The 72,089-nt window shown below is 37.1% G+C and overlaps 1 protein-coding gene across 1 annotated transcript; it reads right to left on the bottom strand.

Annotated features, from left to right (window-relative positions):
* Positions 1–36,897: 36,897 nt before the first annotated feature.
* LOC108465544 (PTI1-like tyrosine-protein kinase At3g15890) lies at positions 36,898–39,023 on the bottom strand. The gene is made up of 4 exons (XM_017765894.2): positions 38,787–39,023; positions 38,540–38,690; positions 38,174–38,436; positions 36,898–37,707 (listed from the first exon to the last, which is right to left on the bottom strand). The coding sequence occupies exons 1-4, from the start codon at positions 38,831–38,833 to the stop codon at positions 37,029–37,031; spliced, it is 1,140 nt and encodes a 379-aa protein (XP_017621383.1). The 5' UTR covers positions 38,834–39,023; the 3' UTR covers positions 36,898–37,028.
* Positions 39,024–72,089: the final 33,066 nt, after the last annotated feature.

Raw genomic sequence — 72,089 nt, 5'->3', positions numbered from 1 at the left:
CCTCGTACTCAGCAACTGTTTTACCTCCTTGCACCAGATTCAAGAATTCCTTTCTGCGAGCGTCCACATAACTTGCCCCAACGTATTTCCCTTTAAAGGTCGTCTTAAATAGTTCCCAAGTTACCCTATCGCCTAGGGTCCTTCTCTCATAGTGAGCCACCACTGTAGGCCTCGTCTCGCAAAGAACGATACAACTCCTTTCACTTCGCTCCACCGAAAGGTCCAAGTCGCCCATAATGGCCCCTGTGGCCTCCAACCAATATTCTCGCCACATTCGAGCTACACCGACACACCCTTAAAGATTTTCGCCGTTAGCCCGGTTGTTTAGAAATAGATCCTCGAATTCGCGTTGCGTGCTTTCACCGCGACAACCCTTTCCGAACTCAAGCATTGCTCGTGACGTGGCATCATCCTCGTGCACCATGATCATGAGACTCCACCTCTATTGCGGTGGTACTGGTGCATCCGCCCAAGCATATGTCCCAAGATGAAGATCTCGCCGAGCACTTCCTCGGCCCGCCCACGCCTCTTCCACGAATGGCTCTTGTACTCATATCGTATTATCGATTCACGAAATTTTATGCATTAATTCAATATTCCGGTGTTTATTATCGATGCTTTATGAATCGACAAGAATTCAAAGTTTGTTTTCGCAGAATCAAGTCTAACTACTGCTTGAGTCTCTTATCAAATTTTCCTATGGTTCCAAGATCATCCTATCTAGAGTATCCTAGAAGGGTTTCATGATGCATGATAATTGTGAAAATATTCGAAAAAGTTTAGAGTAATACTTACGAGCTTGGGAGATTCTAATACCACCGCTAAAAAAGAGTTGTTTTTTTCAAAATCTTTGTTTTTGTAAACCTATTCCATAGTTGAGTTGTTACAACTTGGCTCTGATACCACTAAATATAACACCCTAAACCCGGCCCAGACGTTATGGCTGGATCCGACATGCCACATCGAAGCGTTCAAAATATTTCGAGTTATTGTTCTAGAAAAACTTACCTAGTGTTTTAAAGATAATTTCAATGCGGTTAAAGTGAATGGAAGTCTGCACTGTAGGAAACCGAAAAGAAGAGGTGAGTCTCTCGACCGCTTAAGTACCAAGCTCCTTCGGATCCAATCCTAGACATGCACACCATTGTTACCACACCTTAACATCGTGTATATTTCAGAAACCAATTTGATTAAGTCCTTTTAGGAAAAGTGATTAATTTTGGAAAAATATTCTCATTGTGGAAGCTTTGCTTGTTGTCGTGTTATTTTGAAATCAATTACCATTTTTGAAAACATGCCCTAATGCTATCCAAATTCAACGATTAAATATAAGTGATACCTATCTTAGTAAAACATATAAAACCCATCAAAGAAAATAATTAAGCGACCTTATTACATTTTAAAACCCAAAACCTTAAACGTAAATAAAAAATGTCCAATTCACGTAATAAAATCAACTTACGTAGCGTCTGCCACTCCGAATCCTCACGGCTCCAAGCCCACTATGGTTGGGGATTACTGCGTGGATGAAAAATAAAGGGTGAGTTTGGGGAAACTCGGTGTGTAAATTAATCCAACCATAGCCTATATCGCTTTAAACCACAAAGAATGAATAATTTGGCCTTAGCCTGAGCAAGTCGAGAATAAAGCCCATAGGCCCATAACAGAACAGAATAGATATTACATGTCTATGCAAAACCCAACCCATATCCAACCACATGCACCCCCATACCAACCTTTCACCATGTAGGGAGACTACTCGACCCACCCAACCACTACACATACGAAAATATGCGGCATGGTCATAGAATGAATAATGTGACAGAGTCACCAGAACAAATAATTGTGGCAGAGCCACCAGAACAGATATATTTGGCAGAGCAACTAGATCAGATAAATATGGCATAGCCACCAGGACGCTTCCTCTATAATATAACCCGTGTCCCCATGCAGCAGATATACAATCATGGCATACATCATACAGAATTAAATTATCATGCCTTTCAGTCAAAAGTAACCCTATGGGTATAACGGTAATTTTGCACCTAGGGATGTATCAGTAATTTCCATATATAGGGGTATTCAAGCAATTTAACTATTCTTCGGGTTTTCATGCATAGCATAGCCATTTTCATACAACCAGAAACACTTACCACGTTTTCCTACCTAATTGGGCCCGTTGGCCAATTAACCCGTTTTTGGCCCATTAAGCCCAAATATCATTAATGCACGAAATTGCATGTACTGCAGTTTTATCACTTTAGATTACCAAAAATATTAACCCACTTATCTTACCAGCATTCGCACACTCGCAAGTTCCCAAAATACTGACATTTTGGCATTTCGGCTTTTCGGCTTTTGCCGATCTAGTCTATAAGAGGGTGTTAGTTACACACCTGTTTGCGATGATTCGTTGACGAGATCAATGCACGAACTACCTACAATTATATTACTACCACGTTAATCTAACTACCGAAACAAACTACATATTAACCCCTTAGACTATTCAGCCAATAACACCTTAGGCACTAGCAATCCTACCTTTGCCGGAATTAGCGACTAGATTTAGATCCCGTTGTTCCCCTTGTCCAAGCCCTTGATCAACAGCCTCTAGATCACACTATCATCAAGATAAAATAGTTATCACAACCCCTTAGGGCTACAAGTCCAAAACGACAGCCTCCCTAACCTTTAGGGATTTCGACTTTTTCTAAAATACGAAATAAAGACTAGGTTGAAAAGATTTACCACGATTCCTTCAGTCAACAATACCTCTTAATCCCCACTCGATTACGATGCGTTCTAAGCCCTCAAATGATAGAAAAGTCGAGCCTTCAAGTGATCTTAATATTCGCTAAGTCCCTAGGAGTGTGGAGTTTTCGGTATTTTCCTTACAACAATGTAATGAAAGAAGAAATAGGAGGGTTTTCTTGTGGTCTTGCCAGTGAGAAGCTTGAGGTTTAGAGAACTAAAGAATCGGTCAAGAATGATGAAAAAATATGAGAGAATTGGCTAGGAGAAATCGGCACAGAAGGAAATATGGCTTTTAGGATTTCGGCTTTCCTTATGGCAAATAGCTATGAAGGTTTAGGATCGTCTGAAGAAAAAGATGGAGATGAACAGGAGGATAGAAAGATTCGGCTATAAAGAAAAGAAGAAAAAGAAAAAGTTGATGGAGAGAGAAGAAAAAGAAAAGAAGAGAAGAATAGTCAAGAAACGACAGAACTTACCCCTAGTGCCGAATTTATACTAGCACTTAACCTAGCCAAATTTGCCCCTAAAGCAACCCTTGGCGGCCAACTCTTGCTCCTCAAGAGTCCACCATTCGGCCAACACCGTTCTCCCTAATCAGCTCCTAAATCCTCTCCCTTATCAGCTCCTAAATCCTCTCCCTTATCAGCTCCTAAATCTTCTCTGACACCTTTTCACTTCAGTTCCTTTGCTACCTTTTACGTACATAAAATTAATATCACTAATTTGCTTACCTTGCAACTCGATCCTTAGCTCACCTTGGTCATCCATACGTCACCTCTAAAGCCCCCAAGTGGCGTCATATGCCAACTTACCACAGGATTCCTTGTGTTTTATTTTACCCAGTTAATACTTAAAAGCCTAGCTAACCAGAACCTCTTTTCCCTATGGATTAAAATCACTTAAAATTACCGGGTTTTAGCTTAAGCTTGGGCCTTCTAGAGGCCCATTAACATAATTAAACCTACGCCAAACAGTCAAAACACAGAAATTTTAAAATTCGTTGAAAACCACAGAAATCCCGAAAATCCCGAAGATTGGGGCGTTACAACTCTACCCTCCTAAAAGAAATTTCGTCCTCGAAATTTTACCTGATTCAAACAGATGAGGGTATTGCTGTTTCATCACCTCTTCTGGCTCCTACGTAGCTTCCTCTCTACCATGATTACGCCAAAGCACTTTCACTAATGGGACTGATTTCCTTCTGAGAACCCTAACATCTCATGCCAATATCTGCACAGGCTCCTCCTCAAAGGTCAAATCAGTCTGAACATCAATTTCTGCAACTGGCACGACATGAGCAGGGTCAGAACCATAATGCCTTAGCATGGAGACGTGAAAGACATCGTGAATCCTGTCTAGCTCTAGAGGCAATTCCAATTGATAAGCCACTGGGCCTACTCGTTTCAAAACCCGATAGGGCCCAATGAACCGTGGACTCAGCTTGCCCTTCTTACCAAACCTTAATATCTTCTTCCAAGGAGAAACCTTCAAGAAAACCATATCACCTACTGAGTACTCAATCTCCTTTCGCTTCAAATCTGCATACGACTTTTGCCTATCAGAAGCTTCTTTTAACCGATCCCTAATTATTCTGACCTTATCCTCAGTATCAGCTACCAACTCTGGTCCAAGAACTTGTCGCTCTCCAAGTTCAGTCTAACAACTAGGGGTACGATACCTTCGTCCATCTGAAAGGCTTCATACGGTGCCATTCGAATACTCACACGTAACTGTATCGTACGCAACTTCTGCCAACGGCAAGTAATCCTCCCAACTACCTCAAAAGTCAATCACGCATCCCCTCAACATGTCCTCCAGAATCTAAATAACCCTTTCCGACTGTCCATCAGTTTGGGGATGGAAAGCCGTACTAAAGTTCAATCGCGTTCCCAACGCCTCATGCAACTTTTGCCAAAATTGAGATGTGAATCGGGATCCCGGTCGAGATAATCGACACTCGACTCCATGAAGTCGCACAATCTCCGCCACATACAACTTGGCTAACTTTGGAAGTGAGAAGTCAAGATATGTATGAAATGGGCTGATTTTGTCAACCTATCCACAATCACCCACACCGAGTCTTTCTTCAATGGTGTCAAAGGCAACCCACTCATAAAGTCCATGGTTACTCTCTCCCACTTCCAAAGTGATATCTTCACCGGCTATAATATCCGTAAGGTAATTGATGCTCACTTTCACTTGTTGGCATGTTAGACATTTTCCTACAAACTCACATTCTCGTTTAAGTCCGGGCTACGGTACAATTCTCACAAGTTGTGATCTGACTTATTCCCTCCAGGATGCATAGCACAAAGTCCCCCATGAACTTCCTTCAATATTGCCTGCCTTAAGTCAGAGTCCTTCGGAACACAAATTCTTCCTCGAAAACACAGAACTCCTTCGCCATTTAACCCAAACTCAGAAGTTTCCCTTCCTTAACTTGTTGAAAATGAGTGACCAAAGACTCATCGTTCAACCGCTTTTCCTTAATCTGATCCACCAGGTTGGCCTCACTTGCAACTCAAATTCAATGAGACTTCCATCATCATCTGACTCGGATGAGCAAACATTACTCTCGGATCGTATACGCTTCTCGACTTAGGCGTCGGCTACCACATTAGCCTTGCTCGGTGATACTCGATCGAGCAGTCATAATCCTTAAGCAACTCAATCCACTCCTTTGCCTAAGGTTCAGCTCCTTCGAGTCAACAAATACTTAAGACTCTTGTGGTGCTGTATGTAATACACCTCTCCTCGCACAAGTAATGTCTCCACATCTTAAGTGCAAATATCACTTGCCGCCAACTCCAAATCATGAGTAGGATAGTTCCCTTGTGAGGCTTAAGCTATCGTGATGCATATACAACCACCTTACCCTCTTGCATTAGCACGTAGCCCAAACCTACATGTGATGCGCCATTTGCACACAAGAAAATCCTTCCCAGACTCATTGAATTAACACAGTGCTTTAGTCAAAACTTTCTTCAACTTCTCAAAAGCCTCTTGCTGCTTTTCAGTCCACACAAACAGTGCTTCTTTCCTTATGAGTTTTGTCAGAGGTGCTGCCATCACAGAAAAACCTTCCACAAACCTTCTATAGTATCCTGCCAACCTTAGGAAACTTCGAATTTCCGACACCGACCTAGGTGGCTTCCACTCCGAAATCGCTTCAATCTTTCGAGGGCCCACCTTAATCCCCTCGGCAGAGACCACATGTCTTAAACAGGTTACTTCTTTCAACCAAAATTCACACTTGCTGAACTTCACATAAAGTTCCTTCCCTCTTAACACTTGCAGCACTATACGGAGATACTTATCATGCTTCACTTCCGTTTCAGAATATACCAGGATATCGTTAATAAAGACGACTACGAACTGATCCAAAAATGGTTGGAATACACGATTCATCAGATCCATAAACGCTGCAGGAGCATTCGTCAGTCCAAATGGCATAACCAGAAACTCATAATGACCATACCAAGTCCTGAATGCCGTCTTATGGATATCTGCCTCCTTGACCCTTAATTGATGATATCCAGATCGAAGGTCGATCTTGGAAAATCTGACGACGCTCTCTGGTGGTCGAAAAGATCGTCAATCCTTGGCAAGGATACTTATTCTTAATCGTCGGTTTGTTCAATGGCGATAATCAATGCACATCCGCATCGCACCATCCTTCTTTTCATGAATAGCACCGGTGCTCCCCATGGAGACACACTTGGCCTAATAAAACCCCTATCCAACAACTCCTAAATTTGTGCCTTTAACTCCACTAACTCCTTGATTGCCATCCTATACGGTGCGATGGACACGGGCATCGTTCGAGCAACAAGGCGATTCAAACTCAACTTCCTGGTTCGGAGGCAATCCAGAAGCTCCTCCGGAAAAACATCTTGGAACTCTTTTACGGTCCCGACCTTATCCTTTCGCCGACCCTCTTCCTCCAAGCGACTTACAAGTGCCAAATAGGCCTCACAACCTTCCGAATCCACTTTTCGGCTCTTAATGCCGACACCACATTGGACAAATAATCCTTCGCTCACCTATTACCAGTAACCTCCTCATCCTCCGCGGTCCTTAACACCATTCGTTTAGCAAGCACAATCTAAATTAGCCTTATGCTTAACAAGCCGTCTATTCCCGAATGAGATCAAACTCTCCGACAGTAACTCCATCGATCTCCAAGGAAAATCCTACCTTGAGTTTCTAAGGGTACATCCCTATCGCTTTTTCTACCATAACCGAAAGTGACCCAAAGGACTTAGCACAGATACCCCACTCATAATCTTCTCTGATGCATACCCAATGACCCGGATATGGCACATACAACATAGGAATGAGTAGATCCAATATCTACCAAAGCGATATACGGTATGCTAGAGACCAAAAACGCATGCAGTTATGACGTCGGTCGTCACCCTCCTCTCCACGACAGTTGCATACACCAACGCGGCTATCGAGCTTGAAAGATTTTGGCACCCCGCCAGTGCCCCTCGACCTCGACCATTTCCATTTCTATTCCTACCTTGCCCATGTCGTCTCGGTGGTTGTGGTCCAACTCTCATGGGTTAAGCAACCCTCTCATGCGGCAACCCGAGCCCGATCATCTCTCGAGGATACCCTTAACTCTATGCTCCATAGATCCGCATCGAAACAAGCACCGAACGTTTCCTACACTCACCCAAATGTACCTTACCACAGTCTCCACAGATTGGTAGTCTAACCACATTCATCGGCACTGCTCGAACTGGTTTCTCCACTCTTGCTCTCTTAACATTCCTATTAGCACCGCCTGAGCGCCCTGAATCCCTCTGAAAATAGTTTCGATCCTTCTCCCGATTTTGCTTTTCAGCCCGCTTAACCTCCTAAGCTATCTTTGCCTTCTCCACCAAGACCGCAAAGTCCCGCTCCCTCTGCGGAGCAATCAACACCCTCAGGTCATCTCTAAGACCATCCTCGAAGCGCACACTTCGCTCATATTCCGTAGCGACTATGCCCATGGCATACCGGCTCAACCTTAGAAACTCGGCCTCGTACTCAGTAACTGTTTTACCTCCTTGCACCAGATTCAAGAATTCCTTTCTGCGAGCGTCCACATAACTTGCCCCAACGTACTTCCCTTTAAAGGTCGTCTTAAATAGTTCCCAAGTTACCCTATCAGCTAGGGTCCCTTCTCTCATAGTGAGCCACCACTGTAGGCCTCGTCTCGCAGCAACGATACAACTCCTTTCAGCTTCTGCTCCACTGAGCAGTCCAAGTCGTCCATAATCTGTCCTGTGGCCTCCAACCAATATTCTGCCACATTCGGAGCTACACCAGACACACCCTTAAAGATTTTCGCTTCGTTAGCCCGAAGTCGTTTAGAAATAGATCCCCGAATTCCGTTGCCCGTACTTACTGCGACAACCCTTTCCAGAACCTGAAGCATTGCCTGTGACAGGGCATCATCCTCGGCACCGCGGTCATGAGACTCCACCTCTATTGCCGGTGGTACTGGTGCATCCGCTGCCGGCATATGTCCCGAAGATGAAGATCTCGCTCGAGCACTTCCTCGGCCCCGTCCACGGCCTCTTCCACGAGTGGCTCTTGTACTCATATCGTATTATCTGATTTACGAAATTTTATGCATTAATTCAATATTCCAGTGTTTATTATCGATGCTTTATGAATCAGACAGTAATTCAAAGTTTGTTTTCGCAGAATCGAAGTCTAACTACAGTTTCAGTCTCTTATCAAATTTTCCTATGGTTTCAGTATCATCCTATCTAGAGTATCCTAGAAGGGTTTCAATACAGACAGATAATTCAGGAAAATATTCAGAAAAGTTTAGAGTAATACTTACAGGCTTGGGCCGGAGATTCGGAATACCACCTGCTAAAAAAAGAGTTGTTTTTTTCAAAATCTTTGTTTTTGTAAACCTATTCCATAGTTGAGTTGTTACAACTTGGCTCTGATACCACTAAATATAACACCCTAAACCCGGCCCAGACGTTATGGCTGGATCCGACATGCCACATCGAAGCGTTCAAAATATTTCAGGTTATTGTTCTAGAAAAACTTACCTAGTGTTTTAAAAGATAATTTCAATGCAGGTTAAAGTGAATGGAAGCTGCGCACCAGGTAGGAAACCGAAAAAGAAGAGGTGAGTCTCTCGGACTGCTTAAGTACCAAGCTCCCTTCGGATCCAATCCTAGACATGCACACCGCTGTTACCACACCTTAACATCGTGTATATTTCCAGGAAACCAATTTGATTAAGTCCTTTTTAGGAAAAGTGATTAATTTTGGAAAAATATTCTCATTGTGGAAGCTTTGCTTGTTGTCATGTTATTTTGAAATCAATTACCATTTTTGAAAACATGCCCTAATGCTATCCAAATTCAACAGTTAAATATAAGTGATACCTATCTTAGTAAAACATATAAAACCCATCAAAGAAAATAATTAAGCGACCTTATTACATTTTAAAACCCAAAACCTTAAACGTAAATAAAAAATGTCCAATTCACGAATAAAATCAACTTACGTAACGTCCGCCACTCAATCCCTCATGGCTCCAAGCCCACTATGGTTGGGGATTACCTGCGTGGATGAAAAATAAAGGGGTGAGTTTGGGGAAACTCAGTGTGTAAATTAATCCAACCATAGCCTATATCAGTTTAAACCACAAAGAACAGAATAATTTGGCCTTAGCCCAGAACAGAAGTCAGAATAAAGCCCATAGGCCCATAACAGAACAGAATAGATATTACATGTCTATGCAAAACCCAACCCATATCCAACCACATGCACCCCCATACCAACCTTTCACCATGTAGGGAGACTACTCGACCCACCCAACCACTACACGCCACAGAAATATGCAGCATGGCTGCTAGAACAGATAATGTGACAGAGTCACCAGAACAAATAATTGTGGCAGAGCCACCAGAACAGATATATTTGACAGAGCAACTAGATCAGATAAATATGGCATAGCCACCAGGACGCTTCCTCCATAATATAACCCGTGTCCCCATGCAGCAGATATACAATCATGGCATACATCATACAGAATTAAATTATCATGCCTTTCAGTCAAAAGTAACCCTATGGGTATAACGGTAATTTTGCACCTAGGGATGTATCAGTAATTTCCATATATAGGGGTATTCAAGCAATTTAACTATTCTTCGGGTTTTCATGCATAGCATAGCCATTTTCATACAACCAGAAACACTTACCACGGTTTCCTACCTAATTGGGCCCGTTGGCCAATTAACCCGTTTTTGGCCCATTAAGCCCAAATATCATTAATGCACGAAATTGCATGTCTTTGCGCTTTTATCACTTTAGATTACCAAAATATTAACCCACTTATCTTACCAAAGATTCAGACACTTTCGCAAGTTCCCAAAATACCGACTTTTTGGCATTTCGGCTTTTCGGCTTTTGCCGATCTAGTCTATAAGAGGGTGTTAGTTACACACCTGTTTGCGATGATTCGTTGACGAGATCAATGCACGAACTACCTACAATTATATTACTACCACGTTAATCTAACTACCGAAACGAACTACATATTAACCCCTTACCCTATTCAGCCAATAACACCTTAGGCACTAGCAATGATGAAAAAAGAATCGGTCAAGAATGATGAAAAAAGATGTGAGAATTGGCTAGGAGAAATCGGTACAGAAGGAAATATGGCTTTCGAGATTTCGGCTTTCCTTATGGAAAATGGCTATAAAGGTTTAGGATCGTCTGAAGAAAAAGATGGAGATGAACAGGAGGATAGAAAGATTCGACTATAGAGAAAAGAAGAAAAAGAAAAAGTTGATGGAGAGAGGAGAAAAAGTAAAGAAGAGGAGAATAGTCAGGAAACAACACAACTTATCCCTAGTGCCGAATTTATACTGGCACTTAACCTAGCCGAAATTTGCCCCCCTAAAGCACCCCTTGGCCGGCCAACTCTTACTCCTCAATAGTCCACCATTCAGCCAACACCGTTATCCCTAATCAGCTCCTAAATCCTCTCCCTTATCAGCTCCTAAATCCTCTCCCTTATCAGCTCCTAAATCTTCTCCTGACAGCCTTTCACTTGGTTCCACTTGCTTACCTTTTCTCAGACATAAAATTAATATCACCAATTTGCTTACCTTGCGACTCGAACCTTAGCTCACCTTGGTCATCCACACGCCACCTCTAAAGCCCCCAAGTGGCGTCACATGCCAACTTACCACAGGCTTCCTTGTGTTTTATTTTACCCAGTTAATACTTAAAAGCCTAGCTAACCAGAACCTCTTTTCCCTATGGATTAAAATCACTTAAAATTACCGGGTTTTAGCTTAAGCTTGGGCCTTCTAGAGGCCCACTAATATAATTAAACCTACGCCAAACAGTCAAAACACAGAAATTTTAAAATTTGTTGAAAGCCACAGAAATCCCGAAAATCCCGAAGATTGGGGCGTTACAATGCTAACACAATATGCCCTAGAAAACCAACTTCGCACAACCAAAATTCACATTTGCTGAACTTTGCATGTAACTGCTTGTCATGCAGAGTTTGCAATACAATTCTCACATACTCAGCATGCTCAGTTTCATCTCTCGAATAGATCAGAATATCAGCTATGAACACCACTACAAATTGATCTAGGTACGGCCTGAAAATACGGTTCATTAGGTCCATAAAGACTGCAAGAGCATTCGTTAATCCAAAAGGCATAACTAAGAATTCATAGTGTTTGTACCTTGTTCTGAATGTAATTTTCAGCATATCAGAATATTTAACTCGCAATTGGTAATAACTTGATCTCAAATCTATCTTTGAAAACACTGTAGCTCCTTTCAATTGATCAAACTAATCATCAATTAGTGGTAGAGGGTATTTATTCCTAGTTGTCAGTTTGTTGAGCTATCGATAATCTATACACGTTCTCGTCGTGCCATCTTTCTTATTCATAAACAATATAGGAGCACCCCAAGGCGAGAAACTCAGTCTTGCAAAACCTCTGTCGGTTAATTCTTGCAACTGAGCTTTTAATTCTCTTAACTCTGTTAGTGTCATTCTGTACAGAGCTATCGATATCGACATTGTACCCAATAGTAACTCAATGCCAAATTCAACCTCTCGAATCAGTGGTAATCCCAGTAACTCTTTAGGAAACACATCTAGATAATCACACACAACTCGTCCTGATTCAATCTTCTTTTCAGGCACTATCGTATCAAGCACATAAGCAAAATAAGCTTTGTAACCTTTTATCAAATATTTTTGAGCCAACATCGAAGAAATCACTACTGACAAGCCATTCAGGTCATCGACTCAATTCAGATAATCTCATTATTCTGACATCTCAAATCTATCATCTTTCTTGTGCAATTCACAATAGCATCATGCAACGTTAGCCAATCCATACCCAAGATTATATCAAGTTCATCAAACAGTAATAACATTAGATCAGTCAGAAAACAAATATCCTGAATCATTAATAGACAGTTCTTACACACTTTATCAACCATTATGCACTTGCCTAAGGGGTTCGATACTTTAATTACAAATTCAGTAGATTCTATAGGTAAAGTCTTATTGGATACTAAGTTCACACATACATATGAATGAGTTGATCCTGGATCTACCAATGCAATAACTTTAGTATCATAGAGAGTAAAAGTACTAGTAATAACATCTGGAGGTGATGTTTCTTCGCGAGCGCGAATAGCATAGGCTCGTGCAGGTGCTCTAACATCCGATCTTGCAGCCGTGTCCGTGTCACACCTCTACCACCACTCACATTTCCAACATTACGGGATGGTCTCCCTCTAACTGTAGTGTTACTCAGTCTGGTGTTCTGATCATTATCTTTTTCAACTAACCCTGGGCAATCTTTAAAAAAGTGATCTTGTAAACCACAATTGTAACAAGCTCTATTATTATTTTTCAACCAGCAATCTCCAAAATACCGTCTTCCACACTAATAACACTCAAGTTTAGCATCTTTTACATTACCAACACTCGATACTGATGTGGCTTGAGCTTTAGGGTTGGTGTATTATTTCCCGTGATCTCTATTCTGATATCCTATTGAAGCAGTCGATCGATTAAAATAGTCTCTAAATTTCTTTGGTGAGGAATGATAAGATTTATTCACCAATCTCTTCTTCAAATCTCTTGCCTCTGAATCATTAATCTCTTCCTCGAATCTTTTGCCTCTGAATCAACTTTTCTCTTTTCTTTGCTGAGATCTTTGGCTTTACAAGCCCTCTCAATCAGTACTACAAATTCTTTCAATTCTAGTATCCCAACTAACAGCTTTATATCTTCATTCAACCCATCAACAAATGTTTTACACATAATCTCTTCAGTAGACACATATTCTCAAGCATATTTGCTCAACCGTACAAATTCTCTTTCATATTCAGTCACAGCCATTCGGCCCTGCTTCAATTCTAAAAACTCTTTATGTTTCTGGTCGAGAAATCGTTGGCTTATATATTTTTTATGGAACTCGGATTGAAAGAATTGCTAGGTAATTCATTATCTAAGAACCACAGATGTCAACATTTTCCACCGATGATATGTATTATCCCTTAACAACGATACAACATATTTGATACATTCTTCTGGATTACACGATAATTCATCAAATACTCTGATCGTGTTCTCGAGCCAGAATTCTGCTCTCTCTGCATCGTTATCAACTATAGCCTCAAACTCTTCAACGCCGTGTTTACAAATTTTATCAACTGGTGGCTTACTCAATCGGATTGGATCTAACACTTGTGGCACAACTGGAACTTGTTGAGGAACAGGTGGGGGTAGAGGTTGTTAAGCAGCCAGATTCATTTGTACAAATTCTGTGAACCGCTCAGTCATCATCTGGAAGAAGGCTTGATTAGCCTCTCCTCCATGACTACTAGTAATAGGCCTAGAATCGGTCGGCGCTACTGCTTGAGTGGGAACGAGTGCATTGCTTTCCACATCTCCAGCTATGGCTCGTACGGGATCCATTCGCTATATAAAAACATGTTTTAACAGTTAGGAATCATTACACTATCGCAATTCATATATACATGCTAGACTCTCACTCGCTACGTTAGTCCTAGAATTGACTAAACAGTAGCTCTGATTCCAATTAAAATGTAACACCCCTAACCGATATCCGATACCAGAATAGGGTTACAAGGCATTACCAATCAATACACTTCATTCTCATACATTTAAGCAATCATAATCAAAGGTCATATAAATCATTCACAATGTCCCTTACACAGGCCTACGAGACCTTAAAACGTGCTTAGAAGTGGTTGTGGGCTAAATCGATAACGTTTACAAACTTTAGGAAACTTAAAAAATTTTCTTTAATTACAGGGTCACACACTCGTGTGAACAAGCACATGGCCACCAGACAAGCCTGTGTCATAGACCATGTGAAAATTGTGACAGCCCTAAAGTGACCCTAGTCGGAAAGCGGTTTCGGGACCGCTAAACCGAGTCACCAAATTATTTGGATGTGATATTTATGGTCTAAAATATGTGAATATGAATGTGCAAAAAAAATTTTTAAGCTTCGATTTAGTTAATTACATGTGAATGGAGTACATAGGACTTATGTGAGAAAATTTAGAAATGTGCTAGGCAAATGTAAAATGGCCTATCAATACATGTGGGAAAGTGTTTGTCCTTGCATGTCAAATTAGCCAAATTGAAGCATAGTGGCCAGCCATGCTATGGGTGGAAACATGTCACAAACATGTTGGGTTAGTGATGTATGTAAGGAAGAATTAAATAATGAAAGGGAGGAGTGATGAAAAAAAAAAAATGGTCTCATCCATGCCCCCCCCTTTTTGCCGTGAATGGAAGAAAGAAAACAAAGAAAAAAATGTTTTGTTCATCCTTGAACATCCTTGGCCAAATAGAGGAAAGAAAGGAATGGGAGGAGCTTGAGAAAATCGGCTATGGTGATTTGCTAGACAAAGGTATGTGTGATGTTGTCCATGAGATGCATGCATGTTTTAGTTGGTAGCTTGAGTTCTACCTAGCCCATGGTCTAAATCTTGCTAGGTCATGGAAATGACACTCGGCCATGGATGCATCATTCTTGCTTGGTGTTGATGTCATTTACATGCTAAAAATGAAGCTTTGTAATGATGCATGTGATGGTGGATTGATGTTTTAAGGTTTAATAGAGTTTAAGCTAGTAAATACTTAATTTTTGGTATTTATATGAGAAAGAGATGAACTTGAAATTTTGAATTTACATGAATAAATCTTTTGGTTTGTCTTAGTATTAAATTGAAGGAATGCCATAGGTGCTTGAATGTACTAACTAGATATTGTTGTATATACATCTCTCAATGGGTTCGGCTTTGTGCATGAATTTGGGGGATTAGACCTTGAATGATGTTATGTATAAGTTTCGACTATGAATCTTTGTGTTTAATTTCTTTATGTGTTGATGCTCAAATTGAAAAAGGGATGTTAGTTATGTTATAACATTTGTTTAATAAGGAAAGGACATGAGCTTAAAGCTTGAGTAGCATTCGGTATTAGAGTAAGTTAAAATTTGTTAGAAAATAACTCCCAAGTTAGTGAATCACGAGTTAAGAAAGGGATTTGGGTTGAATATATATATATGTATTCGGCAATGGGATAAAATGTGTATTAAGGTAAGTTTCAAGGTGATTAATCGGCTATGAAATTAGCTAAATTGAATAGGTATGTTTAATGATATGCTTAGTATAATGTATGATCTTATAACTCGGTTTGGTATTGAGATAAAGGTTAGATGTATGATTGGATTTTGGTATGTGTTAAACTGGTCAATCAAAGATTAAATGATATGTGAGTGCCAAATGTGATTGTTAAGTGACTAATATTAGTTAAGTACTTAAGCAAATCTATTGTTTTACTTAAGCTTAAGAGCAAAGAGGATCGAAGTCGGATGGGGGAAAAGAGAAAGTAAACGAATAGCCGTGGACATCTAATCGTCGACCACATCCGAGGTAAGTTTTAAGCGATTAATCGTTGAGTAAATTCACTCATAATAGGACATAATGAGTTGATTTGATAAGATATGATGTGGCTATGATATGTCTTAAGCCCAAATGGTAAGTTCATAAGTGTTTGGACTTGGAAAGTTAAGAGCAAATTGTAATAAATTGCTTGGACAGCAGCAGTAATGTGATTTTAGAAAATCACTATAAATTGTTGGTGTGGAATTATAGGCTGAATAAAACATGTAATCAAAGCTTAGTTGGTCTAGTTTCTTATAAAAGAGACCGTGGAAGCAAAGAAAATTCCTATGAAGAGATATCTAAAGTTGTGCGGGACAGTGTAGGAATGACTCCGAAATCCCTGTTCTGTTTTGGAAAATCATTATAATTTGTAGAAAAATGGTTATGAGATAAGATTTATATGCTTAGACTCCTTAATGAGTCTAGTTTCAAATGAAATCAAGTAGAACATACTTTGAATTCTGTACAATGAGAATTTTGATTTGTAGTGAAGACTGGTCAGGTTCGTCAAACAGTGAAACAGGGGAAACTTTAAGAAAAATCTGGTATTAATTGGCCAAACCAAAAATTCTGAAAATTTCATGGATGGAATATATGTGAGCCTATATTCTGAGAAAATTAACGGCAAGTGATTTGGAGTCTTGTAGCTCCAGGTATAAATAATTTAGTGACCATTGCTCAGGAAAACAGCTCGTAGCGAATATGTGATTTTGTTGTGATTTTGTTTTAGTTGCTCATAAGCTATTGATTGATCCCATATTGAATTCTAAAGTGTGATAGTGTAAAATGATACATGAGTGTTAGATGGATCTCGATATCAAGATTCGTGAAAATGTATATATATGTGATGAGGCCTAATGGTCGATGTGATGAATGTGAAAATGTATGTATATGTGATAAGGCCTAATGGCCGATGTGATGAATGTGAAAATGTATATATATGTGATGAGGCCTAATGGTCGATGCGATGAATGCGAAAATGTATGTATATGTGATAAGGCCTAATGGCGATGTGATGAATCTGAAAATGTATATATATGTGATGAGGCCTAATGGCCGATGCGATGAATCTGAAAATGTATGTATATGTGATAAGGCCTAATGGCGATGTGGTGAATCGAAAGTATATGTATATGTGATAAGGCCTAATGGCCGATGTGGTGAATCTTGAAAGTATAATTAGGCCGATGTGGTGAATGCGAAAGTATATGTATATGTGATAAGGCCTAATGGCCGATGTGGTGAATGCGAAAGTATATGTATATGTGATGAGGCCTAATGGCCGATGTGGTGAATGCGAAAGTATATGTATATGTGATGAGGCCTAATGGCGATGTGGTGAATGTGAAAGTGTATGTATATGTGATAAGGCCTAATGGCCGATGTGATGAATGTGAAAGTGTATATATATATGTGGTAAAGCCGAATGGCTAATGTGAATGTTGTAACATGTGATTAAGTGTACATGAAACTTGGAAATATGTTCCGGGTGAGACCCGATGACTACGTGTGGAGATTATGTCCGGGTACGACCCGATGACTACGTGTGGAGATTATGTCCGGGTAAGACTTCGTAATAAGAATTGCTTGTAAATATACGCAATGCGAAAGGTTAAACAGTATGTACTCCAAGTTTACATGTGAGCTTAATTTAAACTAAACCATAAGGTAGTTATGTGATGTATCTGAGAGAAATCTATGAGGCTACTCCCATGATTATGATGAGATGTGCATATTCGGAAAAGGGATGGTATGCCCAAGGAAGAGTGAAATAAAAATACGAACAACTATGTGATAATTTGATTGTTATCTGTTGACACTGCTTAAAACTTACTAAGCATTGTAATGCTTACTCCGCTTACTCTGTTTCCTCTGCCTTATAGGTCTCATTGCGAAGCTACTGTGCTCGGGGATCGTCAAGAACTAGTCACACTATCGCTATCCACTGTTTGGTACTGCTACGTTTTGGAATATCTTATGGCATGTATAGAATAGACTAGTAGTGAGAGGATATCATGGTTAATGTATAGGACTACCCTTTGCTGTTTTTCAAGTCGTTTTGTGATGTATGTATGTACAGCCATGCGAAAATGGCTCGTAAAAGTGGAGTATGGCATTAGACCATTTGTGTTTATGTATATATGTATGGTTTCATGATGTGACTACGGACTGAATGGAAGTGTTGGGCAAATGATTAGCCATTGGAATGGCTAAATATGATTATATGTGGACCTATGTATGACAAAACTCTAGTTGGTCCATGGAAACTAAGAGATAGGTAAAGTTTACCTTGAAAACAGATGCTGGCAGCAGCAGTGGTGTGGATTTGAAAAATCATTAAAATTTGTAGGAATGGAATTAAATAGTGAATAAATTATGTAAATAAACCTTGATGAATCTACTTTCATATGGAAGAAACTAAACGGTCATATGAGTTGTATGTTAAGAGATATTAAAGTTCTCGTGAAACAGGGCCAGAACGGTTTCTGGATCCCCTGTTCCAACTTTGGAAATTCATTGTAAATTAACCAGAGATAATTAGGAGTCATGCCATACATGTATAGATTCCTCTCTGAGTCTAGTTTCTATAGAAACAAACGGCATCAGTATTGAAGCCCTTTACAGGGAGATATCCAATTCGTAACACACGAAGGTCAGTGTAGTCGATCCCTGCAACAGGGGAGACTTTAACTAATAAACTGTACTAATTGACTTGACCAAAAATTCTATAAAAAAATCTGTAGATGGACATATGAGTCTAGTTTCAGGGAAAAATTACGAATCTGATTTTCGAGTTGTGGAACTCAAGTTATGATTTTTAAGGTGACAGTGACGCAGTTAGCCAGTCGTCTGAAAAATTTTTAATTGACTGAGAGTAAATGAATTAGTCGGTTAGCACCTCGTGTTCGACTCGATAACGGTCTCGGGTTGGGTGTTACAAATTTATTGGTATCGAGCTACGGTTTAGTCGATTCTAGGACTAACGTAGCACGTGTGAGTCTATTTATACATGCCATAAAGTGATAAAATGATAGTGTGATGATTTTTGACTAGTAAAAGGTGGTTGTCTTTGCATTGTAATGAATCTTGATCCCGATCGAGCTGTAGCAAGCTTCGACTATGAGAATTTGCGATATAACTTCACTTAGATATGCCTAAACTATTAAGTTGATCAGTGCACGTATCATGTACTCGTATTTGAATTTCGATTCGGATTGAATTAAGGGTATATGTGATTTTTGTATGTGGCTATGGAGTTGGAAGTTGAATGGTCGATAAGCATGTTGTGTTTGTAATCAAGTAATGTAAATGATATACTAATGTGTATTGCTATATGTGTATATGTACATGAGAATTGAGAATGAAATATGGATGTGACGTGATTATTGATATATGTGTACGTGAGCATTTGAATGATACCCGGCTAAGTCCCAAGGCATTTATGCTAGTGAATATATCCGGGCTAAGACCCGAAGGTATTTGTGTGAGTTGTTATACCCGGGTTAAGACCCGAAGGCAATTGTGCTTGTGGTTTTATCCGGCTAAGTTCCGAAGAGCATCCGTGCTAGTGATGTATCCGGACTAAGTTCCGAAGAGCATTCGCTAGTGATGTATCCGGACTAAGTTCCGAGGAGCATTCGTGCTAGTGATGTATCCGACTAAGTTCAAGAGCATTCGTGCTAGTGATGCATCCGGCTAGGTCCCAAGAGCAATCATGCTGGTGACGTGTATTCGGGCCTTCGTGCCTAGTAGGCTTCGTGCTTGGGTAAATTGAGCAAAGTTTAAGTGTTCATTACTATACTAATTCAAATTTATATGAGACGATATGTTTAAAAGTGTACATACGTGATGTTTATAGACTTGGGTAAGTCATTTCAATGTGTAATAACGAATGAATAAGAGCACTATGTGTGTGAATGATTAGAGGCACTGTGTGTGTGTAAATCCCTTTAACCGAGCACTATGAGTGCGAGATCGGTCGATGGGCACTAAGTGTGTGAAGTGGAATTCATGTAAGACCTAAATGCAGGGGGACGAAGGCATTGATTTGAGATAATGTGTAAGACCATGCAGGACATGGCAATGCTCGATATATGAGAATATGTAAGACCATATCTAGGATATGGCATTGTAAGAGCTATATGTGCTTGAATTAGTTGAGCCCTTACAAGTAAGTAGTCGCTCGATTGATAAACGAGCCACCGCCCTTGCCTAAGTTGATCTTTTGTGTATGAACATAAGGGTTGGTAATGTGAAGTAAGTTTTTGAGTAAATAGAGCTTAAATTATGATTTGATTAGATCATGTTTTAAGCAAATCGAAATCATGCTCTTGGTGTGTGGCTATTCAGCCGAAATTGTAAATATGATAAGTGTCTTGTGTTTGAGCTTTGGTAATGAGAATGTAATAAGAATGTGTATTGATTTGTTGATATATGTGCTTGGTTATTCGAATGGTATCCGGGCTAAGTCCCGAAGGCTTTTGTGCTAAGTGACTAAATCCGGGCTAATTCCCGAAGGCAATTGTGCGAATCACTATAACCGGACTATGTCCCGAAGACAATCGAGCGAGTCGCTATATCCGGTTAAATCCCGAAGGTACGTGATTCGGAGATGAGCAATCTTGCTGTAAAAATTTCAGTTAATACGCTTGCAAAAATTCCAGCAATGAGGTATGTTCGTATGTGCTTAATGAATTAAATGTTCAGGTGTGTGGAAGTTGAATATTGAGATACGATGGAGTTATAAAGGATATTTATTGGGATGTTTGAGTATATGTGTAATTTCGCCAAAGTTACACTTATACATGGATGAAAATATGGGTTACAAATATGTGGGTTGATGATGTGAATTATACATGTTAGTATGTGCTTGATATGTGTTTGAAATGCATTTGTGAATTAAATTAAGTGATTATTGCTTATGAAATCAAGAGAATGAGATATATGTTCATACTTGTAGAAATGTTTATGTATTTGTTTTGAGATAAGAAAATGATTTTATAGATCGATGTGAAATCAATAATGAATTACAATTGCTATCGATGAGCTAATGTTTATATGAATATAATTCAATAAGAGGACGTTATTCTAAACTATGCATCGGTAGAAATTTTCGGGGACGAAAATTTCTTAAGTGGGGGAGAGTTGTGACAGCCCTAAAGTGACCCTAGTCGGAAAGCGGTTTCGGGACCGCTAAACCGAGTCACCAAATTATTTGGATGTGATATTTATGGTCTAAAATATGTGAATATGAATGTGCAAAAAAAATTTTTAAGCTTCGATTTAGTTAATTACATGTGAATGGAGTACATAGGACTTATGTGAGAAAATTTAGAAATGTGCTAGGCAAATGTAAAATGGCCTATCAATACATGTGGGAAAGTGTTTGTCCTTGCATGTCAAATTAGCCAAATTGAAGCATAGTGGCCAGCCATGCTATGGGTGGAAACATGTCACAAACATGTTGGGTTAGTGATGTATGTAAGGAAGAATTAAATAATGAAAGGGAGGAGTGATGAAAAAAAATGGTCTCATCCATGCCCCCCTTTTGCCGTGAATGGAAGAAAGAAAACAAAGAAAAAAATGTTTTGTTCATCCTTGAACATCCTTGGCCAAATAGAGGAAAGAAAGGAAGGGGAGGAGCTTGAGAAAATCGGCTATGGTGATTTGCTAGACAAAGGTATGTGTGATGTTGTCCATGAGATGCATGCATGTTTTAGTTGGTAGCTTGAGTTCTACCTAGCCCATGGTCTAAATCTTGCTAGGTCATGGAAATGACACTCGCCATGGATGCATCATTCTTGCTTGGTGTTGATGTCATTTACATGCTAAAAATGAAGCTTTGTAATGATGCATGTGATGGTGGATTGATGTTTTAAGGTTTAATAGAGTTTAAGCTAGTAAATACTTAATTTTTGGTATTTATATGAGAAAGAGATGAACTTGAAATTTTTGAATTTACATGAATAAATCTTTTGGTTTGTCTTAGTATTAAATTGAAGGGAATGCCATAGGTGCTTGAATGTACTAACTAGATATTGTTGTATATACATCTCTCAATGGGTTCGGCTTTGTGCATGAATTTGGGGGATTAGACCTTGAATGATGTTATGTATAAGTTTCGACTATGAATCTTTGTGTTTAATTTCTTTATGTGTTGATGCTCAAATTGAAAAAGGGATGTTAGTTATGTTATAACATTTGTTTAATAAGGAAAGGACATGAGCTTAAAGCTTGAGTAGCATTCGGTATTAGAGTAAGTTAAAATTTGTTAGAAAATAACTCCCAAGTTAGTGAATCACGAGTTAAGAAAGGGATTTGGGTTGAATATATATATATGTATTCGCAATGGGATAAAATGTGTATTAAGGTAAGTTTCAAGGTGATTAATCGGCTATGAAATTAGCTAAATTGAATAGGTATGTTTAATGATATGCTTAGTATAATGTATGATCTTATAACTCGGTTTGGTACTGAGATAAAGGTTAGATGTATGATTGGATTTTGGTATGTGTTAAACTGGTCAATCAAAGATTAAATGATATGTGAGTGCCAAATGTGATTGTTAAGTGACTAATATTAGTTAAGTACTTAAGCAAATCTATTGTTTTACTTAAGCTTAAGAGCAAAGAGGATCGAAGTCGGATGGGGGAAAAGAGAAAGTAAACGAATAGCCGTGGACATCTAATCGTCGACCACATCCGAGGTAAGTTTTAAGCGATTAATCGTTGAGTAAATTCACTCATAATAGGACATAATGAGTTGATTTGATAAGATATGATGTGGCTATGATATGTCTTAAGCCCAAATGGTAAGTTCATAAGTGTTTGGACTTGGAAAGTTAAGAGCAAATTGTAATAAATTGCTTGGACAGCAGCAGTAATGTGATTTTAGAAAATCACTATAAATTGTTGGTGTGGAATTATAGTCTGAATAAAACATGTAATCAAAGCTTAGTTGGTCTAGTTTCTTATAAAAGAGACCGTGGAAGCAAAGAAAATTCCTATGAAGAGATATCTAAAGTTGTGCGGGACAGTGTAGGAATGACTCAAAAATCCCTGTTCTGTTTTTGGAAAATCATTATAATTTGTAGAAAAATGGTTATGAGATAAGATTTATATGCTTAGACTCCTTAATGAGTCTAGTTTCAAATGAAATCAAGTAGAACATACTTTGAATTCTGTACAATGAGAATTTTGATTTGTAGTGAAGACTGGTCAGGTTCGTCAAACAGTGAAACAGGGGAAACTTTAAGAAAAATCTGGTATTAATTGGCCAAACCAAAAATTCTGAAAATTTCATGGATGGAATATATGTGAGCCTATATTCTGAGAAAATTAACGGCAAGTGATTTGGAGTCTTGTAGCTCCAGGTATAAATAATTTAGTGACCATTGCTCAGGAAAACAGCTCGTAGCGAATATGTGATTTTGTTGTGATTTTGTTTTAGTTGCTCATAAGCTATTGATTGATCCCATATTGAATTCTAAAGTGTGATAGTGTAAAATGATACATGAGTGTTAGATGGATCTCTGATATCAAGATTCGTGAAAATGTATATATATGTGATGAGGCCTAATGGTCGATGTGATGAATGTGAAAATGTATGTATATGTGATAAGGCCTAATGGCCGATGTGATGAATGTGAAAATGTATATATATGTGATGAGGCCTAATGGTCGATGCGATGAATGCGAAAATGTATGTATATGTGATAAGGCCTAATGGCCGATGTGATGAATGCGAAAATGTATATATATGTGATGAGGCCTAATGGCCGATGCGATGAATGCGAAAATGTATGTATATGTGATAAGGCCTAATGGCCGATGTGGTGAATGCGAAAGTATATGTATATGTGATAAGGCCTAATGGCGATGTGGTGAATCTGAAAGTATAATTAGGCCGATGTGGTGAATGCGAAAGTATATGTATATGTGATAAGGCCTAATGGCCGATGTGGTGAATGCGAAAGTATATGTATATGTGATGAGGCCTAATGGCCGATGTGGTGAATGCGAAAGTATATGTATATGTGATGAGGCCTAATGGCCGATGTGGTGAATGTGAAAGTGTATGTATATGTGATAAGGCCTAATGGCGATGTGATGAATGTGAAAGTGTATATATATATGTGGTAAAGCCGAATGGCTAATGTGAATGTTGTAACATGTGATTAAGTGTACATGAAACTTGAAATATGTTCCGGTGAGACCCGATGACTACGTGTGGAGATTATGTCCGATGCGACCCGATGACTACGTGTGGAGATTATGTCCGGGTAAGACTTCGTAATAAGAATTGCTTGTAAATATACATAATGCGAAAGGTTAAACAGTATGTACTCCAAGTTTACATGTGAGCTTAATTTAAACTAAACCATAAGGTAGTTATGTGATGTATACGAGAGAAATCTATGAGGCTACTCCCATGATTATGATGAGATGTGCATATTCGGAAAAGGGATGGTATGCCCGAAGGAAGAGTGAAATAAAAATACGAACAACTATGTGATAATTTGATTGTTATCTGTTGACACTGCTTAAAACTTACTAAGCATTGTAATGCTTACTCCGCTTACTCTGTTTCCTCGCCTTATAGGTCTCATTGCGGCTACTGTGCTCGGGGATCGTCAAGAACTAGTCACACTATCGCTATCCACTGTTTGGTACTGCTACGTTTTGGAATATCTTATGGCATGTATAGAATAGACTAGTAGTGAGAGGATATCATGGTTAATGTATAGGACTACCCTTTGCTGTTTTTCAAATACGTTTTGTGATGTATGTATGTACACCATGCGAAAATGGCTCGTAAAAGTGGAGTATGGCATTAGACCATTTGTGTTTATGTATATATGTATGGTTTCATGATGTGACTACGGACTGAATGGAAGTGTTGGGCAAATGATTAGCCATTGGAATGGCTAAATATGATTATATGTGGACCTATGTATGACAAAACTCTAGTTGGTCCATGGAAACTAAGAGATAGGTAAAGTTTACCTTGAAAACAGATGCTGGCAGCAGCAGTGGTGTGGATTTGAAAAATCATTAAAATTTGTAGGAATGGAATTAAATAGTGAATAAATTATGTAAATAAACCTTGATGAATCTACTTTCATATGGAAGAAACTAAACGGTCATATGAGTTGTATGTTAAGAGATATTAAAGTTCTCGTGAAACAGGGCCAGAACGGTTTCTGGATCCCCTGTTCCAACTTTGGAAATTCATTGTAAATTAACCAGAGATAATTAGGAGTCATGCCATACATGTATAGATTCCTCTCTGAGTCTAGTTTCTATAGAAACAAACGGCATCAGTATTGAAGCCCTTTACAGGAGATATCCAATTCGTAACACACGAAGGTCAGTGTAGTCGATCCCTGCAACAGGGAGACTTTAACTAATAAACTGTACTAATTGACTTGACCAAAATTCTATAAAAAATCTGTAGATGGACATATGAGTCTAGTTTCAGGGAAAAATTACGAATCTGATTTTCGAGTTGTGGAACTCAAGTTATGATTTTAAGGTGACAGTGACGCAGTTAGCCAGTCGTCTGAAAAATTTTTAATTGAATTGCGAGAGTAAATGAATTAGTCGGTTAGCACCTCGTGTTCGACTCCGGTAACGGTCTCGGGTTCGGGGTGTTACAAATTTATTGGTATCAGAGCTACGGTTTAGTCGATTCTAGGACTAACGTAGCACGTGTGAGTCTATTTATACATGCCATAAAGTGATAAAATGATAGTGTGATGATTTTGACTAGTAAAAGGTGGTTCTTTGCATTGTAATGAATCTTGATCCCGATCGAGCTGTAGCAAGCTTCGACTATGAGAATTTGCGATATAACTTCACTTAGATATGCCTAAACTATTAAGTTGATCAGTGCACGATCATGTACTCGTATTTGAATTTCGATTCGGATTGAATTAAGGGTATATGTGATTTTTGTATGTGGCTATGGAGCTGGAAGTTGAATGGTCGATAAGCATGTTGTGTTTGTAATCAAGTAATGTAAATGATATACTAATGTGTATTGCTATATGTGTATATGTACATGAGAATTGAGAATGAAATATGGATGTGACGTGATTATTGATATATGTGTGCGTGAGCATTTGAATGATACCCTAAGTCCCAAGGCATTTATGCTAGTGAATATATCCGGCTAAGACCAAAGGTATTTGTGTGAGTTGTTATACCGGGTTAAGACCAAGGCAATTGTGCTTGTGGTTTTATCCGGCTAAGTTCCGAAGAGCATCCGTGCTAGTGATGTATCCGGACTAAGTTCCGAAGAGCATTCTGCTAGTGATGTATCCGGACTAAGTTCCGAGGAGCATTCGTGCTAGTGATGTATCCGGACTAAGTTCCGAAGAGCATTCGTGCTAGTGATGCATCCGGCTAGGTCCCAAGAGCAATCATCTTTGGTGGCGTGTATTCGCCTTCGTGCCTAGTAGGCTTCGTCTTGCGTAAATTGAGCAAAGTTTAAGTGTTCATTACTATACTAATTCAAATTTATATGAGACGATATGTTTAAAAGTGTACATACGTGATGTTTATAGACTTGGGTAAGTCATTTCAATGTGTAATAACGAATGAATAAGAGCACTATGTGTGTGAATGATTAGAGGCACTGTGTGTGTAAATCCTTTAACCGAGCACTATGAGTGCGAGATCGGTCGATGGGCACTAAGTGTGTGAAGTGGAATTCATGTAAGACCTCGTCAGGGACGAAGGCATTGATTTGAGATAATGTGTAAGACCATGCCCGGACATGGCAATGACTCGATATATGAGAATATGTAAGACCATATCTAGGATATGGCATTGTAAGAGCTATATGTGCTTGAATTAGTTGAGCCCTTACAAGTAAGTAGTCGCTCAGGTTGATAAACGAGCTACCGCCCTTGCCTAAGTTGATCTTTTGTGTATGAACATAAGGGTTGGTAATGTGAAGTAAGTTTTTGAGTAAATAGAGCTTAAATTATGATTTGATTAGATCATGTTTTAAGCAAATCGAAATCATGCTCTTGGTGTGTGGCTATTCAAATTAAATTGTAAATATGATAAGTGTCTTGTGTTTGAGCTTTGGTAATGAGAATGTAATAAGAATGTGTATTGATTTGTTGATATATGTGCTTGGTTATTCGAATGGTATCCGGCTAAGTCCGAAGGCTTTTGTGCTAAGTGACTAAATCCGGGCTAATTCCAAAGGCAATTATGCGAATCACTATAACCGGACTATGTCCCAAGACAATCGAGCGAGTCGCTATATCCGGTTAAATCCAAGGTACGTGATTCGGAGATGAGCAATCTTGCTGTAAAAATTTCAGTTAATACGCTTGCAAAAATTCCAGCAATGAGGTATGTTCGTATGTGCTTAATGAATTAAATGTTCGGTGTGTGGAAGTTGAATATTGAGATACGATGGAGTTATAAAGGATATTTATTGGGATGTTTGAGTATATGTGTAATTTCGCCAAAGTTACTGACTTATACATGGATGAAAATATGGGTTACAAATATGTGGGTTGATGATGTGAATTATACATGTTAGTATGTGCTTGATATGTGTTTGAAATGCATTTGTGAATTAAATTAAGTGATTATTGCTTATGAAATCAAGAGAATGAGATATATGTTCATACTTGTAGAAATGTTTATGTATTTGTTTTGAGATAAGAAAATGATTTTATAGATCGATGTGAAATCAATAATGAATTACAATTGCTATCGATGAGCTAATGTTTATATGAATATAATTCAATAAGAGGACGTTATTCTAAACTATGATCGGTAGAAATTTTCGGGACGAAAATTTCTTAAGTGGGGGAGAGTTGTGACAGCCCTAAAGTGACCCTAGTCGGAAAGCGGTTTCGGGACCGCTAAACCGAGTCACCAAATTATTTGGATGTGATATTTATGGTCTAAAATATGTGAATATGAATGTGCAAAAAAATTTTTAAGCTTCGATTTAGTTAATTACATGTGAATGGAGTACATAGGACTTATGTGAGAAAATTTAGAAATGTGCTAGGCAAATGTAAAATGGCCTATCAATACATGTGGGAAAGTGTTTGTCCTTGCATGTCAAATTAGCCAAATTGAAGCATAGTGGCCAGCCATGCTATGGGTGGAAACATGTCACAAACATGTTGGGTTAGTGATGTATGTAAGGAAGAATTAAATAATGAAAGGGAGGAGTGATGAAAAAAAATGGTCTCATCCATGCCCCCCTTTTGCCGTGAATGGAAGAAAGAAAACAAAGAAAAAAATGTTTTGTTCATCCTTGAACATCCTTGGCCAAATAGAGGAAAGAAAGGAATGGGAGGAGCTTGAGAAAATCGGCTATGGTGATTTGCTAGACAAAGGTATGTGTGATGTTGTCCATGAGATGCATGCATGTTTTAGTTGGTAGCTTGAGTTCTACCTAGCCCATGGTCTAAATCTTGCTAGGTCATGGAAATGACACTCGCCATGGATGCATCATTCTTGCTTGGTGTTGATGTCATTTACATGCTAAAAATGAAGCTTTGTAATGATGCATGTGATGGTGGATTGATGTTTTAAGGTTTAATAGAGTTTAAGCTAGTAAATACTTAATTTTTGGTATTTATATGAGAAAGAGATGAACTTGAAATTTTGAATTTACATGAATAAATCTTTTGGTTTGTCTTAGTATTAAATTGAAGGGAATGCCATAGGTGCTTGAATGTACTAACTAGATATTGTTGTATATACATCTCTCAATGGGTTCGGCTTTGTGCATGAATTTGGGGGATTAGACCTTGAATGATGTTATGTATAAGTTTCGACTATGAATCTTTGTGTTTAATTTCTTTATGTGTTGATGCTCAAATTGAAAAAGGGATGTTAGTTATGTTATAACATTTGTTTAATAAGGAAAGGACATGAGCTTAAAGCTTGAGTAGCATTCGGTATTAGAGTAAGTTAAAATTTGTTAGAAAATAACTCCCAAGTTAGTGAATCACGAGTTAAGAAAGGGATTTGGGTTGAATATATATATATGTATTCGCAATGGGATAAAATGTGTATTAAGGTAAGTTTCAAGGTGATTAATCGGCTATGAAATTAGCTAAATTGAATAGGTATGTTTAATGATATGCTTAGTATAATGTATGATCTTATAACTCGGTTTGGTAATTGAGATAAAGGTTAGATGTATGATTGGATTTTGGTATGTGTTAAACTGGTCAATCAAAGATTAAATGATATGTGAGTGCCAAATGTGATTGTTAAGTGACTAATATTAGTTAAGTACTTAAGCAAATCTATTGTTTTACTTAAGCTTAAGAGCAAAGAGGATCAAGTCGGATGGGGAAAAGAGAAAGTAAACGAATAGCCGTGGACATCTAATCGTCGACCACATCCGAGGTAAGTTTTAAGCGATTAATCGTTGAGTAAATTCACTCATAATAGGACATAATGAGTTGATTTGATAAGATATGATGTGGCTATGATATGTCTTAAGCCCAAATGGTAAGTTCATAAGTGTTTGGACTTGGAAAGTTAAGAGCAAATTGTAATAAATTGCTTGGACAGCAGCAGTAATGTGATTTTAGAAAATCACTATAAATTGTTGGTGTGGAATTATAGTCTGAATAAAACATGTAATCAAAGCTTAGTTGGTCTAGTTTCTTATAAAAGAGACCGTGGAAGCAAAGAAAATTCCTATGAAGAGATATCTAAAGTTGTGCGGGACAGTGTAGGAATGACTCAAAATCCCTGTTCTGTTTTTGGAAAATCATTATAATTTGTAGAAAAATGGTTATGAGATAAGATTTATATGCTTAGACTCCTTAATGAGTCTAGTTTCAAATGAAATCAAGTAGAACATACTTTGAATTCTGTACAATGAGAATTTTGATTTGTAGTGAAGACTGGTCAGGTTCGTCAAACAGTGAAACAGGGGAAACTTTAAGAAAAATCTGGTATTAATTGGCCAAACCAAAAATTCTGAAAATTTCATGGATGGAATATATGTGAGCCTATATTCTGAGAAAATTAACGGCAAGTGATTTGGAGTCTTGTAGCTCCAGGTATAAATAATTTAGTGACCATTGCTCAGGAAAACAGCTCAGAGCGAATATGTGATTTTGTTGTGATTTTGTTTTAGTTGCTCATAAGCTATTGATTGATCCCATATTGAATTCTAAAGTGTGATAGTGTAAAATGATACATGAGTGTTAGATGGATCTCTGATATCAAGATTCGTGAAAATGTATATATATGTGATGAGGCCTAATGGTCGATGTGATGAATGTGAAAATGTATGTATATGTGATAAGGCCTAATGGCCGATGTGATGAATGTGAAAATGTATATATATGTGATGAGGCCTAATGGTCGATGCGATGAATGCGAAAATGTATGTATATGTGATAAGGCCTAATGGCCGATGTGATGAATGCGAAAATGTATATATATGTGATGAGGCCTAATGGCCGATGCGATGAATGCGAAAATGTATGTATATGTGATAAGGCCTAATGGCCGATGTGGTGAATGCGAAAGTATATGTATATGTGATAAGGCCTAATGGCCGATGTGGTGAATGCGAAAGTATAATTAGGCCGATGTGGTGAATGCGAAAGTATATGTATATGTGATAAGGCCTAATGGCCGATGTGGTGAATGCGAAAGTATATGTATATGTGATGAGGCCTAATGGCCGATGTGGTGAATGCGAAAGTATATGTATATGTGATGAGGCCTAATGGCCGATGTGGTGAATGTGAAAGTGTATGTATATGTGATAAGGCCTAATGGCCGATGTGATGAATGTGAAAGTGTATATATATATGTGGTAAAGCCGAATGGCTAATGTGAATGTTGTAACATGTGATTAAGTGTACATGAAACTTGGAAATATGTTCCGGGTGAGACCCGATGACTACGTGTGGAGATTATGTCCGGGTACGACCCGATGACTACGTGTGGAGATTATGTCCGGGTAAGACTTCGTAATAAGAATTGCTTGTAAATATACATAATGCGAAAGGTTAAACAGTATGTACTCCAAGTTTACATGTGAGCTTAATTTAAACTAAACCATAAGGTAGTTATGTGATGTATACGAGAGAAATCTATGAGGCTACTCCCATGATTATGATGAGATGTGCATATTCGGAAAAGGGATGGTATGCCCGAAGGAAGAGTGAAATAAAATACGAACAACTATGTGATAATTTGATTGTTATCTGTTGACACTGCTTAAAACTTAGTAAGCATTGTAATGCTTACTCCGTTTACTCTGTTTCCTCTGCCTTATAGGTCTCATTGCGGCTACTGAGGCTCGGGATCGTCGAGAACTAGTCACACTATCGCTATCCACTGTTTGGTACTGCTACGTTTTGGAATATCTTATGGCATGTATAGAATAGACTAGTAGTGAGAGGATATCATGGTTAATGTATAGGACTACCCTTTGCTGTTTTTCAAGTACGTTTTGTGATGTATGTATGTACAGCCATGCGAAAATGGCTCGTAAAAGTGGAGTATGGCATTAGACCATTTGTGTTTATGTATATATGTATGGTTTCATGATGTGACTACGGACTGAATGGAAGTGTTGGGCAAATGATTAGCCATTGGAATGGCTAAATATGATTATATGTGGACCTATGTATGACAAAACTCTAGTTGGTCCATGGAAACTAAGAGATAGGTAAAGTTTACCTTGAAAACAGATGCTGGCAGCAGCAGTGGTGTGGATTTGAAAATCATTAAAATTTGTAGGAATGGAATTAAATAGTGAATAAATTATGTAAATAAACCTTGATGAATCTACTTTCATATGGAAGAAACTAAACGGTCATATGAGTTGTATGTTAAGAGATATTAAAGTTCTCGTGAAACAGGGCCAGAACGGTTTCTGGATCCCCTGTTCCAACTTTGGAAATTCATTGTAAATTAACCAGAGATAATTAGGAGTCATGCCATACATGTATAGATTCCTCTCTGAGTCTAGTTTCTATAGAAACAAACGGCATCAGTATTGAAGCCCTTTACAGGAGATATCCAATTCGTAACACACGAAGGTCAGTGTAGTCGATCCCTGCAACAGGGGAGACTTTAACTAATAAACTGTACTAATTGACTTGACCAAAAATTCTATAAAAAAATCTGTAGATGGACATATGAGTCTAGTTTCAGGGAAAAATTACGAATCTGATTTTCGAGTTGTGGAACTCAAGTTATGATTTTTAAGGTGACAGTGACGCAGTTAGCCAGTCGTCTGAAAAATTTTTTAATTGGACTGCGAGAGTAAATGAATTAGTCGGTTAGCACCTCGTGTTCGACTCCGGTAACGGTCTCGGGTTCGGGGTGTTACAAAAATAGGACATACATACTGACTTACACTGCACGACCGGAGACACGCTCGTGTGCCTTGGCAGTGGGAAAACTGGATGGGTTACTACTGACTTGAGTCACACATCCAACCACACGCCACTGTGTCTATCTCGTGCTCGAGACTGACATAAATTCGTAAGGCTACCATAGGGGACACATGGCCATGTAACATAGCCGTGTGTCGCGCACGGCCTAGAGACACGCCCGTGTCTCTATCTGTGTGGACAAAAATAGTTCATTTGGAATGCCAATTTGTCACCTTACAATCATGTATACAAATCAACCTATTTGGTACCATTTCAAGTCATTTATATGCAACCAAAACCCATCAAAACATACACATAACATATCATATAATTCAACCATTTTTTAACTAATCAATTCCATATTCAAATTATACCAAATCATTATGACAAAATCATCACATTTCATATCACAAAGCTCATCATATCATCATCTCAAACCAAACCAATTCATAAAGCATTATATACATCACATATAACACTTACCAAACATATAATTCAAGCCAAATTAGATGATTATACATATCACATTTACAAGCCAAATCCCATGGCTAATATCAAGACTCAAAACATACTAAAATATCACTAGCCTATACATGCCATATACCATATATACAAGCTTCAAAAGTACCAACAAGATGATCGATAGTATGATGACATTTCCTGACAATCCCCGAATCCAACTTAGCTTCGATGATCTATAAAACATAGACAAATGACACACAGTAAGCTTCATAGCTTAGTAAGTTTGTACCAAAAATACTCAATAGTTCATTTTATCTAAATCATCAACTAATAGACACTTAGTAGTTCTCATATCATTATTCAATTCTAACTCATAACCATTTATCATATATATATATCATTTCATCAAGCTTCATACACATAGTATCAACTACCACATAGGTATCGTATGTACCTGTACGTTCTTGTATTTATTTATTTCATTATCACCTCTTTGTTTAACGTATTGATTCATTCGAAAATCTTTCAATATTCCAAGAACTCGTACACTTAGTGCATTAGTGATTAGCTGAAGCTATAACAATTTCGTACACTTAGTGCCGTCACATTTAAACCTAAGCTATCTCGGTATTGCACACTTAGTACCTCATATAGCCGAAGCCATTCCAATTCGCACACTAAGTGCTATTTATAGCCAAAGCTATTTTGAAACGTACTCTAAGTGCTAAATATACTTGACTTGTCATTGTACACATTCGTAGTCACATATATATACATCTTATGCATTATCAAAGCATTAAAGACATAATTGTAACAAAGTTTATCACGTATGAACTTACTTCGTACTCAGAATGGATGAATCAGATTGATTACTCAATAACCCTTGATTTTTCTCGATCTAAGTCCGAATTCTTTCTTTCTTGATCTATATGTATTCAAAATTAACTCATTTAATCACCAATTCATTCAATTTTATCCACAAACACATATTTGGGCATTTTTGCACTTTAGCATTTAAAGTTACACATTTTGACATTTTAGTCCTTATTACACAAATCACCAAATATACAAAATTTCATCAAAACCATGCCTTAGCCGAATCTTCCTAAGGTCTCTAGTAGCCCAAAACTTTATTTATTCACACATTTAGCCCCACATTTTCACAAATTAATCCCTACTATGCATTTTTACTCAAAATCACTTTACAAAACATGTATATCAAGCACCAAGCTTTCATTATTCATCATCAAACATTCAAAAACTCAAGCATTCATCAACGGAAACTTTCAAAATCATCACCAAATTCAGAAATTAGGGTATGGGCTAGCTAGTACTCAAAGCAACGATCACAAAAACTTAGAAATCATCAAAAACCAAACAAAATTCATACTTTAATTGAGAAAAATGAGTGTCGAACCCTAGCTTAGTCTTTATCTTTCTTTTTCTTTTGTATTTTCAGTTAAGAAGAAATAAAATGAGCTAAATTTTAGCTTTTATTTTAATTATAATAACATAATTATCAATTACCAATTTTACCCTTTTATTATAACATTAATAATCCACAAACTCATGTCTAACTTTGTCCATGCATTAATCCACTAACTTATGTCTAACTTTGTCCATGGATTAATCCGAGGGTCCATTTACAACCTAAGGACCTCACATTTAATAAGCCGTAATAAATAGGCACATTTAACATATAGCATGCCATTTTTCATTTTACGTGATTAAGTCCTTTTGTCAAATTGGACACTCAAACGATAAAATTAATTCATGGAATTTTCACACATATCAATTCACATACTGTAAGCATGAAAAATAATATTAGAATATTTTTCTAACTTGGATTTGTGGTCCCGAAACCACTCTTCCGACTAGGGTCTAAACCGGGGTGTTACACAAGTGGCATCCAAGTGTCAGGAAGGAATGACATCAATGCAGCAAACAATTATGAAATTGATGACACAATGTAAGGAAAATATTTTTGAGCTTGAGATAAAATCAGCAGATAATCGGATCTTGCAATAACAACTGTAAATCAAGTGTTCTGAGAACGGGGAGTTGCATGCAAAGGTAACTCTCTTGGAGCAGTAGTTGACATCTCTCTCTGATGATAAACTATTATCTTTTACACATAAAATATCTGAAGAACATGCATATAAGCTATGAAAAAGATTCTATCTCAAGAGATCGAGAGTGAAACACTAAAATTGGATCATGTGCAACTTTCAAAAGAGAATAGAGGGTTATGTTTCCAAAATCAAAAGTTGACTGAAGAAGCTTCATATGCAAAAGAATTGACATCTATAGATGCTGTTGAGTTTAAGAATTTAGTTGGTGAGGTGATCAAGCTTTCAGTGCAAAATGCAAAAATTGAGAAGGGAATTACTAGCTGCAAGAAGATTTGTTAATCAAACCATAAATGGTATTAATTGCAAGTATAGTGACAACATGAGACCTTGGAAAAAGGCTCTAGCCACTCTCATGACTTTTCTGGAGCAGCTTGTGATGATTTTAAATTATGGAATTTTGATTTAGATGGAATTGCATGCTAGGAAACAATTGGAAGCAACTCTTGAAGCTACACTAGTCGAGAAGGAATTCATAGAATGCGAGTATTGAAGAAACTGGTTTATTGCAAATCAGAGAATTAGACGAGAGATATTTTTACTAAATTTTTCATGTTAGTCGATTTGAGTTGCTTAAGAATAAACTTGGTGTCTGCAGCACTTGAGTTAGGAGGAGATGTTAGTGTCTCAAGGGCTGCACAGTTTTTTTTAACAAGACTAAGTCTTAGGGAGATTTGTTAGTTTGTTAGTAGGAGTAGGAATTTAAATTTTGATTGAGGTTGTTACTTGAAACTTGTATATAAAGGTTCTCTTGTTAATGAATTAAATCATCCCTTTCAATCATAATTTTCTATGCTTCTATTAGTTCTTTGCTAAATCAACATATAGTCAAAATATTTTTAAGTGTTGATAATTTTGACATGCATATGATTAATATATTCAATTAATGATTTAATTAGGCATATAGTAAATGTGAGACTTTTTATGTACAAATGTAACTAGATCTAAGGAGGTTTAATTCTTATCCTGAGTGACAATTATGAAGAGATTGTAAGAGTTCAAAATTGACTTGCATTTTATTTTATTTTTAAAAAGACATACAGTTTATTAGATTTTATGGAAATAGAAAAGCATTTTGAAATTAAAAAGAAAAAAGATTAGTGGGATATTTTATTTTAAATTTGAAGACGTCTATCGCATTATTGAGATGAGATAAGTTATTGAAGCCTATTTATAGGTTCTTATAATTGCACATTAAGTGTGCTTGTTTTAGGGTGTGTTCTCCATTACTTTTGGGATGAACTTTTTCTAAAAAAGTACTTTTCTCTTAAAAGCAATGAAGAACACATATCATTGGGGCAACTTTTTTAACTTTTGGGATGAGTTTTTTTAGAGATGAAAAAGCAGTAAATTTTAGCTTTTCAGCCAAAAAGCACTTTTGACTGTTATTTTACCTTTTAACCTTACTTTTTGACTTAAAATGTGTTTGATGCTATTATTTTGTGTTCTCTTTCTTGGTTATTTAATATGATTTTTACAAATGTGTTAAAAGCATTAATTAAAAATAAAAAATATTTTTAAAATAATATAATTGTGTCAATATCTAATTACAAATATTTAATTATTATATTTAAATATTTAAATATAGTTTATATATTCTAATTAAATTTAATAATTAATTAATATTAATTACTTAGAAATATTTAAAATTAATATTATATATTAAAATATTAACAATAAGTTATAATAAATTATTTTTTATATTTTTACTAAAATATCATAATATTAACTAATTTGAACATTATTTAAATACATATTTGTTACTTTATAATATAATGTCTAAAATGGACATTTTACTTTTCAAAAGTACTTTTGACAAAGAATATCAAACACTTAAATTTTTCTAAAGCACTTCTCAAAATATTTCAAAAAAGATCTTTTCCACAAGACTTTTCAAAAGAATGAAGAAGCGGCCCTAGAGTGTTGACTTTTGATACTTTATTTTTTATGTTTTATTTATATATTATGTGCACCAAATGTTTTTCTAAAGTGAAAGATAAATTCAACTTAAATTAATAGTTATGTGAGTTAAATTGTTTACTAAATTCATTCTCTAAATTAAATTTCGTAAAAGTAAATTTGTTAAATCAAAATTACATTAACAATAAAAGTAAATTTGTTAAATCAAAATTACATTAACAATCATGATATTTTAATCCCTTTTCCTTGATAATTTAGCATTTCTACCATGTTCTATTCCTTGTTGTAACAAAATACGCTACAAAAATATTGTAATAAAGGTATACCAAGTCTTTTTCATGTAGCAATTAAACTTTTTCTCAAACATGTTTGGCAGTGTCTCCGTGTTGATTGTAGGGATCCTGCATTTCTTGCACCTCCATGGGACCAAACACGCCATAGCTTTCCTCAGGACCACCATCATCCTCGTCACTTGTTTGATCAAGTGCTAGTAATTCTTCCTTATACTTAACGCTGTCCATTCTCGCCTGAAGAACCTTGCCTTCGCTGCCGTACCCTTTAAGCTTATAAACCACTTCTTTCATGTTTGGCCGCTTCTCAGGTTCACTTTGCACGCATAGACAAGCAACACTAATTGCTTGTTTTAATTGGTTTTCATCAAAATTTCCTCGAAGCTTCGGATCAGAAAGGTCTTTAAACTGCCCTCTAGCTACAAGTGGCTCAGCCCACTCAGTTATAGTCCTCTTTACACCACCAGGCAACTTCTCTATAGGCTTTCTTCCAGTGAGAAGCTCAAGCAAAAGAATACCAAAACTGTAAACATCGCAACCATTGGAAACCTTTCCCCACATGGCGTATTCCGGCGCAAGGTATCCTAAAGTACCCTTAACACGGGTTGTCATGTGGCTTACGCCTTCTGGGATTAGCTTTGCAAATCCAAAATCAGCAACCAGCGGTTCAAAGTCTGAATCCAGCAGGACATTGCTTGCCTTGATGTCTCTGTGAATGATGTGTGGTGTCACCTCATGGTGCAAGTACCTATATATATATATATATATATATAGCATCATAACATTTGAAGTCAAAAAACGTTTTAGAGTTAAAATTTCCTACCGTTACTTTGTCAACAAATTGAAACTCTGCAACGCGCATTATTTTCTTTATTCTACTAAATACTGAATTCAATATTGAGTCAAAAATCAGAAAGAAAATGACTGAATATGAAAAGATGAGTGTTTAATTCTTTATATAGTGGTAAAGAGCAATCCAACTTCATACTGACTCTAATTTAAGCCAATCAGCTTAACAGTACGCGAGTCTAAGCTTCACAGGCTTTAGTTAGAGTCCTTATACATCAGATCGAAGGTATCAAGTTTGTTGGTAGATGATAAAGAAACAAAATATATATATATATATATATATATATATATATATATATAAACATGAAAATTTTTATGCTTTGACTAAGTAAATGCGTTATATACTTAACAAAAGCAAAACTTACGATATGCCTTCTGCAGAACCAATTGCGATCTTCATTCTTTTTTTCCAATCTAATTGAACCTCACCTGCAAATTGGCCGTGCAGATGAGACAGCAAGCTAAGATTTGGCATATAATCATAAACTATGAGCCTTTGGTCAGTTCCAACACAGTAACCCCTCAGACCCAACAGATTCTTGTGCCTAACCCTTCCAAGAACTTCAACTTCCACTGCAAACTCCATTTCAGCTTTTGAAGTCATGGATTTTAATTTCTTGACAGCTATCTGTACCACACATTACAAGAACCGAGACCTTTAGGCTTGCTGGTAGAAATTATAAAATTAACAAAAATAAATAATCCCAGGATCAAATACATCCATAGATAACCTGAAGACCATCACTGGTTTTACCCCAGTAAACACTGCCAAAGCCACCTTCCCCAAGTTTGTTGTCATCGCAGAAGCCATTGGTAGCAGTGTGCAACTCTTTGTATGTGAATATTCTCCATGTTGTATTCCCTGAAGTAACTACACTTACCCTACAAAACCAAGGCTAAAACTTTTCAACAAAATCTATTCACTATGGAAAGAATACTGACCAATATAGACGAAGATGGGCGCTGATTTTTGCATACCCTTCATCTTCTTTATCCGAACCACAGCAACTAAAGGTTGATCCCATAGCTTTTAGGTTATGGGGGTTTGAGTTTCTGAATTGGTAGATTTGCGTTTTTAAACCAGACTTACAGGCATATCTGAAATTTGTCAATGCGGTCAGGCGCAGTGGCCGCCTCTAGCCGGCCTGCCTGTATCATATATAAAAGTAGCTTCAACGGATTTAACTAAGCGGAACCTGTTTTATTAATAATAATAATTATTATTATTATCATTATTATTTACTATTGAATATATATCTTAAGAGATAAATCAAACTTGCACGCCATACAACATAAATAACCTACATGAGATTGTTGATTAAACTTCCTAAGTTGGTTTTGTGCTCAAATCAGATTAATTTGAGTTTTAAAATCCTTAAATTATTTTGGATCTAATTAATTTCAAGTATAAATCATTTCATATTTGAATTAAATTAAATTTAAATCATTTCAACTTCATTTCATTTTCAATTTAGGTTTAATTTATTACACAAATTATATTGAATTGGATACTTTTATATTCAAGTTATTTTTATGTTTTACATTTGACTATTAATTTTCTAAAATCCACAAACATCAACTTCTTAATTTTACAATAAAAATAAATCAAGTCAAATAAATTATTTATTTACCTTAATTTTATTACAAAATTGATAACGATCAGAAATAATTTTTGAAATAAAATATAATAAATTCTTATAAATTTAAATAAATTAAACTATAATATATAAAACAATAAGAAGTAAAAGCTTTTGAATTAATGGACCTAATTATTTATTTTATTTTAAATTCTCATTATAAATATTTTATTGTTAATAAAAATTTAATATAAAAATTCAATATTTTTGTTTTTAATAAGATTAGTTTAATATAAAATTTTGATATATTTTATTGTTAATAACATTATATAATTCAAAAACTGTGGGATAAGCATAAATTAATTAGATTTTTAGGATTTAAAATAGATATAAAATTTTCTTATAAAGTGTATATAAATTTAAAAAATGTTTCTAGGATTTTCAAATAAATCAAATGAAAATAAAATTTCAAATTGTTTAAAGATTTTGATTCAAACAAAATCAAACTTTTAAGATTTTGAAATATATTACATTCTTTTTCGAAAATTAATTTTACTTGCAAATGATGAAATAATAATTTTTATTAAGTGTTTAATGTATTTGCAATTTGCTATCAAAATCATATGGTATAAGCTGAAAATACATATTTATGATAACAGAAAATGATAGTAACGATTTGCAAGATATAAATTAAAATGAATTAATAGTCTTGGTAAAAAAATTTTATTCTAAAATAAAATAAAAGAAGTGTAGTTCTATATGGATTTTACTTTTATTTTATTTCATTACCGTATTCTATTTTAACAAAGATTCGAGTCACTCAATTCTAACAATCTCCACCTTGACACGGATTCTCAATGAATAAATTCTTCACCATTAAGTCTTAACGAACAAGTTCTCCACCTCTTCCATGAGACCCCTTAAGGGGTACTTTTCAATAATGAAAACCAAGTAAGTCTAAGCAATGCTCAAACTTGGTTATGGGAAGTGACTTAGTCATCATATCTACAGGATTTTCATGAGTACTAATTTTGCTTAGAACAATATCACCACGAGCAATAATATCACGAACAAAATGATATCGAGCACCAATGTGCTTTGTTCTCTCATGAAACATTTGATCTTTTGTAAGGAAGATGACACATTGATTGTCACAAAATACTGTACTAATTTGAAGGTCTTCATTGAGTTCACTAAAGAGTCCCTTCAACCAAATGGTGTAACACCCCGTACCCGAGACCGTGACCGGAGTCGAACACGAGGTGCTAACAGACATATTATATTTATTTTCACAGTCCATTTAAAAATTTCCAGCCAGCAGGCTAAGCGTATCCTTGTCACCTTAAAAATCATATCTTGAGTTCCACAACTCGAAAATCAGTTTCGTGATTTTTCCTGAAACTAGACTCATATATGCATCTACAAATTTTTTCTAGAATTTTGGTCTGGCCAATTAGTACAGTTTATTAGTTAAAGTCCCCATGTTACGAGGATCGACTACACCGACCTTTATGCATTCGACTTGGATATCTCCTGTACAGGCTTCAATACTGATGCCATTTCTATAGAAACTAGACTCAAAGAGGAATCTATACATATATGGCATGACTCCTAATTATCTCAGGTTAATTTATAATGAATTTCCAAAGTCGGAATAGGGAATCCAGAAACCGTTCTGGCCCTGTCTCACGAAAACTTCAATATCTCTTAACATACTGTTCATATGATCGTTTCATTACTTTCCTATGAAAATAGGTTCATCAAGGTTCATTTTCATAATTTATTCACTATTTAATTCCATTCCTACTATTTTTAGTGATTTTTCACTTCCACGTCACTGCAGCTGACAGCCTCTGCCTTTGAGGTAGACTTTACCTATTTCATAGTTTCCATGATTCCATTAGTCCTTTTTACATACATAGCACAAAGCATGATCATGATTAACCATTCCAATGGCTAATCGTTCCAAACACTTCCATACCTCTTAATGATCAACATATAAAACGATTATAGTACTATGCTAAAAACGTATATAAGCCATTTTCGCATGGCTATCCAAATTTACACAAAATCCATGGGTACATGACCAACAACAAAAAAGGTAGTCCTATACATGCCATTTCAAAGTTCAACCAAAATTGTACCAAAAGGGGGGCTTTGATAGTGTGGGAGACTTCGACTTCCAAAAATCCCGAGTCCGATGGTGACGAGCCAAAATCTATAAAACAGAGAACAAAGAAACGGAGTAAGCAATTTATGCCTAGTAAGTTTTGAGCAAAGAATTTAAACACAACTGAAGTATAGCATTCACATAATTAAACGGGTAATTCCGTGTATACATACTTTCAAATCATTTCTACTTTACATTCCAACCCCTATGTTCATACATAAGGGATCATCTTAGCCAAATACCGGAAGCTCATTACTCAACTGAGCGAATATTATTTGAAGGAACTCAACTATTCCAATGCACATACGAACATACCTCATTGCTGAAATTTTTCAAGCGTATTAACTGGGATTTTTACAGCAAGATCGTTCATTCCCGAATCACGTACCTTCGGATTTTATCCGGATATAGTGACTCGCTCAAAAGCCTTCGGGACATAACCCGGTTATAATAGCTCGCACAAATGCCTTCGGGACTTAACCCGGATTTGGGAACTCGCACAAATGCCTTCGGATCATAGTCCGGATATGGTCACTTAGCACAAAGCCTTCGGGACTTAGCTCGGACATCATTCGAATAACCATGCACATTTAACACTAAATCATGACACATTCGTATTTCATTTTCATTAGCAAAACTCAAACACAAGACACTTATCACACTTGCAAATTTCGGCTCAATATCCACACACAAAGAGCATGATTTCGATTTGCTTAAAACATGATCTAATCAAATCATAATTTAAGCTCTATTACTCAAGAACTTACCTCGGATGTTGTCGAACGATTTCGATGGCTATTCGACCACTTTTTCCTTCCCTTTATAGGATTTAGATCCCCTTTGCTCTTGAGCTTAATTAAATAAATAAATCGATTTAACCATTTGAGCATCGAAAAGAGGAACACAAGGCACTTAGCCCACATTTATACATTAGACATTAAAGTCACATACATGTGAAATCATGCATCATCTCAAGATATTAACCCTCTCTTTTTAGCTGATTGTCCTAACCAAGATAAAGGCATCAATATGCTTGCCTCTAACCGAATGTATGCACACCAATCCATCTCATGTGGCCGAATATGCATGTTGATGTTGAGGCCAATTACATATTTAATACCACACATAAATGGCATACATTTTACTAACTAATGCATTACATATTGTAGCTCAATACGCATCTATCATTTACTTCATAACCGAAACATCATCATAAGTAAATATATACCTTGAGATAGTATATATGTCATACCAATACATCATGTGCAAACATATATACATATAGGTGCAAGGGCCAAATCTCAAGTTGATTATAACCAAATATAAACATATATCCAAAACACAAATCTTACCTACCATGCAATAAGCATAAATCATACTTATGGATATACCATGGGCGAATACATCACAACACCATACCATTTCAATTTTGGTCATGGTTAAACAAAGAACTTAATGTCTCACTCAAAAATGCTAAAAAGAAAATCCAAGAGTCATCAACCCACCATCACATATATCATCAACAAGCTTCATATTTAGCATGCAATGGCATTAACACAAAATCCACCTTGGCCGAACATCATTCCCATGACATAGCAAAGATTTGAACCATGGGCTAATTAGAACTCAAGCTAGCAACTAAAAACATGCATGAATCTCATGGCACAATCTCAAACATACCTTAATCTAGATACAAGTATGGCCAAACCTCTTCCTAATCCTCCTCCAAACCAAACATGAAGCAAGAACTCCCTCCTTCTTCCTTAGAATTTTTGGCCAAGAGAAGTGAAAAAAATGATGAACACTTTTTTTCTTGTTTTCTTTCCCTCAACTCACGGCAATGGGGGGGATCACACACCTTCTCTCTTTTTTTTTTTCCCAATTCTTTATTCCTAACCTTAGTTTATTGTTTCCTCCCATAATGCACCAACACAACATGTCTATGACATGTTTTGCCCATCATCCTTTGTCATGGCCGGCCACCACTTATAAAAAGAAGGGGTATTTGACATGCAAAGCCATTATTTTGCATGCATGATTCAATTAGTCATCACATATTTCCCTATCGTACTTTCAAAGTTTACTACTAGGTTCTTTTAGTGAAATTCACATTTATAACCCTAAATCAAAACATCAAAAATGTCACACACGAATTAACACATATTATAGGCATCAAAATAAATATTAAATTATTTTTATGCCTCGGTTTTGTGGTCCCGAAACCACATTCCGACTAGGGTCGTTTTAAGGCTGTCACAAATGGCTTCTTTACAAGCCTCAGTAATCGCCATGTACTCAACTACAGTGGTAGGCAAAACGACTGTATTTTGAAAAGTGGCTTTCCAACTGATTGCACAACCTTCGATTGTAAAGACATAACCTGTGAGAGGTCTTCTTCTATCAATGTCTCTAGAAAAATCAGCATCAACATACCTAATGACACCATCTCTAGTTCTTCCAAACTATAAGCAAACATCAATAGTACCCCATAAGTATCTTAAAATCCATAGAACTGCTTTCAAGTGTTCTTTTTCGGGATTCACCATGTATCTACTAACTGCATTGACTGTATATGATAAATTTGGACATAAACAAACCATAGCATACATGAGAGATCCCACTGCACTAGAATATGGAACATGTGACAGGTACTCAATCTCATCGTTTGATTGTAACAGCCCGTTTTCAGTGAAATCGAAATAGTGGTTTCGAGACCACAAATCTGAGTTTAAAAAAATTTATTTTAATATTATTGTGACACCCCTAATGTGACCCTAGTCGGAAAGTGGTTTCGGGACCACAAAACCGAGTCACAAAAATAATTAGATGTTATATTCTGTGCTTATTGTATGTGGAATTTGTATGTGTGAATATTTCATGTTTGAATTTTGTTAATTGTGAGTGAATTTTATTAAATAGGACTTATGTGAAAGAATTTAGAAATGTGCTAGGCAAATGTAAGTGGCCTATTTATGCATGTTGCAAAATAATTGTACTTGCATGTTAAATTCCCCACTTTAGAGGAAGTGGCCGGCCATGATGGTATGGGATACAAAAAAACATGCATTTTGTGTTAATATTATAATGACTACATGGTTTTATAATAGGAAATAAGTATTAGAAAAAAAAAAAAAAAGCCATACATTCCCACCTTGTTCTTGCCGAATGTTGGAAAAAGAAAGAAGAAATATGCTTTGAGAATTTCAGCAAGATAGCAAGCTAAAATCCAAGGTATGTGCATTGGGTCATAGAGAAAATTGAATCAAAATTGGTTGATCTTTGTCCTCCATTGCAGTAGCCTAAAGGGAGGGAGAGGAAAGTTTGGTTGCTTTGATTTTTGGCTTAGAAGATGGCTAGAATGAGGTATGTATTGAATGGTTCTTGAAAATCTATGCATGTTTGAGATGATTAGTTCAAACTCTACTCATCCCATAGATGTGTTTTGGTTTTGGTTTGATAATGGTGTTAGTGATGGTGAGTTTCGGTCATGCATTAACTGAAATTGTAAGTATGATTTATGGTATAATTTGTGGGATGGAATGGTCTTGAGAGTTGGCTTGATTAAATGGGTAAAATGCTAAGTGTTTTAAAGATGATGTAATGGTTATTTGGTTTATGTGAAGTAAATATAGATGATGGTTATAAGCTGTTTTATGATTTGATAATGGTGATTAAATCTTGTAGTTAAGTGTTTAGATATATATATATACTAATAATGAATTTAGTTGTACTTGCTATGTGAGAAATGTGCAATGCTATAGGTATTTGATTATTAGATATGGTTATTTTAAGTTGATTTGTGATGGTATGATTGCATTGATGAAGTGGTGGGAAGAATTAGCTATTATGCTTGATACTAATGCGAAAATGAGAATGTTGTACTTGAAAATGTAGGTGAACATGACAAGTGTATTCGCTTAGGGCCTAGAGGATATGAAAAATTGGTATTTATTTTTGATTGTGTGTGTATGACCATGGATAATTGGCTGCACAAATATTATGAATACATAATGTATGATAAGTTTATTAAGTTACAAAACATTATACATGATCGGCTAATGTAAATTATTTGAGTAAAGTATATCTTGATGGTACATTTCGGCTAGTATAAAATGTATATGGATGTCGTATGACTATGTTTAATTTGGGAAGTAAATTGTTTGATCTAGCTCAAGAGCCTAGAGGATCAAAGTTAGATAAGGGAAAGAAAGAGGTGATCGAATAGCCGTCGTAATCGTTCGGCAACGTCCGAGGTAAGTTTTAAGTGATCAAACGTCGAGTAAATTCAATCAAAATAGGACATAATGAGTTGATTTAATAAGATATGATGTGGTCATGATATGTTTAAAACTCAAATGGTAAGTTCATAAGTGTTTGGACTTGGAAATTTAAGAGCAAATTGTAATAATTTGCTTAGGACAGCAGCAGTAACGTGACTTTAGAAAATCACCATAAATTGTTGGTGTGGAATTATAGGCTGAATAAAGTATGCAATCAAAGCTTAATTAGTCTAGTTCCTTATAAAAGAGGCCGTGTGAGCAAAGAAATTTCCTATAAAGAGATATTTAAAGTTGTGCGGGACAGTGTCGGAATGACTCCGAAATTCCCTATTCTGTTTTTGGAAAATCATTATAATTTGTACAAAAATGGTTATGAGATAAGATTTATATGCTTAGACTCCTTAATGAGTCTAGTTTCAAATGGAACCAAATAGAACACATTATGAATTCCGTACAATGAAAAATTTGATTCGGAGTGAAGGGTGGTCAGATTAGTCAAACAGTGAAACAGGGGAAACTTTAAGAAAAATCTGGTATTGATTGGCCAAATCTAAAATTCTGAAAATTTTATGGGTGGAAGATACATGAGTCTAAATTTGAGGAAAATTAACGGCAATTGATTTTGAGTTTTGTAGCTCCAGTTATAAACAACTTAGTGACTGTTGTTCAGGAAAACTGCTTGTAGTGAATATGTGATATTGTTGTAAACTTGATGAAACTATTTGAGTTGCTTATAGGCTATTGCTGAAATTGATGTACAAGAAAAATATGAAATTTGTATGAGATATATATATGTGATAAGGCCTAATGGCCGATGTGATGAATGTGAAAGTGTGTATATATGTGATAAGGCCTAATGGCCAATGTGATGAATGTGAAAGTGTATATATATGTGATAAGGCCTAATGGCCGATGTGATGAATGTGAAAGTGTGTATATATGTGATAAGGCCTAATGGCCGATGTGATGAATGTGAAAGTGTGTATATATGTGATAAGGCCTAATGGCCGATGTGATGAATGTGAAAGTGTATATATATGTGATAAGGCCTAATGGCCGATATGATGAATGTGAAAGTGTATAAATGTGATAAGTCCCGAAGGGCATTTGTGTCAGTACTATATCCGGGTTAAAACCCCGCAAGCTTTATGCAAGAATATTATCCTGATTAATGTCCGTAGGCTTCGTGCTCGTACTATATCCGAGCTTTAAAGACCCGACGGCTAAATGCTAGGATTCAAGTAAGACTTTGATATTGAGTATCTGCATTAAGTTATCATCAAATAAGTATTATGTATTCAAGATGTTCGTGCGTATCACTTACTCATCGGTGGAGTGATTTGAGGTGAATTATCAGTATCAAAGAGGTAAGGATTATGATTTGTAAGCTTAAGTATGGATGTGATTATGAACAAGTGGAGAGGATTATTGAAAGATGATAATCGATGAAGCATGTGCTTTGGAAATATTTGACCATCTAGGTCATTATTATTCGAAAGTATACATGTGGCAGCCAAGTGTTGCATTTAATGACATTATAGATCGAGATGAAGCTTTAGATTAACTTCATCGAACAGTTGAAATGAATGACCAATGATAGTGATTGAGAACACTTTGTTTTGCTTAAAACTTACTAAGCATAAATTGCTTACTCCGTTTCTTTGTTCTCTATTTTATAGATTTTGCTCGTTAGCTATCGGATTCGGGATCATCGAAGTCGAAGTCATCCACACTATCAAAGCCCCCATTTTGGTACAATTTTGGTTGAACTTTGAAATGGCATGTATAGGACTACCCTTTTGTTGTAGGTCATGTACCTTTCGGTTTTGTGTAAACTTGGATAGCCATGCGAAAATGGCTTATATAATGCTTTTAGCATAGTACTATAATCGTTTGTATGTTGATCACTATGAGGTATGGAATTGTTTTGAAACGATTAGCCATTGGAATGGTTAATCATGATCACACTTTGTGCTATGTATGCAAAAAAAGGGCCAATTGAACCATGGAAATCATGAAATAGGTAAAGCCTACCTTAAAGGCAGATGCTGACAGCAGCAGTGATGTGGACGTGAAAAATCATTAAAAATAGTAGGAATGGTATTAAATAGTGAATAAATTATGTAAATGAACCTTGATGAATCTACTTTCATATGGAAGAAATGAAACGGTCATATGAGTTATATATTAAGAGATATTAAAGTTCTCGTGAAGCACGGCCAGAACGGTTTCTGGATCCCCTGTTTCGACTTTGGAAATTCATTGTAAATTAACCAGAGATGATTAGGAGTCATGCCATATATGTATAGATTCCTCTATGAGTCTAGTTTCTAAAGAAACAAACGACATCAGTATTGAAGCCCTGTACAGGGAGATATCCAATTCGTAAGGCACGAAGGTCAGTGTAGTCGATCCCTGCAACAGGGGAGACTTTAACTAATAAACTGTACTAATTGGCTTGATCAAAAATTCTAGAAAAGAATATGTTGATGGAATTATGAGTCTAGTTTCAGAGAAAAATTACGAAACTGATTTTCGAGTTTTAAAACTCAAGATATGATTTTTAAGGCGACAGTGATGCAGTAACCAGCTAGTCTGGAAAAATTTTTTTTTATGGACTGTGAAAACAATTAAGTTAAGTCTGTGTGCACCTTGTGTTCGACTCCGGTAACGGACTCGGGTACGGGGTGTTACAATTATTGCATGGTCCGTATTATGATAGGAATGCTATATGAAAATTCTAATACGAAAATTTTATCGATTATGTGTTTAATTAGGGAAAGGATCAAATTGCATAAAATGAAAAAGTTGAGTTCTACTAGCCATAAGTATCAAAGAGCTATGGAATTAAAAACTTGAGGTCCTTTATATGGTAGTTAGACCATTACATAAAATTTAGTAGATATTTTTGGTGAATCATCTATGGAAAAATTAGAAGAGGACAATGACTAAATTGGAAACTAAAATAATTAGAAGATAATAGTAGAAAAATATCATCTTCCTCAAATTAAGACATAGAAACCCTAGGAAAGAGAAAAGTGTTCAAGCAAGCTTTCTTAGCTTAATTCGGTAAGTATTCTTGTCCCGTTTTTAATAATTTTTTTATTTTTGAGATCGGGATAGCCTAATCTATCTATTTTGGGGATTAATTTGAAAAGTTATCAAAGTAACACAGTTTTTCCATGGATTTAAATGCTGAAAATTTGAAATTTATGGTAGAAAATGAAAGGTTGTTGGTAGATAAACAATTTTTACAAAGTGAATTTTGATGAAATTATAATTTAGGGATTAAATTGTAAAGATGTAAAAGTTACGAAAAAATTTTGAATTTTGTGAAATACATGTGCTATAAATGTCATATGAAAATTTCGGTTGGGCTTGGAATAAGGATAAAATTGCATGAAATTCATTTTCCGAGCCCAGGGACGAAATTGTCGTTTATGAAAAGTATAAGGGCAAAATGGTAATTTTGCCTTGGTGTGAATTGAATGTAAATGAGTATGAAATGGATTAAATTGATGTTAAATTCATTTATATAAATCTGGAAAGACCAAAAATGGAATTGGATTGAGGAAAACAAAAAGTAATAGATTACTAGACTTTTATACACGAACAAATGTTGAGGTAAGTTCGTGTAACTTAATTATTTATATTTATATGTTTGAATTGAATGTTGTACTTATGATATTTGTATAAATGATTAATGTATGAAAATAATCACATGCCAGAAATTTCTCGATAAATAATAAATTCCGTTTGGATAATGAAATGCGATGGATGCAGTATTTTCCCTTACTGGTTATAGTACTGCATATGTTGCGAACAATATAACTTAGATGAGTAACCTGTTAAAACCCTTCTCGAGCATCCTATTATATAGTTCCTATGATCATCCTGATCGGTAGTGATTCTACATGTGTTGCACACTACCGCAGCTTTTTGTGAGCGTCTTGTTACATGATTCTATCGGTTGTGATCCAGCATTTAATGCGGATACAAACGTAGCTCTACATGAGCGTCCTGATATAGGCTCTTATGAGCTTCATGACATGGCTCACTTGAACTCCCTGTTAAATGGCTATTTGGTACTCCCTGATAAAAACTCTTCGGTGTTACCCGTTAAGCTCTATGAGATTCCTGATTAAAACTCTTATGAGTTTCCTGTTAAGCCGGGATAAGCATCCTATTACATGGCTTATTTGAGCATCCTGATATGTGGCTTGAGAACGTGCTTCCTGGTTATATGCCCTACCGGGTACCCCTGAACATGAATTGACGAATCGTTGATTTGTACACCTCACGCATACTACCTGAGCATCCATTTAAATTTCAATGATTCAACGGATAAAACTCCTGACATGAGAAAATTTTGAGATTGAAAGAATTATGTCTTGAATGCTTCTGATATACTTCAAAGTTTATAGCATGATGAGCTCATCCATGTTTATTTGATGTACATGTGAATTATGTGACTAACTTGCTTAATTGAGTATATGTGATTAGGCAAATTGCCAAATTGTTGGAAAGCATATTATTGAATGCTTATTTTAATGAAAGTCATTGATAAGTTTAATTCTTGTTATACGAACTTACTAAGCATTAAATGCTTACTAGGTTTTTTTTCTCTGTTTTATAGTGCTCAAAAGCTTACAAAGGTTAAAGATAGTTCAGAGTATCATCACACTATCCACCAGTTCGTTTTGGTATAATTAGTAAACTTATTTTGGTATAATGGCATGTATAGGTTAACATGGCCAATTGTTGGTTTGTAAATGGTTGTTTGTAATCCAGCCATTGGAATGGCTAGTTATGGTTTGATTTGGTATGTTTATAAGGTTACATCATGGTAATTACATATGTGTTTAGTATGGTTTGATTGAGTTATGTTAAACAAGTATGTCTATAAAAGGTATGATTATAAACATGAATGCATGTGAAGATATATCATATTAGATGTTAGTGTTGGCTTGATTATAATGCTTGAATTAGTTGGTATATGTTTTCAAGTATTAGTGTAGGTTGTTGGCAGATTATGGGTGAGAAATAAAGCTAAGAAATGATTTTATTTTTTCCGCATGGGCGTATGTCTTGACCGTGTGTGACACACAGCCTCGCACAAGGGCATGTGGTTTGGCCATGTGTCCCCTACATATTAAAATTGAGAATCAGAATGCTCGGAATGGGGCACACGGGCAGAGACAAGGGCGTGTGTCTCAGCCATGTGTGACACATGGCCTAAAACACGAGTGTGTGTCTTGGCCTTATGAATCCTGCACCTAATTTTTGAAAATTAAATTGACCACATGGCCTAGCACTTGGACGTGTGGCTGGCTGTGTGACTCAAGTCAGAGAGTTACACAGGTATGGACACGGGCTGGGACATGGCGGTGTACCTCCCATTAAATGCCCACAGGGCCTGAGACATGGGCATGTCACTTGGCCATGTGAGCCACACGGCTACTCACACGGGCATGTGACCCTTATATATAAGAAAAATTTTGAAATTTTGTGAAAAATTCTCTGAGATTTTAATTTAGTCCTTATTTGTTTCTAGTGCTTAAATTGAGCCTTGAGGGTTTATTCAAGGGACGATATGATTAGTTTCGGATATGAACAGTAAATGACATGAATTATTTGTTATTGTTCTGTAAACTTCGGTAATACTACGTAACCCTGTTTCAGCGACGACTATGGGTTAAGGGTGTTACACTAATTGTGGAGACAAAGCCGATGAAAGTCTGAAATGGGATGCTAAAGGAGTACTAACAGGCTTAGCACTTTGTATATTGATCGTGCAAAGAACTTTCTAAATGTACCTCTTCTGATTTAGATACAATTTACTTGTTTTTCTATCTTTGAGAATCTCCATACCAAGTATTTTCTTTGCTGGTCCCAAATATTTCATCACAAATTCTTTACTAAGCTGGGCTTTGACCTTTCTTATCTCTCATTTATCTTTCATTGCTATCAACATATCATCAACATAAAGGAGTAGATACATAAAAGAACCATCACCGTTTTTCTTAAAGTTAACACAACTGTCAAAGCTACTTCCTTTGAAATCATGAGAAGTCATAAAGGAATCAAACCTTTTGTACCACTTTCTTGGTGATTGTTTCAAACCGTAAAGGGACTTTTTTTGCAAGCAAATATAGTCCTCTTTTTCTGAGACTATAAAAACCTCTAGTTGTTGCATGTAAATATCCTCCTCAAGTTCTCCATGCAAAAGTACAGTTTTTATATCTAATTGCTCAAGCTCCAAATCATGCATGACCACAATACCAAGCAAAGCTTGAATCGAACTATGCTTCACAACTAGGGAGAACACATCTATGAAGCCCACTCTTAGAATTTGAGTGTAACCCTTTGCAACAAGCCTTGCTTTATATCTGGGTTCTTCAACTCCTCAGGTCCCTTCTTTCTTTTTAAACACCCATTTATAACGAACAACCTTTTTGCCTTTAATAAGTTTTACAAGATCTTGTGTTTTGTTTTTGTGGAGTGATTCCATCTCCTCTTGCATAGAAAACATCCACTTTTCTGAGTCTTCAAAGCTAACCGCCTCAGAATAATTAGATGAATCTTGGTTTGTATCTATATCTTCAGTCACATTTCTAGTTCTATTTTTGGCAATAAAGTATTATGGTGAAGAAGCAATTCTATTCTGAATTTTTGTACTGACTTGAGGAGTCGACTCTGTTGCAGATTCTCGATTAATTTGATGCTCTACTTACTTTAGCTGTACTTTATTAGAAGATTCTTCAAGAGATAATTTAGGTAGCATAATAGTTTCATCAAAAACAACATCTTTGCTAATCATAACTTTTCTATTTTCAGGACACCATAAATTATACCCTTTTACACCAACTTTATAACCATGAAAAACACATTTAATGGATCCCAGTTCCAATTTCCATTATCAACATGAGTATACGCAGGACAACCAAAGATCTTTAAATCAGAATAATCAACAAGATTACCAGACCATACCTCTTGTGGAGTCTCTCTCAACGGCAACGAATGGAGATTGGTTGATAAAAATGTGTGCAGTAAAGGCTATTTCGGTCGAAAATGACTTTGGTAAGTTGCATTTGATAACATACATCAAACATTCTTTATGATCATTTTGTTCATTCATTCTGCAATGTCGTTTTGTTGTGGATTATAACGAACTGTCAAGTGTCTCACGATCCCTTCTGACTTGCATAGTTCATTAAACTTATCAGAATAGAATTCTAAGCCATTGTCTGTGCAAAGGTATTTTATTTGTTTTCTCATTTGTTTTTCAATCATAGTTTTTCAAGACTTGAATGTAGAAAACACATTACTTTTCTACTTTAGGAAAAATGGTCATACTTTTCTGGAAAAATCATCAATAAGTATTAGCATATATTTAGCTCCACCTCTCGAAGGAACTCTAAATGGCTCCCAAAGATCAGAATGAATATACTTAAACATTCCCTTTGTGTTATGAATTCCTCTGGTGAATTGAACTCTCTTTTTCTTCCCAAAAAATACAGTGCTCACAAAACTTCAGTTTGCAAATTCCTTTCCTGTCAAGAAGTCCTCTTTTGCTCAATTTTATCATGCCATTCTCACTCATATGCCCTAGGATCATATGCCAAAGTTTAGTAACATCGTTATCTAATAAGGAAGAGGAAGTGACAACTGTATCACCAATAATTATAGAACCATGCAAAATATATAACTTGGCAGTCTTTTTCTACCCTTTCATCAAAACGAAGGAACCTTTGAGAATTTTCAAAACCCTAATTTTAGTTGTGTATTTGTACCTTTTTGAATGAAAAGTACTCAACGAAATCAAAATTCTCTTCAATTTGGAACATGTTGCACTTCACTAAGTGTTCTTACAACTCCGTCAAACATCTTAACTTTAACCGTTCCAACACTTGCGATTTTACACAAAGCATTATTTCCCATCAAAACAACACCTTTAGACACTATTTCATAAGTTGTAAACCAATCTCAATTAGGACTCATGTGAAAGGTGCAACCCGAATCAAGGATCCACTCCTTACTCACTTTAGAATTATTGATAGAAGCGACTAGAAATTCACCATCGCTATAGTCTTCTACGACATTAGCTTCACCAGATTTTTTTGCTTATAACACTCAAATTTAATGTGCCATTTCTTCTTGTATAATTTACAAGTTTTACCTATGTTTGAAGACTTTAATCTACCCTTAGATTTACCCGGAGGATTTTGTACTTGTGTCCTTCCACAATCATTATCAGCATTTTGATCTTGTCTCCCATGAACAATGAGACCCTTGGGTTTAACTAAACCCAGAAGATACTTCATCTTATCATACGAGGTCAAAGAATCATAAACCTCATCAAATGTGAGAGACTTACTGCTATATAAAATCATGTATCTAAAGGTTGAATAAGACGGGGCAACGAACAAAGTAGAATCAACCCTAAATCATTCTTATCATATTGAACCTTCATGGCCTCTAAGTTTGAGAGAATTTTTTTAAACACTGTTAAGTGTTCATGCACAGATGCACCTTACTAAAAATGATGAGCATAAAGACGCTGCTTCATATGTAGCTTACTTAGAGTTTTTGACATACATATTTGTCCCGGCCTCTTCTATAATGCAACAACAGTTTTCTCCTTCATCACATCCTGCAAAATCTCGTTAAACAAATGCAGATGAAACTGTGTTAATGCCTTTCGATCTTTACTCCTATTCTTTTCCTCCGTCATTATCAAAAGCATCTTATCTATCCCTAGTAGGGCATGTAACACCCCAAACCTATGACCGTCACCGGATTTGAACACGTGGAGTTACCGGGCTTACTTCCCTTATTTCTCTCTTTGAAATATTTGATTTCTGTTCCAGGCAGGCTAGCTAACTGCGTCACTGTCACCTTAAAAATCATATCTCAAGTTACAGAATTCGAAAATCAGTTCCGTAAATTTTCCCTGAAACTAGACTTATAATACCATCTACACAATTTTTTCTAGAATTTTTGCTCAAGCCAATTAGTACAGTTTATTAGTTAAAATCACCCATGCTACAGGGGTCAACTACACTGACCTTCACGCATTACGACCTAGATATCTTCTCGTACAGAGCTTCAATGCTCATGGCGTTTGTTTCTAATGAAACTAGACTCAAAAGGGAATCTGAAAATAAAAGACACGACTTCTAATTCCTTCTGGATAATTTATGGTAAATTTTCAAAGTCGAGACAGGGGATCCAGAAACCGTTCTGGCCCTGTCTCACGAGAACTTTAATATCTCTCAGTATACTGCTCATATGGTCGTTTCGTTTCGTCCATATGAAAATAGATTCATCAAGGTTCAATTTCATAATTTATTCACTATTTAATTCTACTTGTACTATTTTTAGTGATTTTCCATCTCACCTCACTGCTGCTGGCAGCATCTGTTACCAAAGCAAACAATGACTATTTCATAAATCTTCTATGACCAACTATTACATCATACATAATACAAACTATGGCCACCTTATCAAAATTTAGGTTTCTAAGGCTCGTAACTATAGGTTTTAGAATCACACTCAACCGACCACATAGGCCATTTTCGCATGGCTTAAAGTTTACAACCCACAATTCAACAAAACAAAATAGCCTATACATGCCAAATGTTCTCCTAGCTCAACTACGAAGACAATACCAAAAGATTTCCAGCCGGTGTGATGACTTCAACGACGGTTCCGAAACGCAAAACAATACGAGTCCAAGAGACCTAAAATGGGTGACAAGAAAACACCGAGTGAGTTTATAACTCAATGAAGTCATAAGCATTCAACAACCATCCATTGATAAAGTTATCACAACATGAAACAATAAACGAGGCTAGGTACTCATCCATATCGAAACTATACCATAATTCCTCGGACCTTTCAGTTCAATCTCATACCCAGTCATACATCCACATTTCATATTCTATACAATAAGATATTTGAGGCACTTTACACACCAACTCATTCACACCACAATCATACAATTGCAATCATCACATAGATCTAAAGCTTACCAAGCTCAACCCCGAGCATGAACGTATTTCCTATTCGTCATGAGCTCAAGGTACTTACCCGATCCGCTGTCCATACTCAACTCGATGGAGACACACCCTCCATATAATTGTTCGATTGGAGATATATATATATATATATATAGAGAGAGAGAGAGAGAGAGAGTACGCACACACAGTGCTTAATACTCGATTTCGCACACTTAGTGCCATGCGATTTAAGCCCGTACACATAGTGCCATACCCTTCGAGCTCGCACACCCAGTGCCGTATATTTCCAGCATGCACACTTAGTGCCATATATTTCCAGCATGCACACTTAGTGCAAATCTAAATCACCGTACACACGTATTGCCAAGACACTTAGTGCCGAAAGCAAACTTTCTACACATTTCACTATTTCTTTTACATTCAACAAATGTCATCACTCCATACACATACACATACATTTTCATTTATATATATATATCATCCCATTAAACACAATTGCATAGATTTTACAATCATTTAAGCAATATCAAACATATGTGCTTAATGACTTACTTTGTTTTGGGTAGAACGGTTCCAATTCGGCTACTCGTTTGCTTTCTCCTTTCCTTTGTCCGATTTAGTTCCCCTTTGCTCTTGAGCTAAATCAAACAATTTACCTCTCCATCAAACAGAAACATACGGCATTCACATACATTATTATGATTATTGCGAATACTTAACACAACTAAGCTGAAAATTTACTCAATCTCATCTTAATTTATTGCTACTTATTTATCAAAATTTCCAATACAAGGTATTTAACATCTATGCCCATTTATACCCCATATGGTAGAATGTATGTATATATATATATATATATATACAATGTCAACTATAACATCTTTTAAACACCTAATTTCACCTCATGAACACTTAATCAATTTTTTCCTAATCTAGCATATATTTTCACATCCATTGTATCATCATGTAAAATCACATATAACTACCTTTCTTAAGTTCTACATCTCAAGCAACTTAACCCATCCATATAATTAGCATGATAATAGCATCAAGGTATCAACCAAAAATGTTTTTGTTAGGCTCCTTAGCCAATTCTAACTCTCCATCAATAGTAAAAATTCAAACCATGGGCTAGGTAGAACTTAAACTAACAACTAAAACATGCATGCATCTCATGGAATATCATCAAACATACCTTAATCTTGACACAAGTATGACCAATTCTCCTTCTAGTTCTCTTCTAAACCAAGCATGAAGCAAAAATCCTTCCTTTTTCCCTTGGTATTTTCGGCCAAAGAATTGAGAATAGATGAACAAATTTTTCTCCTTTCTTTTTCCTCTACTCACGGCAACAAGGGGGCATCCATCCACTTTTTTTCTTTTTTTTTTTGTCAACATTTTCTTTATTGCTAACACATTATTTAATTGCTCCCAACATGCCTCACTAACCCAACATGTTGGAAACATGTTTTCCTTTGCCCATCACATCCATCTTGGCCGGCCACTATAGAATAATTTGGGCAATTTTGACATGCAAGTCCACCTTTGTGTCAACATGCACAAATAAGCCATTACAATTTAGCCTATCATTTTCACCATGTTTCACCTTGATCCCTATTTAATAATTTCTCATACAATTGGTAAAATTAGAGAATGAAACTTCCACATATGCATGCACACACATAGTAAGCATAAAATATAACAATTAATTATTTTTATAACTCGGGTTTGTGGTCCCGAAACCACTTTCCGACTAGGGTCACATTAGGGATGTCACAACTCTCCCCCACTTAAGAAATTTTTGTCCCGAAAATCTTACCGTAAATAGGCTCGGTATCGCTCTTTCATAGAGTCCTCAAGTTCCCAAGTGGCTTCTTCAATTCGTGTTTATGCCACAACACCTTCACTAATGGGATTTTCTTGTTCCGTAGCTCTTTTACTTCACGCATCAGAATGCGAACCGGCTCTTCTTTATAACTCAAATTAGGCTGAACCTCGACCTCAGATGGAGTAATTACGTGTGTCGGGTCAGACCTATATCGTCGAAGCATCGAAACATGGAAAACGTTGTGTATCTTTTCGAGCTTAGGGGGTAAAATTAATCGGTATGCTACTGGCCCAACTCGTTCAGATACTTCATACGGACCGATGAACCTCGGACTCAATTTGCCCTTACGGCCAAATCTAAGCACCTTCTTCTAGGGTGAGACTTTGAGAAATACCTTGTCTCCAACCTGATATTCAATGTCTTTCCTTTTCAAGTCCGCATACGACTTTTGGCGATCCGGCGACCTTCAAACTTTCACGAATTACTCGAACTTTTGCTCGGCATCCTTAACCAAATCAACCGAAGAATTTACCTTCACTAAGTTCACCCGAATAATGGGGTACGGCATTTACGATAGTATAAAGCCTCGTAAGGCGTCATCTTAATACTTGATTGAAAGCTATTGTTGTAAGCAATTCAATCAAAGGCAAATACCGTTCCCATGAACCACTAAACTCAAGGATGCAACATCTCAACATATCCTCGAGTATTTGAATTATTCGTTCGGATTGACCATCGGTTTGGGGGTGAAAGGCGGTGCTGAAATGCAACTTGATACCCAAAGCTTCTTGCAACTTCTTCCAAAATCACGAGGTAAATCTCGGATCTCTATCCTACACGATGGAAATAGGCACCCCGTGTAGTCTCATAATCTGAGAAACGTACAATTCGGCTAGTTTGTCCATTGAAAAATCCGTACGTACGGGGACAAAGTGAGCCGACTTAGTCAATCTATCTACAACGACCCAAATCGCATCCTTCTTACTTGCTGACAATGGCAGTCCGGATACAAAGTCCATTGTGACTCGATCCCATTTCCACTTGGGTATCGTGATCGGCTGAAGTAATCCTGAAGGCACTTGATGTTCCGCTTTCACTTGTTGACATATTAAACATCTCAAACAAAGTCGAGATGTCTCGTTTCATACCATGCCACCAAAACCGACGTTTCAAATCGTTGTACATCTTCGTACTCCGGGTGGATTGCCATTCGGCTACAATGGGCTTCGTTCGAATTATCGAAATAAGTTCAATTCTTTGGAACACACAGACGACTTCGAACCTAAAAAATCGTCATCATCGATTTGAAATTCGAGTCCTTGTTGGAACACACTCATCCCGTTTTGCAACCAACTCATCGTCGACTTTACGAGCTTTACAATTAGGCGTATCAATAATGGTTTGGTGTCAATTCAGCTACTAACACATTGTCGGGTAGAAACGGACAAGTGTACATTCATCGCTCATAGCATAAATAGTGATTTACGACTTAAGGCGTCCGCAACCACATTAGCGTTTCCGGGTGATAGTCTATGACCAGCTCATAATCCTTTAACACTCGAGCCAACGTTTTTGTCGCAGATTTAAGTCTCTTTGAGTCATCAAATATTTGAGACTTTTGTGATCCGAATACACATGGCACTTCTCACCAAATAAGTAATGTCGCCATATCTTTAAGGCGAATAGGATGGCGACCAATTCGAGATCATGGGTCGGATAATTTTTCTCATGTGGCTTTAATTGTCTCGACGCATAGGCCACAACTCGCCCTTCTTGCATCAATCGCAACCCAACCCAAGTAGGGATGCGTCACTATAAATGACAAACTCTTTGCCCGATTCGGTTGCACTAGAATTGGGGCTTCATCAAATAAGTTTTCAGTTGATCGAAACTTTTCGACATTTCTCCGTCCGTTCGAACATAACATCCTTTTGGAGTAAGCGTCATTGGCGTGGCTATCGTCGAGAAACCTTTACAAATCGTCGGTAATAACCAAGCAAGCCCCAAAAAGTCCGAACCTCGGTAATATTTCTCGAGGCTTCCATTAAGTATGGCTGAAATTTTGTTCGGTCAACTCGAATACCCGTCGAGATACCACATGCCCCAAGAAGCTAACATCTCTTAACCAGAACTCACACTTGCTGAACTTAGCATATAATTGCTTATCTCGTAAAACTTGCAACACTAGCCTCAGATGTTCAGCATGTTCAGTTTCATCTCTCGAATAGACCAAAATGTCATCGATAAATACAACTACGAACCGATCCAAGTATGGCCTGAAAATTCTATTCATTAAATCCATAAATACCGCAGGGGCATTAGTGAGCCCAAACGGCATCACTAGGAACTCGTAGTGACCATATCTCGCTTACGAAGGCGGTTTGGGTGCGTCCAGAATCTCGAATTATGAATCGATAATAGCCCGATCTCAAATCTATTTTCGAGAACACCGAGGCTCCTTTCGGTTGATCGAACAAATCATCGATCTGTGATAACGTTTTGTTCTTTATTGTCACTTTATTGAGTGACGGTAGTCGATGCACGACCTCATGGTTCCGTCCTTCTTTTCACGAACAACACCGCGCTTTTAAGTGAAAAACTCGGGCGAGCAAAACCTCTATCCACCAATTCTTGCAACCGAGCTTTCAACTCCTTTAATTCCGTTGGTGCCATACGATCACGGAGCTATCGAAATTGGAGTGGTACCGGTACCAATTCGATGCCAAACTCTATTTCCCGAACAGGTGGTAAACCCGGCAATTCTTCACGGAAAATATCCGGGTATTCGCAAACCACTAGCACAGATTCGGGTTTCTTTTCTAACTCCTTGTCGTCTAGTACATACGCAAGGTATGCTTCGCACCCCTTTCTTACGTATTTCCGGGCCAACATTGCTGATATTACAGCTGGCAACCCTTTTAAGTCCGTAGACTCAACCCGAATTATCTCGTTATTCGTACACCTCAAATCAATAGTCTTGCTTTTGCAATTTACAACCGCATCGTGCATGGTCAACCAATCCAAACCAAGAATAACGTCGAATTCGTCGAACGGCAAAAGCATCAAGTCCGTCGGAAAACAAGAACCTCGAAATACTAGGGGACTTTTCTTACACACTTTATTGACAAGCACGTAATGACCCAAGGGGTTTGACACCCGAATTACAAACTCAGTAGACTCAATAGGCAAAGTCTAATTGGATGCTAAGGTTTCGCATATATAAGAATGAGTAGAACCAGGGTTAATCAAAGCAATCACATTAGTATCGAAAAGAGTGAAAGTACCGGTGATAACGTCGGGGAGGATGCCTCCTCTCGTCGCGGATGGCATATGCTCTAGCAGAGCACGGGCCTCGGATCGAACAGTAGTATCGAGGCTCCTCTCGATTGCCACCCTTCCTCCGAAAATTCTCGGGGCCTACCTCTAGCCATTGTTCCACTAGGTCTTGTACCTTGCATCTTATTCTTCTCATCTAGCTCAGTGCAATCTCTAATGAAGTGGTCCTTGAACCGCATCCATAATGAGCCCTATTAATGACTTACCCCAACATTCACCTAGGTGTCGTCTTCCACATTGGGGGCATTCGGTCTCTCTTGACGATTATTGCCCACACTAGCTACCAAGTAGCTCGGAGTCCGTCGATGGTCGGGCTCTAATGGAAATTCCCGCACCCTCGACTTCTTGGTGTCCTCCACGAACCTCTTTACACCGAGAACGGAGCTTTACTCGTTGATCTTTTACGGTAATCTCTTGCTTCAAATTCAGCCTTCTTCTTCTCCTTCCCAAGTTCTTCCGCCTTGCGAGCTCGTTCGACTAGTGTCACGAACTCCTTTATCTCCAAAATTCCCACTAGTAACTTTAACTCTTCATTCAATCCTTCTTCAAATCTTTTGCACATAGCAACCTCATCAGCCACACACTCCTAGCATACTGATCGAGTCTTACGAACTCATGTTCGTATTCGAGATCTTGTCATATGGCCTTGCTTGAGTTCAAGAATTCCTTACGCTTTTGATCGATGAACTGTTGACTAATGTATTTCTTTGAAATTCGATTGAAAGAAATCCCAAGTAACTCGTTCGTTTGGGACTATGGAAATTAAAGTCCTCCACCAATAGTAAGTCGAGTCTACATAACAAGGATATAGCACACTTAAGACATTCATCGGTGTGCATGATTCATCTAACACTCGAATGGTGTTATCGAGCGAACTTCGGCCTTTTCGGCATCATCAAGAACTATGGCCTTGAACTCCTCAGCCCGCTTCCTAATCAGGTCTCTGGTGGTTTACTCAGCCTCACAAGATCAAGAACTAAAGGCATTACGGGCTCTTGGGGTGGAGTATTTAAATTTGGGAATGGTTGGGCGGTAGGGTTGGTTCGAGCATATTGCGCGACCCACTCATTCATCATGGTGAAGAAGGCTTGTTTCGCCTTCATTTTGATTATTCAGCGGATGATGAGGCTCAACAGTGGTGTCCCTTGCGCGGAGCAGCCGCTACACTTTCAACGTCATCCGCCAAGGGTCTCTCTACCGGGTTCCATCGCTAATCAAAACAAAAATTTCAACCGTCAAGTCATCACATTATTAAGCACTAACAATTTGGCATGTATAGCTAGACTCACACGCTCTATGGTAGTCCTAGAACCGACTAAACCATAGCTCTGATACCAATTAAATGTAACAACCCAAACCCGTGACCGTCACCGGATTTGAACACGTGGTGTTACCGGGCTTACTTCCCTTATTTCTCTCTTTGAAATATTTGATTTCTGTTCTAGGCAGGCTAGCTAACTGCGTCACTATCACCTTAAAAATCATATCTCGAGTTACAGAATTCGAAAATCAGTTCCGTAAATTTTCCCTGAAATTAGACTTATAATAACATCTACACATTTTTTTCTAGAATTTTTGGTCAAGCCAATTAGTACAGTTTATTAGTTAAAATCACACATCCTACAGGGGTCAACTACACTGACCTTCGCGCATTACGACCTGGATATCTTCTCGTACAGAGCTTCAATGCTCATGGCGTTTGTTTCTAATGAAACTAGACTCAAAAGGGAATCTACAAATATAAGGCACGACTTCTAATTCCTTCTGGATAATTTATGGTAAATTTTCAAAGTCGAGACAGGGGATCCAGAAACCATTCTGGCCCTGTCTCACGAGAACTTTAATATCTCTCAGTATACTGCTCATATGGTCGTTTCGTTTCATCCATATGAAAATAGATTCATCAAGGTTCAATTTCATAATTTATTCACTATTTAATTCTACTTCTACTATTTTTAGTGATTTTCCATCTCACCTCACTGCTGCTGGCAGCATCTGTTACCAAAGCAAACAATGACTATTTCATAAATCTTCTATGGCCAACTATTACATCATACATAATACAAACTATGGCCACCTTATCAAAATTTAGGTTTCTAAGGCTCGTAACTATAGGTTTTAGAATCACACTCAACCGACCACATAGGCCATTTTCGCATGGCTTAAAGTTTACAACCCACAATTCAACAAAACAAAATAGCCTATACATGCCAAATGTTCTCCTAGCTCAACTACGAAGACAATACCAAAAGATTTCCAGCCGTGTGATGACTTCACCGACGGTTCGAAACACGCAACAATACGAGTCCAAGAGCCCTAAAATGGGTGACAAGAAAACACCGAGTGAGTTTATAACTCAGTAAGTCATAAGCATTCAACAACCATCCATTGATATAGTTATCACAACATGAAACAATAAACGAGGCTAGGTACTCATCCATATCGAAACTATACCATAATTCCTCAGACCTTTCGGTTCAATCTCATACCCAGTCATACATCCACATTTCATATTCTATACAATAAGATATTTGAGGCACTTTACACACCAACTCATTCACACCACAATCATACAATTGCAATCATCACATAGATCTAAAGCTTACCAAGCTCAACCCCGAGCATGAACGTATTTCCTATTCGTCATGAGCTCAAGGTACTTACCGATCCATTGTCCATACTCAACTCGATGGAGACACACCCTCCATATAATTGTTCGATCGGAGATATATATATATATATATATATATATATATAGTACGCACACACAGTGCTTAATACTCGATTTCGCACACTTAGTGCCATGCGATTTAAGCCCGCACACATAGTGCCATACCCTTGAGCTCGCACACCCAGTCTTAGTATATTTCCAGCATGCACACTTAGTGCCATATATTTCCAGCATGCACACTTAGTGCCATATATTTCCAGCATGCACACTTAGTGCCAATCTCACACCGTACACACGTATTGCCCAAGACACTTAGTGCCGAAAGCAAACTTTCTACACATTTCACTATTTCTTTTACATTCAACAAATGTCATCACTCCATACACATACATTTTCATTTATATATATATATCATCCCATTAAACACAATTGCATAGATTTTACAATCATTTAAACAATATCAAACATATGTGCTTAATGACTTACTTTGTTTTGGGTAGAACGGTTCCAATTCGGCTACTCGTTTGCTTTCTCCTTTCCTTTGTCCGATTTAGTTCCCTTTGCTCTTGAGCTAAATCAAACAATTTACCTCTCCATCAAACAGAAACATCGGCATTCACATACATTATTATGATTATTGCGAATACTTAACACAACTAAGCTGAAAATTTACTCAATCTCATCTTAATTTATTGCTACTTATTTATCAAAATTTCCAATACAAGGTATTTAACATCTATGCCCATTTATACCCCATATGGCGAATGTATGTATATATATATATATATATATACAATGTCAACTATAACATCTTTTAAACACCTAATTTCACCTCATGAACACTTAATCAATTTTTTCCTAATCTAGCATATATTTTCACATCCATTGTATCATCATGTAAAATCACATATAACTACCTTTCTTAAGTTCTACATCTCAAGCAACTTAACCCATCCATATAATTAGCATGATAATAGCATCAAGGTATCAACCAAAAATGTTTTGTTAGGCTCCTTTGCCAATTCTAACTCTCCATCAATAGTAAAAATTCAAACCATGGGCTAGGTAGAACTTAAACTAACAACTAAAACATGCATGCATCTCATGGAATATCATCAAACATACCTTAATCTTGACACAAGTATGACCAATTCTCCTTCTAGTTCCTTCTAAACCAAGCATGAAGCAAAAATCCTTCCTTTTTCCCTTGGTATTTTCGGCCAAAGAATTGAGAATAGATGAACAAATTTTCTCCTTTCTTTTCCTCTACTCCACGGCAACAAGGGGCATCCATCCACTTTTTTCTTTTTTTTTTGTCAACATTTTCTTTATTGCTAACACATTATTTAATTGCTCCCAACATGCCTCACTAACCCAACATGTTGGAAACATGTTTTCCTTTGCCCATCACATCCATCTTGGCCGCCACTATAGAATAATTTGGGCAATTTTGACATGCAAGTCCACCTTTGTGTCAACATGCACAAATAAGCCATTAAATTTAGCCTATCATTTTCACCATGTTTCACCTTGATCCCTATTTAATAATTTCTCATACAATTGGTAAAATTAGAGAATGAAACTTCCACATATGCATGCACACACATAGTAAGCATAAAATATAACAATTAATTATTTTTATAACTCGGGTTTGTGGTCCCAAACCACTTTCCGACTAGGGTCACATTAGGGATGTCACAACTCTCCCCACTTAAGAAATTTTGTCCCAGAAAATCTTACGGTAAATAGGCTCGGTATCGCTCTTTCATAGAGTCCTCAAGTTCCCAAGTGGCTTCTTCAATTCCGTGTTTATGCCACAACACCTTCACTAATGGGATTTTCTTGTTTCGTAGCTCTTTTACTTCACGCATCAGAATGCGAACCGGCTCTTCTTTATAACTCAAATTAGGCTGAACCTCGACCTCAGATGGAGTAATTACGTGTGTCGGGTCAGACCTATATCGTCGAAGCATCGAAACATGGAAAACGTTGTGAATCTTTTCGAGCTCAGGGGGTAAAATTAATCGATGCGCTCTTCGCCCAACTCGTTCAGATACTTCATACGGACCGATGAACCTCGGACTCAATTTGCCCTTACGGCCAAATCTAAGCACCTTCTTCCAGGGTGAGACTTTGAGAAATACCTTGTCTCCAACCTAATATTCAATGTCTTTCCTTGTGACACCCCTAATGTGACCCTAGTCGGAGAGTGGTTTCGGGACCACAAAACCGAGTCACAAGAATAATTAGGTGTTATATTCTGTGCTTATTGTATGTGGAATTTGTATGCGTAAATATTTCGTGTCTTGATTTTTATTAATTAGGTGCTAATTTATAAGAAAGGACCCATGTGTTAGGACTTGAAAATGTGATAGGTGAATTTTAAGTGGCCTAATAATGCATGAAGTGAAATAAATGGAGTTGCATGTCAATTATCCCATTTCCTAAGGTTAGTGGCGGCCATGACAAATTATGGGCAAAGGAACATGTTTCCAACATGTTTTGCTAATGGTTGATGTTAGAATGGTTATTATATTGGTGTTAGTAGGAAGAAAAGAAAAAAATGGGTATGTGTGGTTGCCCCTCCCCATTGCAGCGTATTGAGCAAAGAAAAAAAAGTTTGGTTCATCTTCCTCCTAGCTTAGCCGATCCTTCAAGAAGAAAAGGGAAGAGTTAGCATTCGGTCACTTGAGCTTGAACTAAGGTATGGAATCCATGTTAGTCTTTGAAATCTTTGCATATATGAAGCTAGTTACTAAGTCCTTTACTTGCCCATGTCAAAAATTTTGAAGGTGGTAGTAATACAAGTGTTGACCATGGAAGATGTTTAGGGAAATGGTTGTTGCCTTTATGATTTAAGGAATAATTAGAAATGGGTGAAAGAAACAAGTCTTTGTTCTTGATTCTTCTTGGCGATTCTAAGGGAGAAAAGAGAGCAACCATTTGGTTTCTAAGCCATAAATAAGGTGAGAGATTCATATGAATCCTTGAAATTTTAGATGAAATTGAGCTAGTTACCAAGTATTTTTTAGGTGACCCATGTTAGAAATTGTGATTTTGGGGTGACTAGAACTTTCGGCCATAATGGTTATTGAGGATTAAGGTTATGTTTCATGCTAAACTTGATGAATCTTGGTGTATGGGTGCTTGAACTAAGCGAATGATCAAGTAGATGCATAAATACAAAGTAAGAAGAATCGGCTATTATGTGTAATACTATTGCGAATATGAAAATGTTATACTTGAATAATGTATATGGTTGGAGTTGATAATATGAAAGGAAGGCTTAGATGTGTTTGTTTAAAGAAGGAATTGTTGAAGAATGTATGTGAACTTGGCCAACGTATTGACTTAGTACATATATGATGTGAAAGTCTTGGAATTTATTTTTGATTTTGTGTATTATGACCATGTATAATCGGCCACATGAGTAATTTGAGCACTTGATGTTATATTAAAATTCTTGAGCTTAAATATATGGATGTATGTATATGTGGTCATATAATGGCGTTTTGGTTTAAAGGTTGAATGATAAATTATAATAAAGCGAGATGATATGAGATGCGAATGTGATTGACAAGTAAACATTATTGATAAAAATATTGAATACTTCTACTTGTATTCGTTAAGCTCAAGAGCAAAGGGAGCTAAATCCGATAAAGGGAAGGAAAAAGTGGTCGAATAGCCGTTGAAGCCGTCAAGCGACATCCGAGGTAAGTCCTCAAGAAATGACCCTACTCGAATTATGTGAAATGAAATATGGATGTGTAATGATTATTGATTTATGTGTGTATGAGTATTTGAATGATACCGGGCTAAGTCCGAAGGCGATTATGCTAGTGATATGTTTGTGTTTGAGCCTTAATAACGAAAATGAAATATGGATGTGTAATGATTATTGATGTATATGTGTGCATGAGCAATTGAATGATATCCGGGCTAAGTCCGAAGACATTTATGCTAGTAATTATATCCGGGTTAAGACCGAAGGCAATTGTGCTAGCGACTACATCCGGCTAAGACCAAGGCATTCGTGCAAGTTGTTAAATTCGGGCTAATACCGAAGGCATTTGTGCAAGTCGTTCTATCCGGCTAAGACCGAAGGCATTCGTGCATGTGGTTATATCCGGTTGTATTCGAAGAAGCTTGGGCTGGAGGTGGCGTTGGTTGCTGTAATAAATTTAATTAATGCGCTCGAAAAGCCCAAAGAATAAGGTATGTTTATATGTGCATTGGAAAAGTCGATATGTTTGAGTAACATTAGCTCAATCGACTAATGAGTTTTCAGCTATTGAATTGGTTGATATCTTGTGAAAGTGTATAATGATGAAGTGTGAAGTAAGTATGATTATGTGAATGTGTATTAATGAAATGATTCATTTGGCTATGTGAATGTAATGCTTTAGTTAAAGCTGATTTTATTGCTTGAGACTTACTAAGCATAAAAAATGCTTACCCGTTGCTTTGGCTCTCTGTTTTATAGATTTTGCTCGTTAGCGATCGGATTCGGGATCATTAAAGTCGAAGTCATCTACACTATCAAAGCCTCCATTTTGGTATAATTTTGGTTGAACTTTGAAATGGCATGTATAGGACTACCCTATTGTTGAAGGTCATGTACCTTTCGGTTTTGTGTAAGCTTGGATAGCCATGCGAAAATGGCTTATATCGTTTTAGTATGATTCTATAATCGTTTGTATGATGATCATTATGGGGTATGGAATTGTTTGAAAAGATTAGCCATTGGAATGGTTAATCGTGATCACACTTTGTGCTATGTATGCAAAAAGGGCCAATTGAATCGTTGAAATCATGAAATAGGTAATGGTTACCTTGAAAACAGATGCTGGCAGCAGCAGTGGTGTGGTTTTGAAAAATCACCAAAATTTGTAGGAATGGTATTAAATAGTGAATAAGTTATTTAAATGAACCTTGATGAGTCTACTTTCATATGGAAGAAACGAAACGGTCATAGGAGTTACATGTTAAGAGATATTAAAGCTATTGTGAGACAGGGCCAGAACGGTTTCTGGGTCCCCTATCGCGACTTTAAAAATTTACTATAAATTATCCAGAAAGAATTAGAAGTCATTCCTTATATGTGCAGATTCCATTTTGAGTCTAGTTTCATTAGAAACAAACGGAACCAGTATTAAAGCCCTGTACAGGGAGATATTCAAGTTGTAACTCGCGAAGTTCAGAGCAGTCGATCCCCGTAACATGGGTGACTTTTACTAATAAACTGTACCAATTTGCCCGACAAAAAATTCTAAAAATAAATCCATGGATGGATATATGAGTCTAAATTCAGGGAAAATTTACGGAATCAGTTTCCAAGTTTTGAAACTCGAGATATGATTTTTAAGGCGACAGTGACGCAGATTTCCAGCCTGTCTGGAAATGTCAAATTGGTGGGTGCAATATGTGGATTTGGCTTGTTAACCCCTCGTGTCCGACACCGGCGATGGTCTCGGGTTCTGGGTGTTACATTCCTTTTCAAATCCACTTATGACTTTTGGCGATCCGAAGCAGCCTTCAAACTTTCACGAATTACTCGAACTTTTTGCTCGGCATCCTTAACCAAATCAACCCCGAAGAATTTACCTTCACTAAGTTCAGTCCAGAATAATGGGGTACGGCATTTACGACCGTATAAAGCCTCGTAAGGTGTCATCTTAATACTTGATTGAAAGCTATTGTTGTAAGCAATTCAATCAAAGGCAAATACCGTTCCCATGAACCACTAAACTCAAGGATGCAACATCTCAACATATCCTCGAGTATTTGAATTATTCGTTCGGATTGACCATCGGTTTGGGGGTGAAAGGCGGTGCTGAAATGCAACTTGATACCCAAAGCTTCTTGCAACTTCTTCCAAAATCGGAGGTAAATCTCGGATCTCTATCCGACCACGATGGAAATAGGCACCCGTGTAGTCTCACAATCGAGAAGCATACAATTGGCTAGTTTGTCCATTGAAAAATCCGTGCGTCTGGGGACAAAGTGAGCCGACTTAGTCAATCTATCTACAACGACCCAAATCGCATCCTTCTTACTTGCTGACAATGGCAGTCCGGATACAAAGTCCATTGTGACTCGATCCCATTTCCACTCGGGTATCGTGATCGGCTGAAGTAATCCTGAAGGCACTTGATGTTCCGCTTTCACTTGTTGACATATTAAACATCTCGAAACAAAGTCAGAGATGTCTCGTTTCATACCATGCCACCAAAATCGACGTTTCAAATCGTTGTACATCTTCGTACTCCCCGGGTGGATTGCCATTCGGCTACAATGGGCTTCGTTCAGAATTATTGAAATAAGTTCCGAATTCTTTGGAACACACAGACGACTTCCGAACCTCAAACAATCGTCATCATCGATTTGAAATTCCGAGTCCTTGTTCGGAACACACTCATCCCGTTTTGCAACCAACTCATCGTCGACTTTCTGAGCTTCACGAATTTGACGTATCAATAATGGTTTGGCTTTCAATTCAGCTACTAACACATTGTCGGGTAGAACAGACAAGTGTACATTTATCGCTCGCAATGCAAATAGTGATTTACGACTTAAGGCGTCCGCAACCACATTAGCCTTTCTCGGGTGATAGTCAATGACCAGCTCATAATCCTTTAACAGCTCAAGCCAATGTTTTTGTCGCAGATTTAAGTCTCTTTGAGTCATCAAATATTTGAGACTTTTGTGATCCGAATACACATGGCACTTCTCACCAAATAAGTAATGTCGCCATATCTTTAAGGCGAATACGATGGTAGCCAATTCGAGATCATGGGTCCGATAATTTTTCTCATGTGGCTTTAATTGTCTCGGCGCGCATAGGCCACAACTCGCCCTTCTTGCATCAATCGCAACCCAACCCAAGTAGGGATGCGTCACTATAAATGACAAACTCTTTGCCCGATTCGGGTTGCACTAGAATTGGGGCTTCATCAAATAAGTTTTCATTGATCGAAACTTTTCGACATTTCTCCGTCCATTCGAACTTAACATCCTTTTGGAGTAAGCCGTCATTGGCGTGGCTATCGTCGAGAAACCTTTACAAATCGTCGGTAATAACCGGCAAGCGAAAAAAGCTCGAACCTCGATAATATTTCTGGAGGCTTCCAGCTTAAGTATGGCTGAAATTTTGTTGGGTCAACTCGAATACCCGTCTGAGATACCACATGCCCCAAGAAGCTAACCTCTCTTAACGAACTCACACTTGCTGAACTTAGCATATAATTGCTTATCTCGTAAAACTTGCAACACTAGCCTCGGATGTTCAAGATGTTCGGTTTCATCTCTCGAATAGACCAAAATGTCATCGATAAATACAACTCTGAACCAATCCAAGTATGGCCTGAAAATTCTATTCATTAAATCCATAAATACCGCGAGGGCATTAGTGAGCCCAAACGGCATCACTAGGAACTCGTAGTGACCATATCTCATTACGAAGGCGGTTTGGGTGCGTCCGAATCTCGAATTCGCAACTGATAATAGCCCGATCTCAAATCTATTTTCGAGAACACTGAGGCTCCTTTCAGTTGATCGAACAAATCATCGATACGCGGTAACGGATATTTGTTCTTTATTGTCACTTTATTAAGCTGACGGTAGTCGATGCACAGCCTCATGGTTCCGTCCTTCTTCTTCACGAACAACACCGGCGCACCCCAAGGTGAAAAACTCAGGCGAGCAAAACCTCTATCCACCAATTCTTGCAACTGAGCTTTCAACTCCTTTAATTCCGTTGGTGCCATACGATACGGAGCTATCGAAATTGGAGTGGTACCAGGTACCAATTCGATGCCAAACTCTATTTCCGAAAGTGGTAAACCCGACAATTCTTGAGGAAAATATCCGGTATTCGCAAACCAGCGCACGCATTCGGGTTTCTTTTCTAACTCCTTGTCGTCTAGTACATATGCAAGGTATGCTTCGCACCCTTTCTTACGTATTTCGGGCCAACATTGCGATATTACGGTGGCAACCCTTTTAAGTCCGTAGACTCAACCCGAATTATCTCGTTATTCGTACACCTCAAATCAATAGTCTTGCTTTTGCAATTTACAACCGCATCGTGCATGGTCAACCAATCCAAACCAAGAATAACATCGAATTAGTCGAGCGGCAAAAGCATCAAGTCCGCCAAAAACAAGAACCTCGAAATACTAGGGACTTTTCTTACACACTTTGTTGACAAGCACGTAATGACCCAAGGGTTTGACACCGAATTACAAACTCGATGAGACTCAATAGGCAAAGTCTAATTGGATGCTAAGGTTTCGCATATATAAGAATGAGTAGAACCGAGGTCAATCAAAGCAATCACATTAGTATCGAAAAGAGTGAAAGTACGGTGATAACGTCGGGGAGGATGCCTCCTCGTCG

This window comes from Gossypium arboreum, chromosome 4, assembly GCF_025698485.1.
Source record: "Gossypium arboreum isolate Shixiya-1 chromosome 4, ASM2569848v2, whole genome shotgun sequence".
NCBI classification, from domain to species: domain Eukaryota; kingdom Viridiplantae; phylum Streptophyta; class Magnoliopsida; order Malvales; family Malvaceae; genus Gossypium; species Gossypium arboreum.
This window is presented reverse-complemented; position numbering and strand designations above follow the sequence as displayed.

Bases quoted from the DNA above. Each gene is read 5' to 3' on its own strand.
- LOC108465544 (XM_017765894.2), bottom strand. From the start codon at position 38,833: ATGGGATCAACCTTTAGTTGCTGTGGTTCGGATAAAGAAGATGAAGG. The intron at 38,691-38,786 runs GTATGCAAAAAT...TTGGTTTTGTAG, and splicing joins TCGGATAAAGAAGATGAAGG to GGTAAGTGTAGTTACTTCAG. The intron at 38,437-38,539 runs GTTATCTATGGA...TGTGTGGTACAG, and splicing joins AAACCAGTGATGGTCTTCAG to ATAGCTGTCAAGAAATTAAA.